Source organism: Gossypium hirsutum, chromosome A10 (assembly GCF_007990345.1).
Source record: "Gossypium hirsutum isolate 1008001.06 chromosome A10, Gossypium_hirsutum_v2.1, whole genome shotgun sequence".
NCBI lineage: Eukaryota > Viridiplantae > Streptophyta > Magnoliopsida > Malvales > Malvaceae > Gossypium > Gossypium hirsutum.
In genome coordinates, this window is record NC_053433.1 from 92899497 (window position 1) to 92971585 (window position 72089).

Here is a 72089-nt window from a genome sequence, read left to right on the forward strand (position 1 = left end):
TATAAAAGTTGTAAAATTTAAAATTCTGTGTTCTGTTTGTTATGTGTAGGATTAATCATGTTGGTGGGCCTCTAGAAGGCCCAAGCTTAGGATAAAACCCGGTAGTTTTAATTAAATTTAATTCTATAAGAGAAAGGGGTTCTGATAAATTGGGCTTTTAGGAATTATTTGTGAAAAATGGATCACAAGGAAGCAAGTGGTGAAGTGGCATGTGACGCCACAGGGAAGGCTATAAGTGGCGTGTGGAAGCTTGGGGAGGACCCAGGTTCAAGTCACATTGATAGCAAAAACAAGGGATTAATTTTTATGAACAGAAAAGGTAAGTAATGGAACTGAAGTAAAAGTCTGTCAGGAGGAGTTTGAATTGCTCAGGAGATTGAGTAAAGAGGGGATAAGGGAGAGGATTTAGGAGCTGATCAAGGAGGATGGTGTTGGCCGAATAGTGGACTCTTGGGGAGCAAGAGTTGGCCGGCCAAGGGTTTCTTTAGGGGGGAAAATTTCGGCTAGGTCAAAAGCTAGGTATAAATTCGGCATTTGGAAGTGTTTGTGCCGTTTTTTTTCTTTTCTGACCATTCTTCCTTCTCTTCCTTTCTTTTCTTTTCTTTTTTCTCTCCATCTATCTTCCTTCTTCTTTCCCCATAGCCGAATCCTTCCATTATTCTATTCATCTCCACGTTCTTATCATTGTTCTTCACCCTTATATACAAAAGCCGAAATCCCGAAAGCTTGATTCTTTTTGTGCCGATTTCTTATAACCAAAACCACATCTCTTCTCTTCATCATTTGTGGCCGATTCACCAGCCCTCTAAAACCTCAAGTTTGGACGACAAGACCATAGCAAAACCCTCTCATTTTACCTTTCTAAACACAAGTTGCAAAAAGCCGAAAACCCCACATTAAAAGGGACTTGGTCGAATATTGAAGTCACTGAAAGATCGACTTTTGTTATCATCTGAGGGCTTAGATCTACATCGGGATCGAGTGGGAAACTCATTGGAATCATTCACTAAGGAATCGGTGGTAAGTCTTCTCCAAAACTTAGTCTTCTTACATATTTTAGGAAAAGCCGAAATCCCTAAAAGTTAAGGAGATTGTCGATTTGGACTTGTAACCCTAAGGGATCGTAATAACTATTTTGTTTTGGTAATAACGTGAGTTAGAGGTGGTTGATCAAGGGCTTGGACAGGTGGAATGATCGGATCTTGGGAGTTAACCATAGTTCGGCAGTAAGGTAAGAGCAATAAGGGTTTTAGGCATGTTTGGCCGAATGTGGTAAGGGACTATATACTCAATTTTATTTCGATATTTGGAGTAATATTAAGTGATTCGATTGTAGGCAGTTCGTGTGTAGATCTCATCGAGGAAATCCCAAAAACAGGTGTGTAACTGACACCCTCTCATAGGCTAGATCGGCAAAAGCCGAAAAGCTGAAATGCCGAAAAGCCGGTATTTTGGGCACTTGCGAGTGTGCGAATGCTCGTAAGATGCATGGGTAATTATTACTGGTAATCAAAAGTGATAAAACTGCAGTATGCGCGATTTCGTACGTTTTAATATTTTGGGCTTAATGGGCCAAAACTGGGTTAATAGGCCAACGGGCCCAATTTGGTAAGAACACTCGGTAAGTGTTTCTGGCTAAATGTAATGGCTACGATATGCATGGTAACCTTAGAAATAGTTAGATGTACTATTATACCCTATGTATGCAAAATTACCATAATACCCCTATGTATGCAAAATTACCATAATACCTCTATGTATGCAAAATGACCTTTATACCCCTAGGGTTAATTTTGTCTGAAAAGCATGATGAATTAAATCTGTATGATGTATGCCATGAATGTATATCTGTTGCATGGGGACATGGGTTATATTATGCAGGAAGCGTCCTGGTGGCTATGCCACAAATTATCTGTTCTGGTGGCCCTGCCACATATATCTGTTCTGGTGGCACTGCCACAAAATATCTGTATCTGGTGACTCCGTCACATTTTCTGTATCTAGCAGCCATGCTGCATATTTCTGTGGCGTGTAGCGGTTGGGTGGGTTGAGTAGTCTCCCCACATGGCGAAAGGATGGTATGGGGGTGTATGTGGTTGGATATGGTTGGGTTTCTGCATAAGCATGATATATCTGTTCTGATCTGTTCTGGGCCTATGGGCTTATTCTGAAACCTGTTCTGGGCTAAGGCCAACTTATTTTGTCTCTGTGGTTTGAACTGATTTAGGCTATGGTTGGGTTGAATTACACACTGAGTTTTCCAAAACTCACCCCTTATTTTCATCCTCGCAGGTAATCCTCAACCATAGTGGGCTTGGAGCTGTGAGGGATTTGGACTGGCCACATGTTTCTACGAACCTGGTTTCTTTCTGGTGAACTGGACGTCCTTTTAATTTCATCTATGGTTTTGGGTTTTAAGTGTAATAAGGCCTTTTAATTATTTTTATGGTTTTAATTACTTTTATTATTTTATTTTACTATGATGAAGAAAACTATGATAACTAAGGAAAATGGGTTAGCTTTAGGACGCGTTTTCAAAAACATTAAGTGATTTCAAAATAACACTATTACAAGTAAGACTTCCGCTAAGCAAACGTTTTCAAACTTAATCATTTTCTTAAGGTAGACATAACCAAACGGTTTTCTCAAAATTACACGAGTCGTTAGGGTGTGGCAATGGTGGTGTGCATGTCTAGGATTGGATCCGAAGGGAGCTTGGTACTTAAGCAGTCTGATGGACTCACCTCCTCTTCTTCCTGGTTTCCTACCTGGTGCACAGCTTCTATTCACCTGAACCTGCTTTAAAAAGTATCTTTTACAACCCCAACTAAGTTTTCCAAACTAAGTAAAATGGAACGTTTTGAACGCATCGATGTGGCGCACCGGATCCGATCATAACGTCTAGGCCGGGTTTGGGGTGTTACATCAACCATTGAGAAATGGTTTATTTGCCATTGTGATCCCCCTTTATTTTTATTAATTTATAATTAAACTTTTACCCTTAATTCAATTTAATCCTTTTTTCCTAATTACTCTTAATTAAGCTAAATTCACCTAATTAGAACCTAATTAGGCACACCACTAGTTTCATAAATGTTTCTAATAATTATTTACGAACTTATTTCACTAAAATAGAGGCCCGATATTGCACTTTTTTGATGCTCGTGAATTTTGGGTGATTACAGCACTACCCAGCATATGGTTAATGAACGAGACTTTCAAAGTGTTTATGAAAAGCATTGTCGTCTCCTTTTCTAAAAGGGGTGGCTGAACTTGGGTTGCCACCCCTCTCCATCTTTGAGCATATTGCCTAAAGCTTTCACATTGCCTCTTCTTCATGTTTTGCAGCGTAATTCTATCAAGTGTCATGTCAGTCACATGACTATATTGTTTTATGAAAGCCTGTGCCAAGTCTTTCCATTATTTGATTTTGCCATGACTTAGCTAATTGTACCATTTGGCAGCCGACCCGATCAAACTATCCTAAAAGTAATGGATTACTAATTGGTCGTTATTAGTGTATCCCATTATTCTCCAACAGAACATTATGATATGGACTTCAGGACAACTAGTCCCATTGTATTTTTTGAATTTTGGAGTTTGAATTTTGGTGGGAGCACTAGATCTGGGACTAAACTCAATTCTTTGGCATTGACCCCGCAAAGGTAGTCAGTACTCTCCATAGCTCTAAATTTTTCCTCCAACCACTTGCACCGATCTTCTAGCTGTTTTGGCAATTCTACTCTTGCTCTATCCATTTATGCCATGTCGTCCAAATTTGGAACAACGGGGTTGGTAGGATTATCTTTAATATTGGAACTTGAGCTCATTAGGTAATTTACCGGTCCTGAGGTGCCGGCCTGGTATAGTTGTGGTCATATGGTAACGCATACCCTTCGTGGATATGTATTCGGTTGGGCTTGGACATTCACTGGGGTAAAGCCTGGGGGTATGTAATGTCTTTATTATCATCCCAGAGTTAATCATAGTACTCTTCCCTTTTTCAATCCCTTCAACCAGTAATTGGGTCAACTGGCTTCTTATGCTTTGTTAGAAATCTTCTATTTGGTCCTTCATGTCCTACTGTACCTTAGCTAATTGGTCATGCAACTGCGCTTGCAACTGATCTTGCATTTCTTTCTAAATTTTTTCCAGTCTCTCTAACCTTTGATCCATGGTTTTGGTTTTACCGCGTGTACCATAACGATATTTGGTTGGTAGATTCATGTTGGTTTCCAGGGTAATTGTCATAATTTCGGTTAATTAAGGTCTTTTTATGAAATTTAAGGCATGTGATGAAATGTAATGCTGATGAATGAAAAATAAATGCAAAAAGAGGCGTTGATTCTGATTCAATTCTATTAGAATAACTTTACTAGAAAACAATTTTTTTCACATAAAACGGATATATTTTACATATACAGCCTCACCCTAATACTCAAAGCCTTGACTTTCCTAAGAAGCCAAACTAATTCTCAGCCCCGATCTGATTTTGATTCGTATCTCAAGCTTAGCATGTCAGCTTGAACTGCTAAAGTTTGCAAATGGTAGGCTACTTCCCGTACTTGAGTCAAAGCTTCACCCATGATATATGTAACAGCCCATTTTCAATGAAATCGGAACAGTGGTTTCGGGACCACAAATCCGATTCTTAAAGGAAAATTTATTTTAATATTATTTTATGATCTACAGTACAATAATAATGACGTATGAAAATTTTGTAAAGAAATTTTACCAATTATATGTTTAATTTGATAAAGGACCAAATTGCACAAAGTGAAAAAGTTGAGTTCTAATAGGTAAAGGGATTAAATAGCTATGGAATCCAAAATTTGAGGTCCTTATATGGAAAATAGACCATTAAAAATTCTTAGCGGTTAAGGATGATGATTCATCCATGGAAAATTAATTAAAGAAAATGATGAAATTGGAAAGTGAAATTTTAAAAGATGATAAATGATTAAAAAATAAAAATATCATTATTTTTATCATCATCTTTCCCAAATAAAACATGGAAACCCTAGCTAAGAGAAAGTGAGCTCAAGCAAGCTATTTTGGCTTAATTGGGTAAGTATACAAGTCCTGTTTTTAGTCATTTTCATGTTTCCGATATCATAATAGCTTAATTTAGCTATCTCGGGGAATAATTTGTAAAATTATCAAAGTACTAGGGTTTTTCCATGGACGAGTATGCTAAAATTTTAAAATTTATGGTAGAAAATGAAAGGTTGTTGATAGATAAATAACTTTTGTAAAGTGAATTTTGATGAAATTATGATTTTAAGACTAAATTGTAAAGTTGTAAAATTCATGGAAAATTCTAAATTTTTATGAAATAAATGGGATATAAATGCTAAGGAAAATTCGGTTAGGCTTGGAATAAGGATTAAATTGCATGAATTTCATTTTCCGAGCCTAGGGACGAAATTATCATTAATTAAAAGTATAGGGGCAAAAGATAATTTTGCCTAAGATGTGAATTGGACCGAATTGAGTATAAATTTTATTAAATTGATGTTAAATTTACTCGTATAGATTCGAATAGACCAAATTCGGGGTTAGAACGAGGAAAAGAGAAAGTGTCGAATTAGTAGATTTTATGTACACGAACATTTGTCGAGGTAAGTTGTGTAACTAAATTGTGTACATTCATATGTATGAATTAAATGTTATATATGTGAATGTTGAATTGTGTAATTTTTATGTTTAAAAAATTAATGATAAATCCAAAAAAAGCTTGATAAATTTTAAATCCCATTTGAATAATGAAATTCGATGGATACATGATTTCCTGAACGGGTTGTAGTCTTACATATGTTGCGGACACACCATATCTCTTATGAGCATCTTGATATTTTTCCTCTCGAGCTTCCCGTTACATGGTTCTAATGAGCATCTCGATCGGTATTGATCCTACATGTGTTGCAGAATACCCCAGCTCTTTGTGAGCGTCCTGTTATATGATTGGTAGTGATCCTGTATATGTTGGGGATATACCCCAGCTCTTTATGAGCGTCCTGTTATATGGGTCTTCGGAGCTGTCGGATATTGTTTACTTGAACTTCCCGATATATGGCTATCCGGAGCTCCCATTACATGGCTCTTTATGAGCTTCCCGATAAGCTCTTCGTGAGTATCCTAATTAAAAGTTCTTTGTAAACTTCCTGATTATTACTCTTATGAGCTTACCATTATATAGCCCGGATATGCTTCCCGTTTCATGGCTTATATGAGTTTCCTATTATATGGCTCGAAAGAGGATTTCTCGATTATGTGCTTTAAAGAGCACTCTTGAATATGAATTGACGAATTCTGATGTTGTACACTTCAAATGTACTTCCTGTGTATCCATCGAAGTTTTAAGTGATTTAATGGGCAAAATCCTGACATGAGAAAATATGAACACGAAACAAATCATTACATGTATCTGCTTGAAATACATGAAAATGATGATACATGATATATGGAAATATGAGATAATGATATATGAACATGGAATTTGTTTGATGAACATGTTCATCCATGATTATATATTTGTACACCTTGAGTGTACTACCCGTGTGACATTGATATTTCAAATGATTTAATGGGTAAAGTTCTGACATGAAATAATCTGAACTCAAGACGAATTATTATGAAAATGTAGTTGAAATACAGGATATGATTTATATGAATACATGACATGGAAAGTATATGTACGTGGAAATCTAATTATTATTGAGCCCTATATGTACATGGAAATCTAATTATTATTGAGCCCATACATGTTTCTTGATATTTATATGAAATATATAACTAATAAGAGTGACGAGGATATGTGTTAGGGCTCGTGATCAAATTGATTGAATGTGCCTTGCATGTTTATCTTGAATTTGAATGAGTGGTAAGTTAATTACCATGTTATACAAACTTACTAAGCATTACATGTTTATTCTGTTTTTATTTCCTTTTGTTCTACAGTAATTCGGAAGCTCGTTGGATTGGAAGCTTGACAGAGATCACTCACACTACCCATCGGCCCATTTCGGTATATATGGTTAATCAATTATGGTTATAATGGCATGTATAGGTTAATTGGTCAATATTGGCATATATATATATACTTTGGTTGTAACTAGCTATTGGACTGGCTAATGTTAAGCATATTTTGATGTAAATATATAAGGCCTTATCATGTTTGATATGTGTTGAAATAGTTATATGGTAGGAAGTATCAAACCTATTAATGAATTTTTTGAAATTAGCATAATTGATAAAGAATACCTATAAGCATAAATGTGATTTTGGCAAGTTTAAACACTTGAACTGTAATATTCCGAATTAGGGCCTAAACGGAATAGTGGTTTTGTGACCACAAATCCGAGATAGAAATAACTATTTTATAATTATTTTGATGTTTATGATATGATTGCATGATTGTGTGAAAATTTCGTGATGAAATCCTATGCCTAAAGTGCTTCAATTGAAATTAGGGACTAAATCGAATAATTTGCAAAACTTGCATTCTAGGAGTTTTAGTATGAAATTGCTTTGGAATATTAATGAGGAGGCCTTAAACAGAAATTTAACCAATTTCTAAGTCTATGGACAAAAATTGGACATGGATGGAATTTTTATGAAAGTTTAGTAGGAAGGGCATTTTGGTCATTTAGTTATTAAAATGAATTAAAAACAAAATTAAAAGCCAATTTTTGTCCATCTTCTTCATTAGGCCGAAATTTCAAGGTTTCTTCATAGCTAGGGTTTGTTTCAAGCTTCCAAGCCCCATAGTAAGTGATTCCAAGCCCCGTTTTTAATGTTCTTTACGTTTTTGGAATCCCGGTAGCTCGATTAAGCTTATGCTAGCAATAATTCAACCTAAGGTTCATATTTGGAAAAATACCCATAGGTGAAATTTGTGTATTTTGGTGTTTTATGATAGAATATGAGGTTTTAAATTATGTTAGACAACTTGTACTACTGTATTTTAAGTGAAAACGAGTAAAAGGGCTTAATCGGTAAAAATACCCAATAGTCATAAGTGCATGTTAGAGTGTGAATTTGATGTTGCTATAGAAGGGAAAAATTATCAGCATGTCATAAAACATAATAATAAGGGATGAAGTTTAATTCCCGAGCCTAGGGGCAAAAGTGTAATTATGCAAAAGTTTAGGGGCAAAAATGTAATTTTTCCAAAGTTCATATTAAAGACTGTTTTGATGAATGTATGTATTAAATAAGATTAATTTGGCATTATAGATCAAGAGAAACGAGATTCAAGTCGTGATCGAGGGAAAAACAAAGTTTACGAAGAATAGGCTCGATTGCTAATATTTTGTATCGAGGTAAGTTCATGTGTAAATGTAGTAACATAATTGTCATTTTAAGCAATTTAATGTTGTTTATATGATATGATGCTTATTATTATCATGAAATGTTATGTTTTGTGGTTATTGTTGAATAATATGTAATTATGTGAATTACTTGATAAGTATGAACATCACCGAAGTATCAATTTCGATATTCTGTGGAAGATGGCAAAGATGTGTAATCGAGGAAAAAGCCCGTTTGAACCTTGGGAATAGATTAGAATACAAGTGACATGTCAGTAGGATATTTGTGTTCCGAACTCGTTGAGTTGAGTCCGAGTTCGTGAGATGTAACTAGGCATCCGAGCTCGTTGAGTTGAGTCTGAGTTCACTTATGGATGCGAACGCCCGAGCTCGTTGAGTTGAGTCCGAGTTCACTTATGGGCGGGTTACATGGTAGCTTGGCTACATAAGTTCCGCAGGCTATTGAGTTTGTCTAGCTACGGGTATGGCAAAATACTCACTTTGTGTAAATGATTTTATGACATGGTTATGGTTTGGTAAGAAAAGGGTTTGTGAATGATTAGCCATTGGAATGGCCAATATAAATCATATTTGATGCCATGTATGTTTAAAATGCTATTTAGTCTATGGAAATCTATAGTAAAGTGAAATTTGTTATAAAACAGAATATTGCTGTGTATGGGCGGGTTACATGGTAGCTTGGCTACATAAGTTCCGCAGGCTATTGAGTTTGTCTAGCTACGGGTATGGCAAAATACTCACTTTTTGTAAATGATTTTATGACATGGTTATGGTTTGGTAAGAAAAGGGTTTGTGAATGATTAGCCATTGGAATGGCCAATCTAAATCATATTTGATGCCATGTATGTTTAAAATGCTATTTAGTCTATGGAAATCTATAGTAAAGTGAAATTTGTTATAAAACAGAATATTGCTGTAGCAATGATGTGAATTTGAAAAATCACTAAAAATAGTACAAATTGACTTAAATGATGAATAAGTAAGGAATATAAGCTTAATGAGTCTATTTTCATATGGATTGAACAAAATAGGTATATGAATTATATATTATGAGATATTTGAATTTTTGTGAAACAGGGCCAGAGTGATTTATGAATCCCCTATTCTGAATTTAACAATTCACCAAAAATTTTAAAAAAATAATTAGAAGTCATTCTTTATATGTATAGATTCCTTATTGAGTCTAGTTTTAAGAGAAACAAACGTAATAGTCATTTAAATTCTGTATAGATAGAAATATGATTCGTAATACACAGAGGTCAAAGAAGTCGAACCCTGAAACAGGGGAGACTTTAACTAATAAACTGTACTAATTTCCTCGACCAAAAATTCTAGAAAAAAATTAGTAGATAGATATATGAGTCTAGTTTCAAGGAAAATTTATGGATCTTAATTTTGAGTTTTGGAACTCAAGATATGAATTTTTAAGCGACTATGACGCAGTTGGCCAGCTTGTCTGGAAATATTAAAATAAATTGTTTGAGCTGTTTAATTAATGAATTAAGTTTAGTAACACCTCGTACTTGACTCCGGCGACGGTCTCGGGTATGGGGGCTTTACATGAACATTTGAGATAGTATTTCATTTATAAAACTTGATATTGGCATTGAATTGAGGAGTATGAATTGGTTTGTGAATGTGCTTGAATGATGTTGTATTTGAAAGGTAAATTGGGTGAGAAAATAGCCTGAAAATGGCTTATTTTTCATCCACACGAGCGTGTGTCTCAGCCATCTGTGACACACAGCCATGCGCACAGACGTGTGGTTTGGCCATGTGTCCCCTGCACCTAATTTTTGAAAATTAAATTGTCCACACGGCCTAGCACATGAGCGTGTGGCTGGCTGTGTGACCCAAGTCAGAAAATTACATGGGAATGGACACAGGTTGGGACACGGCCATGTGCCTCACATTGAATGCCCACACGGCCTGGGACACAAACGTGTCACTTGGCTGTCTGAATCACACGGTTTGGCCACACGGGCGTGTGTCCCCTACATCTAAGTAAAATTTTAAAATTTTGCGAAAACTTTTTTGAGTTTTTGATTTAATCTGACTTGTTTCTAACTCCTGAATTGGGCTTTGGGGTCCATTTAAGGGACGATATGATTGAATATGTTTATTTTTGGATATGAATAGTAAATGACATAAATTAACTATATTTGTTCTGTAAACTCTGGTAATACTCCATAACCCTATTTCGACGATAGATACGGGTTAGGGGTGTTATAATGTGATCTCTATTCATGATCTAATCTTGAGAGCATTGGAGTTGCTCTTTCCCATGTTCATTATTTGTTTCAAGAAGCTCAACTTGAAATTCACAATTTTGTAGTGTGGCCTCGAGCTCTTCTATCTTTCCCTTCAACTCTTCAATCTTAGTCAGGCTTGCTTTCAGCTCAATCACAAAGTTCTGACTACGATCAGTGACCTTTCTAATTCTATTACCCGAGCTCTTAATCCAACATTTTCATTTCAGCTTTCTAACAAATCCCTTTTTAGAGCATTTTCTCGGACTCGAGCATCTTGGAATTTCTTTTCCCACTAATCAACTCTAATCTTTTCTTCTTGGATTTCTTGCCACCATTGTTCTGATGTTTTACCCAACCCAGCAGTCCTTATCGACAAACATAATTTCTTATAATTCATTTTTAAACTGTCCAAGTCTTCCTCAGCCTTGTTCATTCCTTTTCTCAGCTTCTAACTTCAGGTCGTCGACGTCTAATTCTAGCTGAACCTTTTCCTCTTCCAACTTTTTTATCCTTTAACGTAGCTCCGAACTCTTCTTTTCGAAGCCTTTCTTTCCAATCTCTAATTCAGATGGGATCACTTACAAGTGTTCTTTTATCGACCGAGTACTTTCTTGGCTTGTTGAAGGGACATTGTCATTGATTCTTTTACCCCACCACCAATCATATTTTGAGGTCATCATGGGATTCGCAAAAAATCTCTTCATTTTGTGAGTTTGGTTCCACACGTTCCAAATTTCACAAACTTCCTTTTTGTAGTTGTCACATTTGTACGCAAACTCACATTGAGCCAACACTTGCGTTACTATTATAAACTACCCTGACCTATACTGTCTCAATATAAGTAAAGTGGTATATCCAACAGCTCCCCATATCCCGAGTAGAAGACCCAGTCAAAGTCCCTACATTGGTACAAAATTTCATCAGGGATCATCCAAGGGGCCCTCCATTCAACCTCTTCGTCTTGGAGACTGTAGAAAATTGTCATCCACTTTTCTTCAGAAATGTTGTCTCGTTTTGGGCTAGCCACGAATTCTTTCAACGGAGAGTGGTCCTCGGAGAACACTCAATAAGATACTTTTTCTACCTTCCAAAAGCAGTTATAGAACCAGGCTAGCAAGAGTTGTGCACATCCGGTAAATCTTCCTTTACCCACTCTCTGACATGCACTTAAAGTCTGAAAGTTTCAACCAAAATTTTCAGGACAGGCGTGACCTTTTTGTCATGCCGATCAAATAGATCAGAAACTTCATCATCAATGTGCCCTAATGCTTTGGGGAAGATGACTAACCCATAAATACTCAAGGTGAAAATGTCGACTCTTTTCCTCACATTTGGATGTACCAAGATCAAATCCCGCAGACTTTTCCAAAGGATGTATTTACTATTCCCTTTTTGTTTAATCTGGGCCGCGACCCATTGCTTGCTTATTCCAGTTATGTTCATTAGTCTCTTTAAGAAAGTCTGGACATTGGCGGCTCTAGAATAAGCTTTGTCGATTTGAATGCTCGGGAAACGAAGTAGAGTTATGTACTCTTCTACAGTGGACACCAAGTTTACCTTCCCAAAAGTGAAGTAGTTGTAGGCGGGATTCAATAGTGGACAAAAGCTCGAAATAGGTGCATATCCACTTTAACATCGAGTAAATAAGGCAAATCACCATATTCACGGTAGAATAACTACTTGATTTCGTCATCCAATTGATCTAATATTTCTTTCAACTCTTGAAGATTATTCTGAGTCGCACTAATGCGGGTGAAATCCCATAATTTTGACATATACCCCTCCGTCAGGCTGTCACCCTTCTCTTGTTATGTTTTCTCGGACCATATTTAGTAACTAAACGCGAATCAATACCCTTTTCTATAATGAAAATGCAATGCAATCACAGTTAAAACAAAAAAAAGTCAATACATTTCATACAAAGCTAGAATACAAAGCAAGAAATAGTAAATAGAACATCTATTCGGGTGATCACTAAGGGTTTGATATGGTTCTACCTAGGGTAGGTCCTTTAAGGCTCGTTTTATGAGGTTCGATTCTAAAGTAAGAGTACCTGAACCAATAGATTCCCCAATCCTCACCCATTATAGGCTCATACGGATCGAGCTCAGTTTAGGGGAATACATTTCCCTATGGCTGTATGGAGGTGAAGACCTCACGAAGACATAGGTATTGATGTATCCCGAAATCGATCCACTATCCTATACAAATGTGAAGACCTCAGGAAGGAATAGCTTCCCACTCCCACTTAAGAAGGGAAAAATGAAATGAACATGCTATGCAATGTGCAAAAATATACCAAGAGAAACTCGAACCAATAAAGCGGACATACTAAATCATTATGTAACCTGAGATAACAAAGACATTATTTACCTCTAAAATAAAACATGAAGGATGAAATGCAAGGAAGGGATCGTCAATTTAAACTAAATTATCAATTTCTGACAAAAAGACCAAAGAGTAAACAACTCGCAGCTTGACTCTATTATTTGTCCCCAGTGGAGTCGCGAAGTTGTCAAAACCTATTTGGAAATCGACTTTTTGTTTTAAAAACGAAAATAGAGTCACCACCAATCCTTTTTTATTTAGGTATGATTGGATCACCTCAAAACTCGGTCATTTTAATAAAACGTTAGACTTACTAAAATGGTAATATTCGGTATTACAAATCCAAAAAATGGGTTCGGGAGTATGAGGAAGGGTTAGCACCCTCATAACGCCCAAAATTGGTACCTAGTTGATTACTTGATGTTTTGATGTCAGAAGTGGAAAATTCGAAGAGAAATTAAAATACGATCCCTCTTTGCATGAGGTTCTTTTTAATTAAAATCACTTAACTAAATTAAATTTTACGAAAAGGCCTTATTTTGAGTTAGTCGAGAAGAAAAGATCGTACCCAGTAAGTTAGGGACACGATGCTTTGAATCCTCGAAAACAAGAATAATCACCATTTGATCCTTACTTAAATCTCGTTTTTTATTTTTTTAAATAGGATATTCGATTACTTCAGTTTTAGGAAGAAGTCATACTCCGTAAGTTAGGAGCACGACTCCTCGAATCCCAAAAATAATGAGTATTGCCTCGGTTTTAAATATTTCCTATTCATTAGGTAGAACAAATGTAACCTTTTAAAACGATATCCTTTTTAATTTGTCTAGGCCTAGCAATAAAATTGATAAATATATTTTAAGACGATACATAGCATGGATATTAGCAAAATGAAGTAACATAGTAGCTGGTAAAAAATGAAATGCTAATATTAAAATGATAGATAAATAAATAAAATAAAAAAAATGTTATGCTAGTGAGTAATAATAATGCAACTATAATGATAGTAAAAACATTAATTTATAGTAATAATAGCGATAATCATGTCATGATTACTATCATAATATTAATATTAATGTGAATAAAATAATAATAATAATAATAATAAGGGTAAAAAAATGCACAATAAAAAGAAATATAAATAACATAAATTTTAAGTATTTTAAAAAAAGGTGAAGAAATAATAATAATAAAATAAATAAATAACAGTTCATAAAGGGGTGAAATTAAATAAATGAAGGATTGAATTTAAATTTAAATGAAAGTAAAAGCATAAATTATATATAAAAATAAATAAACAAATAAATAAATGACTAAAATAAAAAATGTAAAAATAAATAGGGACCAAATGGGTAATTATTCCAAACCCTAGGACACGCATCATTCCCCAGAAGGTCAGCAAACTGAGGACTAAATTGAAAGCGAGTTAAAATTAAATGGTATAATCTAAAAAAGAAAAAAAATAGAATTAGGACCACATTAAAAAGGGTTCAAAGGTGGAAGGACTAAGGCAGCAAATAGGCCATTCCCACGAAAACACGCGGATCCTAGGGGATTTGGATTGTGTCGGCTGGTTAGGCCTGAATGACACCATTTTGGGGCTTATGAACCCTAGCCAAAACGACGTCGTTTGGTAATGCCTATTTATGCCAATTTTTTTTTGAAAATTTCATTTCAACTTAGATTTTTAAAAATAATTAAGCCTTTTTTTTTCTCTCAATCCTTCCCTCAGTTCGATCATTGAGCCGTCGTAAGTCCGTCGTGGCCACCGATCATCAGCGACGGTGGCCGTTGCCTCCGGTGGCCAGAGTTGCAAAAAGAAAATGCCCTTTTTAGCACTTTTTAACCCCCTGGGACCCCGATTTAAAGTAAAACGACGAAACCCTAAGAGATTTTTAAGAAACCTTTCGATTTCTTGATTTCTTGAAAGGTCGTTTTTATTTCTCCTCCGACGAGACTACTTTTCATCGGAAATAGTGGCCTCGGCCTCGCACAACGAAGAACAAAGCGACACATGTGAGAAATAATATTTTTTATTTATATTTTCACAAAAATAAAATAGATAAAAAAAACTACCTTTTTTAAACTTGTTGCTGTTTTTTTTTTTGTATTTGTATATCCTCCTTTTGGATCTTATAAGAGTTTGGCTTTTATAGCCACTTTAATTACAATATTTTCTTTTTCTTTTTCTTTTTTTGTTTTTCTCTACTTTCTGCTTCTGTGCTATTTCTGCTCTTTTGTTCTTTCTTTGCAGGTATCCATGGCAAGGTCAACAGCATTGGGGAGCCGCGCCTTGCCATTTCGGTGAAAGGGCAAACGAGGCGTCAGACCTTGAGCGACGAGCTCGCTGACGAGGCGGAGGCTGCAGGGTAGATAGCCTTAGGGAACTAAGGTTTCTGTCATTTTTTGTTTGGGGCCTTTTAGGGTTTGATATTGGTTTGGGCTTGAGTAGACTTGAGTTAGGTTTGGGCTTGTAATTTGGGGGGGACAGTATGTCTTTTGTAAATGGACTTTTTTTTGTTTGGGTCGGATAGATTTGAGCCTTTACAATTCATATTTGTTAAAGCTAGTGAAATATACCAGAAGGTTAGGCAAGGAAAATCTATACTAGTTCAGTCAGGCTTGCTAGCACGACTCAAATGATTAGTGGCATAGTGGATAAAATAGTTTAATTTTATCGGGATAAATTTAGGAAGGCAAAATGGTAAATTTAGCCAATCATTCAAGAAAATGAAACAGTGACATGCCATCATGAAGCACACATGAGACAATCACACAAGTTTTAAACATGACATCATGTTTGACAATCCACATGTACTTCATTCTATTAGTATTTTTATGAACTTTTTATTTTTTGAATATTCTTATAATTTTTTAATTATTTATTGGCATGACATATAATATAAAATATTGACATGCCATCATGGAGTACCCATGAGACAATCACACAAGTTGCCACGCCAACATCATTGAATAATTAATTTTTTAATCAATTTTTTTGTTAAAAGAATAATTTGACTCATTTTTAAAGGTTAATGACTAAATTTAGCTTACAAAAAGAATAGTAATCAAATTGACAAAAAGAAGTAAAATTGAGAGCTAAATTTATCATTATACCATTTGAGAAAGGATTGTATGAAACAGTGACGCCAGGTCATCTGTATCCCTTTCCAATAGTTTTATGCCACATTAGTATTCTTATCCTGAATTTCAGGATTTTATTATTTTAATTTGGATTTGATTTTTTTAAGGATAAAATCCTAAAATTCAGGATAAGAGTACTGATGTGGCATAAAACTATTGGAAAGGGATACAGATGATGTGGCGTCCCTGTTTCATATAATCCTTTCCCTATACCATTTATGGTTGTTCCTAGTCTAAGGTGGTTAGAAAATTTTATGCTAATTTGAATTTGGCCTGTAATGAGGTTATTGTGCGAGAAAGAAAAGTGGCTTTTGATGCAAGAACTATTGACATAGTTTTTGACACCCTAGACATTGTATAGATTATTAAGTTGATTATGATTTGAATGAGATAATTAAATCATTGACATAGGGTTGGGATACATGGAAGTTAAGTTAGAGTGAAGGATACACTTATTTTAAGTCGTGATTTCCACTTGTAAACTTCAAGTTTTTCTTCATGTTCATATGTTCTAAACGGCTACCAACTAACAATACAAATAGTTCTATGCGTAATGCTCGGTACTTGTACATTACTTTTGGTAGGGAAACCCATCAATGTGGGGAAGATCATCAATTCCATGATTAAACTGTCGGCAAGTTCTAATGATAGCTTAATCTCGTTGTAGTGTGAGAAACCATGAGTAGTATGGTCCAAGTAAAAGAGAAATTGGTGGATGCCAACATGCAGCTAAGATTTAACATGGAATCACAAGACCAAAGGCAATTAGAACACCTACAGATATAATTAACCAAAGGACATCGTGAAAAGCATCAGATTTAGCTGACAGAGAACGGCAAAAGCCATATTTATGATCTTCATGATAATGAAGAGGAGAGGATGGAAGATTTAGCAAATTTGTCCTAATCTGAGGAGGAAGAAAGTTTCAACTATGAAAATGCACTAGATGAGTGGCCAAGGGAGTTGATGAAAGCATGAGTGAAAGAATATTGAGAACCCAACAATCTCAACTAACATAAAAGTTTACAAATTTTAATTTTGAGGGGCTTGAACTCAATTTTATTTTTATTTTTGGATTTTGTAATAATTATTTTGTTACTTTAGGATTTTTGTGTCTTTGTAGGCTCACCATAAAGATTGTTTGATTTGATTGTGGAGAGGCGACTGCCCTTAGTTGTAGATTCAAGCCTAAATAGAGAAAGTTTCTCTTTTCTTTATGCTTTTAAACATGGAGGGCAATGCTTAATTTAAGTGGGGCTTTACAATATTTTCTATTTTTAGTAAATTACGTTAATTTTTTTTAAAATCGAATCTTTGCGAGTATTTAGCAAAATTATTCAATAATTGCAAAGTAAGTAGCATACGAATTCTTGTGATGAAATATTATTTGAAAAAAATGCTATGTATTGTTTTACATGGTTAGATTATAAGTGAAGTTTGAAGCTTTCATTGTTGTCTCATAGGAGGTACATAGATTCATAATAAATTGTAAACCAATGACGAACTCTCTTCAATATTTTTAAGCATGATGTCTAGAATTCATTATTCTATTTTCTTTCAACATAAGTAGTTCCAAATGCACATTAAATTATCTGTCTTTCCAATTATGTGAGACTTTCGAACTAACCTAATATTATTTCTGCAAACAAAGACGTGAATATGGAGATCGAGAAAACCACCAAATTCGGATATATATATATAGCATGCCTTTAACTTCTAGTTCCGGACTACATAATCCTTATTATCATTGATAATATTCGGAAGGAACAACAAAGAGCCCTTGTTCAAGATTTCGAGCCACCAAACAAATGGACCATTCAACAGTAGATATGTCCCATCCACCATCATAATGAGTGCCTTATGTTGAAGGAGCATTCGGCTGATTCTCTGGCATGCCATTTTGGAATTCTGGTAGCTCACTATATGCCTCCTTTACTCTAGATAAAAGTTGGAATTTTGCCTACAAAATAATAGAAAAAAGAGAAGTCATGTTAGCAAGAAAAACTATTGGAGCTAAAGCATAAAAGAGATATCGACTTCAAAAGTTCAAACCATGGAAAACTTTTATCAGTAATGGAATTATAGCATAAAATGCCAAAGATTTTAAATGTGAAGCAATATTTCTCCAACTCACAAAAAATTTTGAAACCTAAGAGCAAATAGAAAAGCCAGAGATGCATAAATTTTGTGTGTGCGGAGAAGAATGGAAACTTCAAATGAGTTAAAAGTGAACAAATATCAATTAGATGGAGAAAATAGTAGTTAATTGAAAAAACAAATTACCAGGTCAACATTGAATAGATTAATCCCAATATGAAGCTGTGGTGCTAGAAACAAATCTGCCTGCAAATAAAGTCAACCAGCCATATTTATGTATATATTCAAAACATTTCTAAATAAATGGTTCTAGATATTTCTTATTCTATGGTACATTAGAAGTGAACTTCTAAAGGGTTAATGATATTAGCTAATGTCAAACAAAATTTAAATCTATTGCTAATTCATTTCATCCGAAATGCAAAGGCATATATAGTTCAGGGGTTGAATGGAAATTAGATGTGAAAAATAGAATGTCGATAATGACAATGTATCGGAAAGAAAAGAAAAATAAAAATAAAGAACACACAATTTTTTACGTGGAAACCCTTTCGGGAAAAAATCACGGCCAAAGGAGAAGATAATTCACTATGTTGAATTCGAATAATTCAAGAAGAGTATAGACCACGTCTATTTATAGGTTACAAAAACCTTATTCTAATCAACTGTTAATAGAAGCAATACAGTAAGGTCGAAACACCTTATTCAAAAAAATATTAAACTGAGAAAGTATACTTCTATTTGGGTTTCACTTGTACAACCTGTACCGTACCACAGAGGTCGCACCCCGATTGTAACCCCAGTATCTTGCTTAATGGGGATCTATGATGGGCTGCAGCCTTCGCCCTCACAAATCCCCCTATTTTGCCACTATTTTTTTTTAAATGAATTTGGATCACATATTTAACACTAGATGATGCCTTACTTACATTTCCCTAATCACATATTGCTGCATGAAAGTATAACAGTTTTTGCCAGATCTTCAATTGCAAACTTTGTAAGCAAAGAGACTTTTTTAGTGTTCATATCCTCAACCCCCCTCCCCTTTCCTAACACTTGGTTGTCTCAACCTAACAAAACAATCAAACCACATTCATTCAAAGTGATGCCAAAAATCCTTTAATCTACAATATGCAACAAAGATACAAGCCTTTTAAAACTCTGAACACATGCACATTTGTGCATTAATTTTTAAGATTTTAGCCTAATTTTATAGGCACAATTAAGTTTAAAATTAAGTGATTCAATTTAAAGAGATTAAATATTATGCTTTGGTAGGAGTTAAACCTTATCCGTTCATTCAGTTGTTTGATAGACATACCAATCAAATGTTGATCATTATAAATTGATCCTCCATTGACTTGTTAGAGTTGCATAAAAGAAAATATAAAAAATCTAGACTCCATTATTTAAGGTTTGTGTAATTAAGGGACAAAGTTAAGAGGAAGAAATCAAATTATCATGGTATTTTTCATTAAATCCAATGACCGACACCAATTTCACACCAAGTAAATCTTATATTTTGTTAAAATAATATTATTCTAAAGATCCTATAATTATTATTTGTGAGATATTAAGTTTTTGGTTTGCAAAATATCAAAATCATAAAGTTTTACATGTGGTATCAGATCCAGGTTGAAGACTAAATGATTTTTCATTGATTGATATGGTTTTATTGTACTTTTTTATTGTTTTAAATGAACTCCTAATCTTCATGTAAAACCATTATAGGTTAGAATCTCTAATTTTGATCTATATTAATTTTTTTAGTTTTAAGTATTTATGTTAATGTTGTTTTTTTAAGATTTTACGAATTTAAGTTAAATATGTATTTTAATATTTTGCATTTTTGTACTATAAATTCATGGACCATGAGCATGGGTAAATATAGCTTTAAAAGGTTTAATGCATGAATTGATATTATATAGTATTATGTATCCTTAATTTAAGGTCGAGTGTTTTATGAATAAAATCCTCTCTTAATTCTTTGAAGTTACAACATTGAAAGTATAAAGTTTTTGTTTTTTATTGGGAGAGAGAAAGAGAATGAGAATGTGCCTTTTGCTTTGATAATTTGATGGATGAGATTTTCAATGCGAGGTTATGGATAAATTTCCATTATGCTACCATGCTTCTGAAGGAGTAAAGGATACTCGGATTTTATTGCTTTAGTATGCAACTGTTATTTATTTATAGCACTAATTATATTTAGTTTAATAGTTTGTAAATTAGATTTTAAACTTTACTATAAAATTCAGATAGATTTTAAGTATTTTTACACAAATAAGTATTAAAGCTCTTTTCTTCTAAAACTGAAATTGTTTAATTTGATTCTCTATAATGTATATAATTTACTAGTCATTAAAGTGGCTAAATTAGAAAGTTTCGTAGATGTCAATTAAATTATGCATGTCTAATTATCAATATCCATAAAATTAATGAAATGCTTATAATGGAAAAATGAATAATTAACTTTTACTATTAGAACTTCAGAATTTACCCAAAAATGAATATTTTACTCTAGAAATAGTGAAAACTATAGTAACAAATTAATATTTTTGGTAGATATATACTTTTTGTGTCCAAAAACAATGTATATATTAATTTGATGTTATTTATTTGTCTATTAAAGTTACTAGCATTCATTTATGATAGTATACTATAGCATTTACTCAAAGGGAGAATTAAGATATGCTTTAAGTTGTTTGCTTACGTGGATTCATAAAGTAAATTTAATGTTTTGAACAATTATGCATTGTTTTGTATTTACCTATTATTTTGAAGTCATATCGCTTCATTCACATGCCTTATTTATTGCCTTATTTAATGGGTCAAACTTCTTTAAATGAATTAAGTGAACAAGTTAAGTTCCATTTAGATGTTTTGAATCTTGACTTATTACTATTAAAAGATAAATTTGCTGCTATTACTAACATAAACAATGAGGAAGAGAAGTTGTACCATAAATAATGTGAACGATCTAACAAATTGAGCTTCTTCTTTTCTTTTCTTTTCTTTTTTTGAATGACTATTGCAAACAACATTCAGGCCAAAATTAGACAAAGTAAAAGTGCTATAGAATATTTTATATTTGTGGAAAATGTTTTCGTTCTGCGAACAAGTAACTCATTGGTATTTCAATAGAACAACTTACGACCATGAAGTTTGATAGGTTGACATATCATTAAGATAACTAATATTACAACAAAGCTAAAGACCTTAGGATGATGGTTGATGACTTTTTTTTAGTGCAATTTAATTGAACTTACTACTTTTGAATTATGACCTAACAAAGGACTTAAGGCGAAAGCCAACAAACTTAAGCAAAAGAAAAACACACATACTAATGTCTTTGATGGCGAGAAACAGGAATGAATGGCAGATGCATATCACTTTTGTAAGAAAATAGGACACTATAAAAATGATTGCCCCCTCCCCCCCCCCAAAAAAAAAAAAGAAAAGCAAAGCTTAGTTTTAAAAGAAAGGTAATTTTTATGCTTTCATATGTTTCAAAACAAACTTAATTGAATTTCCTAATAATACTTGGTGATTTGATTTTAGTGCTACTACTCATGTATCCAACATGATACAAGGATTCATTATGATTCAAACCTCTAACCCAAATGAGAATTTTCTATATATGAAGAACCGTATGAAGACTTTGATTGAAGATATAGGGACTTATCATTCGGTCTTGGATACTAGCTATCACTTAAACTTATTTTAGACTTTTATGTAACTTCAGTTTCTAGGAACCTTATTTGTTTTTCAGATTTTGATGTTTCTAGGTTTAATGTTAAGTTCGAACATGGTTGTTCCAGTTTATTTAAGAATAGTACGTTATTGGTTCTAAAAACCTTATTGATGGTTTATATAAATCAAAACTTGATCTTTTTTTTACAAATCCTTATTTGCTAATTATAACAATGTTGGAATTAAATATAATATGCTAAATGAAAATTCTTCTTACTTGTGGCATAAACGTTCAAGTCAAGTATCCAAAGAAAGATTAGAAAGATTAGAAAGATTAGTCCAAATGAGATTCTACCGAATCAATATTTTATTGATCTTAGTGTATATGTGGATTGTATTAAGGGAAAGCAAACTAAACATACTAAAAAAGTCGACACAAGAAGTACCCAACTTCTTGAAATAGTGCACAAATTATATGTCGACCTTTTTGAAGTTTTACCTTTTAATTCAAAAAATATTTTATCACTTTTTATTTTTATCACTTTTATTTTTTGCTTTTCATGATATTATTACATCTATTTACTTAATGAAAAATCTCAAGTAGTAGATGCCCTAAAGGTATACATTAATGAGGTTTGAAGGCAATTAGATAGAAAATTGAAAATAGTAAGATAAAGTAGATGTGATGAATATTATGGGAAATACACTAAATTAGGACAAAATTCAAGTGCATTTGCAAGATTCTATAAGAATGAGAAGTTAGAAAAAGTGCTTCAAAATAAGTTGTGGATATACAAGAAATTAAAGTAGATTTTTATACGTATAAGTTTTCATTTATCTGCCACTATCATAAATGTTGTTCCAGTAATTTATGAGCTTCCTAATAATAATGAACAACATTTAAATGATGAAACACCCATAAAAGAAAATAACTCAAAAAGGTTTGATGAAATAAAGTACAAATGGTTCAAAGAAAATAGACTATTCATGATGATTATGTGGTTTATTTGCAAGATTCATATTTTGGTATTGGAATCAATAAAGTTCTAGTTTCGTTTTCACAAATGATAAATAGTGATGAGTCTGGCAATAAAAAGACTTTCTCAACAATAGTTAAGAATCTTTAAGAATTATTATGACATTGGTGGCTTATTATGATTTAGACTTACGCTAAAGAGATGTGAATTTGTAAATGGAGATCTTTAGGAAAAAATTTCATGTGGACCAACTTGAAGATTTCTTAATTGAAGAAAATTATCATATGGTGTGTATGTTGGTCTCGTATCCTAAGTGTAGTATATTCGTTTTTATACTTGTATTTTTTCAAACAAATTAGTTTAATAAAATTATCCATGAATTACATTAATACCCTTTTTATATTGTCCTCAATGTTTTTCGCACGTTTTTGCATTCAAAGCAAAATGGAAGTAAATATTAGCTCACTAGTTATCTAATGTTTAACTACTACTAAACGATATTATGTGTTCAGATCATAATATGGAAAGAAAACTTATATTAATAGATGAAACTAAACATGTCCTTAGTCTAATAAAAAATGAGTAAACTGATTGAAAGACTAATATGTCGTCTATCAAGTCTAATTGGAGAGTTGTTTTGTCTTTAGCATCGGAGAGAATGACTCCAAAAAGATAGAGACATAAAGGTGATTTACTGGACTAACAATACATCGGACAGGACCCAAGTAGTGACATTCATAGTGTGACATAACTTAATCTTGAATGGATGGTGGATATGTATGTATGACTCGTATACTTTGATGTACGTAAAAGCCAAAGTTCAAAAAGATAAAGAATCAAAAGTTGGTACGTTGGGTATACAACTACTATAGTCTATAGCACTATCCACAATAGTGGAATTCATAACCCAAGAAATCGGTAAATGATATCCTCTCATTGACATTACATGATAGATGAAAAGTAAACATAGTGACGGGTCGTTTGTCCTTATAATGAATGGTTTAATTACTATTCGATAGTAATTGATTTTTCATAAAGAAAGATATAATAGCTACTATGAGATAAAATAGGATCATATTTGGAAAATAGACTTATCTCAAAGATATTAAAGATATCCTATGAGGGTAACATACTTATGACAAAGGCATTGGACAAGTACTGATCAAATAGCTTCCGTAATGGTATGTAATGAAGAAGAGCTCAGTCATAATACTATAGTGGAATGACTTTGTAACTAAATTAGTTTATATTAATAGGTGAAAAGTTGGAACTTAATTATAAATCATTTGATCCTTAATTGCATATGTCCAATCGTTCCCTCTAGTAGCTCATTGAAAATAAAATCAAATGAACTAAAACAGATAGAAATGATAAAATTAGAGAAATTAGTTACATTTAGAAATGAATGTGGTTTCTCACTTGATATGAAATGACCTAAGAATTAATTTAAGTTTTTCGAATTATTATTTAAGTAAATAACTGAAGTTCAAAAATGAAATTAAATTAATTAGTCATTGTGAATCCGTTAAATATGAAAATTAAATATATTTTCTCACAGGTTCTTTTACGGTAAAGTTGTCATGACTTTAACGGAATTAGAATTTAGTTGAGAAATTTATCTAATTAAAAAATTAATTAATTTAAATTAATTTAATGAATAATATTTATTTTGCGATAGAAAAATATGTATTGGGTTGGAATAAATTATAAAGTGTTAGATTAAAAGTTCAAGAAGCACATGCAATTAGACCCACTAGGGTTAGCCGCCCCTCTCTCCTAGTAGAACTAGGGGACTTGTTTTTCTACTAGATAAGTATTATTTTATTCTACTAATTCAACCAGTATTCTTAGGTGTCTCTCTATAAATAGATGACATTGATAGATCGATTCACATGTAAGTTTTCAATGTTACTATTCTGCTAAAAAATAGTCAGAATTTATTTCTAAGTATCAATTCTATTTTCCAGGGATAACAATTCTACCTATTTCTATAGAAAGAGAGAAATTTACTTTCCTATTGAAAGTAAGAAAGTTATTTTTGGTTATATGTTTGATTCATGATTATTCAAGACCACACTTGAAGCGATTCATGGTACAAGAATAGCAGAGAAAGTCGTTAGGTTAAGTCGGAAATGACAAAGATCCATCTCGCGCAAATACCACTACAGCAAAACAGGTTTTTAGCGGCGCTTTTAGCGGTGTTTGTACAAAAAAATCCGCTAGAGTTCAGCATTAGCGGCGTTTTTTCAAAAGTGCCGCTATAGATCAAGCATTAGCGGCACTTTTGCAAAAAAACCGCTAATAATTTCTGCAAGACGCAGTCGTTTCGTTTCGACCCTTAGTTTCATTAGCGGCGTTTCTAAAAAACGCCACTAAAGGTTGAGTATTAGCGGCGCTTTTACAAAAAAAACGCCATTAATAATTTCAGCAAGACGTAGTCGTTTCGTTTCGGCCCTTAGTTTTATTAGCGGCATTTCTAAAAAAACGCCACTAAAGGTTGAGTATTAGTGGCGATTTTACAAAAAACGCCGCTAATAATTTCAGCAAGACGCAGTCGTTTCGTTTCGGCCCTTAGTTTTATTAGCGGTGTTTCTAAAAAACGCCACTAAAGGTTGAGTATTAGCGGCGTTTTTTAACAAACGCCGCTATAGGTTGACCATTAGCGGCGTTTCTAAAAATGCCGCAAAAAATATCAACAAGACGCCGTCGTTTTATTTTAAACCTTAGTGACATTAGCGGCGTTTTTATAAAAACCCGCTATAGGTCTAGTATTAGTGGCGTTTCTTATAAAAACGCCACAAAAAGTATTTTATCTATATATTTATTATTTAAATGGTTTATTTATATTTATATTGATTAAAATACAATTTATTTTCAATTGAATATTTAAATTCATTAGAAATAAATAATGACATTTAGAAAAAATTTGAAAATAAAAAAATAAAAAATTAAATGTTAAAAATGAAAAAAATTAAAATACTATTATTTAAAATAATTTTAAAGCTTTTTGAGTATATGACTGATTGTTTGTCAAAATATATATTAAAGAAATTCTTATATGATCGTAAAAGACATAATATTAATTTTAAAATATGGAATTAATTATCATTATAGTTTAGGGTTTATGGTTTATGAGCTAATATTTTAATTAAGGTTTAGAGATTATATATGTGTTTAGGGATTATGGGTTTAGGGGTTGTGGTTTAAAGTTTAAGGATTAGTGGGTAAAGGTTAAGGGTTATGGATTATGGGTTTAATGGTTAAAGGGATAGGAGTTAGGGGTTAAAGGGTTTAGTTAATGGTTAAGGGGACATGGGAGAGGGGTTTATGGTTTTTGAGTTAATGTTTTAAGGTTTAGGGATTTTGGTTTATGGTTTAAGGGTTGGGGTTTAAGGTTTAGGGGTTAATGGTTAATCATGGTTTAAGGTTTCATGGTTTAGGGGTTTATAGTTTGGGGTTTAAAAGGTATGCATGGGATAGGGGTAATGGGGTTAGGGGTTATGAGTTATGAGTTTAGGGCTTACATGGATAGGTGTTTAGGGTTTAGGGGTTATAGGGTTAAAGGGATAGGGGTTAGGGGTTTAAGGTAATTATAGCGTGAAAAATTTGAAATACTATTGTTTAAAATAATTTTAAAGTTTTTTTTGGGTATATGATTGGTTTTTTTTAATTTATATATTAAATAATTTCAAAATTTAAAGATTTCAAATTTAGAATAATTTTCAAGATTTCAAATTTTAAATAATTTTCAATATTTCAAATTTTATCTAACTATTTTAAATAATAGTTAAATTTTAAAAAATTATTTATTTAAAAGGAAAAAATTAAAATACTATTATTTAAAATAATTTTAAATTTTTTTAGGTATATAGTTGATTGTTTTTTAATTTATATTATTTTTAAATTATATATTAAATAAATCTAATTTTTTAAGGCTTTAGTGGCGGTTTTTATAAAGCGCCGCAATAGGGTACTTATTACCGGCGTTTTAGTAGAAAACGCCGCAAATATGTGTTATGTTTTCATAAAATGGTGGCGTGTTGCTCTTGTTATTAGTGGCGTTTACCGAAAATGCCGCAAAATCTGATAAGTGGTTAGCAAAACGGCGACGTTTTATCATTTTTATTTAGTGGCGCTTTCATAAAACGCCGAAAATTTGTATTACAAATCCTTGAAACGCCGTTTTATCACTGTTGTTAGTGGCGGTTGTTCCAAAACGCCGCAATAAGCTATGTGTTACCGGTGTTTGTTTCAAAAACGCCACAAATATGTGTAATTCGTGAGTAAAACGTCACCGTTTACTTTGTTTTTAGTGGCGCTTTGTTGAAACGCCGCAAACCGTATTCAGTTTGCTAACTAAACGGCGTCGTTTTTTTTCCACCTTTTTTTCCCCAAAATTACACCCGAAAAACCTTAAGTGTTTTCCCCTTAAAATTTTCCCCCTAACCCTAAATTTTCAACAAATCGATCCCCAACCCATCTCTCCATCGCCAAACCCGACCATCTGTTGTATTTCCGTCGACTCGACCATCTGCTGCGTCACCGTCGCACTCCTTTTTCCCAACGAATTGGTAAGCTGACACCCTTACTCAACTCTTTCACCCATTTTCTTCTCGATTCTTCAAAAAAGTCTTGTTTTTCCTTCTTTTCCTCAAAGTATAATGCAAATCCCATGAAATAAAAGGTTTAGTATGAAGGCTAACTATTAGCAGTGGAGCATATATTGTAACACCTCTAACCCGTATCAGTCGCCAGATTGGGGTTACAAGGTATTACTTGAACTAAATATCATTTTTTTTTTGTTTTAACATTAATACATGCACACACTTGGACTAACTTTTAAATCAAACTATTATTAATATCACATAGCCAATTGTAACTTTGACACAATCTAGTATAATATTAAAACATATAAACTTTATAAGTCAATATCTATATATATGTATTCAAAAACATGAATTACCCATATCAAGCCGTGAACATGTTAAAATAAACATACACATGTTCGGTTATAACTAAACTACTTTCAATGCCATATCACATATAACTCATTAACCTATACAACAATCAAAATTCAAATAATCCATTCAATATGCAAAGCAAAAATCGAATCAATCCACTTCATACATTCAAGACATTAAACAAATTTGATACTCATAAAAATATATATATATACCACTCCACCATAACACATTGCCAATTAACCACAAAGAGCTTAATCATAATCCAACAAAATCGAATTTAAGCATGTAAGTTAAGCCATTTTCTCATGGCCTTTATGTACAATGCTATCAAAACAACAAAGTCTCCCAAAATATTATCCTATACATGCCATAATGTTAACTTAGGATTAACTAAGAAGGGGTACCAAAACGTTGCTGGCAAGTGTGATGACTTCGAAAATGGTCCCGAGTATGGAGCGGATCAAAAAGAAATCTAAATAAGAGACAAGTGAACACACCAAATGAGTTTTCAACTCAGTAAGTCATTAGCCATATAATACAAACAATTAGCTGAATATGTCGATCTAGAATCTAGAAAGGTTAATAGATTATCGAAATTATCAATTCAACTACTAGTCAAGTCTTACTGTTAACTCAAGGTATCATATAACCGAATACCTTAATTCCTCCTTGTAATATTTAACAACGATGAAATAGATGTATTCATATACCTATAATTAAATTTTCATGTCCCCAATTTCCTATTCCGACAATAGTTTTGCCCTCCATTCAGTTCCTGCATTTATTTTATCAACAACCAATTTTGCGCACGTAGTGCTCAAGCAAGGAAATTCATATCCATAGTACCATGTTAACCCGCACACATAGTGCCTTAGTAATTCACATACATATTGACATTCCAATCCGCACACATAGTGCCATACAAATCCGCACACATAGTGCCATAAAAATTCGCACACATAGTGCCATTCAAATTCGCACACATAGTGCCAAAATCATTTCGTTTAAACAAGTGATTTATTCAATTATCTAAGTATAATCGGTCACATGCCTTTCAATCAAAAGAATACATAAACAAGAGTAATTCTTTCACGATATGCATACACCAATTATGTATAAAATAACCAAGTTTAATTGCTTATAGACTTACATCGTTTTAGATGAAACGGTTGCAATCGGCTACTCGATATTCTTTGCTTTGCCCTTGCTTGATTCCCCTCCTTTGGGTTCTTGAGCTATAATAAATAAATTAACTAATTTAATTACATTGCTAGTTAGTTATATCCCATAATATTAATGATTTCATATCACGAGAATCACACGGCTAAAATTTGATTTTTTTCTCCTTAGGCTTTTAAGCCATTCGGCTATTGTTCACCTAATACCACATTACTATCCATAACCCAATCAATATTTCAATAAAACACCTATATTTATATATATGTACATACGGTAACCACTCCTTGCTAATTACTCACATATATATATAAATTTAATAATTTCCATTTCATCTTATAACCATCGTTGTTCAAGACATTGAATCTTCAACTAAAGTTTATCTAATGTCTCAAGGCCGAATGCATATAAATTTTTAGCATACATATAAAGTTTATACTTTAAATAATTTATTCACATACTAACAAGCCGAATATCATCTTCACTAAACATTTAAACCATAATTCCTTAACAATCATTTCACTTTCAGCATTATCACTACCAAAATAACAATTACAAAGTTTCAACACATAACCACCTTGACCGAATACTTCTAAAAACTATCAAAAGCACCACATTTGTTCATACCATCATTTAAGTTCACCAATATCTATTTAGCTAGCTCATTTTCACCTTTATAATATTTCTATCCAAAACATAAAAACACTATCTTCTTAACATTTATCCATTATAACTGAATGCACATTTTGTCACCAATTCAAAAAAAATTCACATATGGGTTATAATAAGAGCTTGATTCCTAACTCAATTTTCATAAAATTTAATAAAAATAACATAAAATCCTACCTTAATTAACCCTTAAGATGGCCAAATGCCCTTGACATTTTCCTTCTTCTTTCCCTTATGTTTTTGGCAATGAGGATGGAAGAGAAACATTCTATTTCCTTGTTTTTATCACCCCCCACTTAATATATTATAACTTATTTTATATTATAACATATTACAATTATATAATCTATTATTATAAAAAGCATATAATTATTGTATGCCAACCCCATTACCGAACCCATAATTTAAAAAGGTAAAATAGACAGGCAAATCCACCCTTTTAGTAATTTAACAAATTAATCCCTTGGACATTTACCTACCACATTTTTAAAGTTCTCAAACAAGTCCTTTTTAGCTAATTTTACGTCCAAAAGACAAAATTAAAATACCAAATTTTCAAACATATTAATTCAGTCATTAAGCATATAAAATATATGCAATTAAATAAAAAAATAAATTTTTATGACTCGGTTTTGTGGTCCTGAAACCACATTCCAACTAGGGTCAAATTAGGGTTGTCACAACTCTCCCCCACTTAAAAATTTTCGTCATCGAAAGTCTTACCAGCAAATAAATTCGGATAACGTTCTTTTATAGAGCCTTCGAGCTCCCAAGTAGCCTCTTCTAGTCCATGTTTGACCCATAATACTTTTACTAAGGAAATATTCTTATTCCGTAATTCTTTCACTTCTTGAGCTAAGATACGGATCGGTTCTTCTTCATAGCTCAAATCAGATTGAATCTTAATTTCAGATGGATTAATTATGTGCGATGGATCGGATCTATAACGTGATGCATCGAGACATGAAAAACATTGTGAATCTTTTCAAGTTCAGGGGGTAAAATTAATTTATATGTGACTAGCCCAATTCGTTCAGATATTTCATACGGCCCGATGAACCTCGGACTCAATTTGCCTTTACGGCCAAATCTGAGCACCTTTTTCCAATGTGAAACTTTAAGAAACACTTTGTCTCCGACCTGATATTCAATGTCTTTTCATTTTAAATCCGCATATGATTTCTGACGATCTAAAGCTATTTTCAGACTTTCACTGATTACTTTTACTTTCTGATCAGCATCTTTAATCAAATCAACTCCGAAGATTTTACTTTCATTAAGCTTGGTCCAAAACAACGGTGTACGACATTTACGACTGTACAAAGCCTCGTAGGGTGCCATCTTAATGCTTGATTGAAAACTATTATTGTAAGCGAATTCAATCAAAGGCAAATATCGTTCCCATGAACCACTAAACTTAAGGATGCAACATCTCAACATATCCTCGAGTATCTAAATTATCCGTTCAGATTGACCATCAGTCTAGGGATGAAGAGCGGTGCTAAAGTGCAACTTGGTACCCAAAGCTTCTTGCAATTTCTTCCAAAATCGCGATGTGAATCTCGGATCTCTATCCGACACAATAGATATAGGTACCCCGTGTAACCTTACAATCTGAGAAACATACAATTCAGCTAGCTTGTCCAATGAATAATCCGTACGTACGGGAATAAAATGAGCCGACTTTGTCAGTCTATCAACAACAACCCAGATCGCACCTTTCCTGCTTGACGATAACGACAACCCAAATACAAAATCTATCGTAACTCGATCCCATTTCCATTCGGGTATCATGATCGGCTGAAGTAACCCTGAAGGCATTTGATCTTCCGCTTTCACTTGTTGACATATCAAACACTTCAAAACAAAGTCAGAAATGTCTCGTTTCATACCAGGCCACCAAAACTGACATTTCAGATCATTGTACATTTTCGTACTACCCGGGTGGATTGACATTCGGCTACTATGAGCCTCACTCAAAATCATCGAAATAAGTTCTGAATTTTTTGGAATACACAATCGAATTTTGAACCTCAAACAATCGTTGTCGTCTATCTGAAACTCTGATTCCACATTAGAAGCACATTCAGCTCTTTTAGCAACTAATTCATCATCGACTTTCTGAGATTCACGTATTTGATGAGTCCATAATGGTTTGGCTTTCAATTCTGCTACTAACATATTATCAGATGAAACGGACAGATGTACATTCATTGCTCGTAAGGTAAACAGTGACTTGCGACTTAAAGCATCGGCAACCACATTAGCCTTTCCCGGGTGATAGTCAATGACAAGCTCATAATCTTTCAACAACTCAAGCCAACATCTTTGTCACAGATTCAAATCTCTTTGAGTAATCAAATATTTGAGGCTTTTGTGATCCGAGTATACATGACACCTCTCTCCAAACAAGTAGTGTCGCTATATTTTCAAAGCGAATATGATGGTAGCTAATTCGAGATCATGGGTCGGATAGTTTTTCTCATGCGGCTTTAATTGCCTTGACGCGTAAGCTACAACTCAACCTTCTTGCATCAATACACAACCCAGCCCAAGTAAGGATGCATCACTGCATATGATAAACTCTTTACCGGATTCGGGCTGCACTAGCACTGGAGCTTCAGTCAAATAAGTTTTCAATTGATCGAAACTTTTCTGACATTTTCCTGACCATTCAAACTTAACATCTTTTTGAAGTAGTTTCGTCATTGGTGAGGCTATCATCGAGAAATCCTTTACAAACCGTCTGTAATAACTAGCAAGTCCCAAAAAGCTCCGAACTTCAGTAACATTTCTTGGAGGCTTCCAATCGAGTATGGCTAAAATTTTGCTCGGATCAACTCGAATACCCGATGCGGATACCACATGTCCCAAAAAGCTAACTTCTCTCAACCAGAACTCACATTTACTGAACTTAGCATATAACTGCTTATCCCGTAAAATCTGCAACACTAATCTCAGGTGCTCGGCATGTTCGATTTCATCCCGCGAATAGACCAAAATGTTGTCAATAAACACAACTACAAACCGGTCCAAATATTGTCTGAAGATCCGATTCATCAAGTCCATAAATACTGCAGGGGCATTAGTGAGCCCAAACGGCATAACTAAGAACTCATAGTGACCGTATCTCGTTCTGAAAGCAGTTTTAGGTATATCTGAGTCTCGGACTAGCAACTGATAATAACCCGATCTCAAATCTATCTTTGAAAACACTGAGGCTCCCTTCAGCTGATCAAATAAATCATCAATACGCGATAACGGATATTTGTTCTTTATTGTCACTTTATTCAATTGACGATAGTCGATGCACATTCTCATGGTTCCGTCTTTCTTTTTCACAAACAATACTGGTGCACCCCAAGGTGAGAAACTTGGTCGAGCGAAACCTCTATCCGTCAACTCTTGCAACTAAGTTTTCAATTCTTTCAATTCCGTTGGTGCCATACGGTATGGGGCTATCGAAATTGGTGTAGTCTCAGGTACAAGTTCGATGCCTAACTCTACCTCTCGAACGGGTGGTAATCCCGGTAATTCCTCAGGAAAAACAACTGAATACTCACAAACCACGGCACTGATTCAAGTTTCTTTTCTGACTCTTTTCTATCAAGTACGTACGCAAGATATGCTTCACACCCCTTTTTCACATATTTCTGAGCCAATATCGAGGATATTATTGCTGGCAATCCGTTTAGGTCAGTAGACTCAACTCGGATTATCTCATTATTTGCACATCTCAAATCAATGGTCTTTCTTTTGCAATTTACAACTGCATCATGTACAGTCAACCAACCCATACCGAGAATAACATCAAATTCATCAAACGGTAAAAGTATCAAATCGGCTGGAAACCAGGAACCTCAGATTAGTAGGGGGCATTTCTTACACACCTTGTCGACAAGCACATATCGACCCAAGGGATTCGACACTCGAATTACGAACTCAGTAGACTCAACAAGTAGAGTCTTACTAGACGCTAATGTTTCACATACGTAAGAATGAGTTGAACCAGGATCAATTAAAGCAAGCACACTAGTACTATAGAGAGTGAATGTACCAGTGATAACATCAGGGGAAGATGCCTCCTCACGTGCACGGATGGCATAAGCTCTGGCGGGAGCACGAGTCTCTGATCAAACAGCCATATCGAAAGTCCCTCTCTGACTACCATCCCTGCCTCTTGTATTTCTCGGTGGTCTACCTCTCGTCGTTGTACCACTCGATCTCACACTTTGCACCTTATTTTTCCCATCAAGTTCCGTGCAATCTCGAACAAAATGATCTCGCGAACCGCATCTATAGCAGGCTCTGTTAATAGACTTACCCCAACATTCACCTACATGTCGTCTTCCACATTGTGAACATTCGGGTTTTTCTTGCCGATTGTTGCCAACACTAGCAACCGAAGTAGCTCGAGAGTCCATTGATAGTCGCTCCTTAATAGAAATTCCTGTAGTCGTGTTTGATCTGTTAGTATCATCTCTGAACTTCTTTACAGCCGTAAAAATTTTTTACCTGCCGATCTTTTACGAAAGTCCCTAGCTTCATATTCAGCTTTCTTTTTCTCCTTTCCGAGCTCTTCAGCCTTGCAAGCTCGTTCAACCAGTGTTACAAATTCCTTTATTTCTAGAATACCCACCAGCAGCTTTAAATCTTCATTCAATCCCTCTTCAAATCTTTTACACATGGCAATTTCATCAGCTACACACTCCCGAGCATAACGACTGAGTCTTACAAACTCACGTTCATATTCGGATACCGTCAACCGGCCTTGTTTAAGCTCTAAAAATTCTTTGCGCTTTTGATCGATGAACCGTTGACTAATATACTTCTTACGAAACTCCGTCTGAAAGAAGTCCCAAGTAATTCGTTCTTTTGGGACAATCGAAATCAGGGTTCTCCACCAATAGTAGGCTGAATCTCGTATAAGGATATTGCACACTTTAGACACTCATCAGGTGTGCAAGACAGTTCATCGAAAACGCGAATGGTATTATCAAGCCAAAACTCAGCCCTTTCAATGTCATCAGTAGCTGTGGCTCGAAATTCCTCGGCCCCGCGCTTCCTTATCAAATCAATAGGAAGTTTACTCAGCCTTAAGGGATCAGTAGCTGCTGGTATTATAGGCACCGGAGGAGGATTATTTAAATTCGGAAATGGTTGAGCAGCCGGGTTTGTTCGGGCATATTGTGCAACCCACTCATTCATCATGGTAAAGAAGGCTTGCTTAGCCCCATCATCTTGATTACTCACAGATGGTTGAGGTTCAACAGGCGCTGTCCCTTGCGTGGGAGCAGGCGCTACACTCTCAACGTCATCCGCTAATGCTCTCTCCGGAGTGGATTCCATTTACTAACCAAAACCACAATTTCAACCGTCAGAAGTCATCACACTATCATATACTAGCATTATGCCATGTATAGCTAGACTCACACGCGCTACGGTAGTCCTAGAATCGACTAAACAGTAGCTCTGATACCAATAAATGTAACACCTCTAACCCGTATCAGTCGCCAGATTGGGGTTACAAGGTATTACTTGAACTAAATATCATTTTTTTTTTGTTTTAACATTCATACATGCACACACTTGGACTAACTTTTAAATCAAACTATTATTAATATCACATAGCCAATTGTAACTTTGACACAATCTAGTATAATATTAAAACATATAAACTTTATAAGTCAATACCTATATATATGTATTCAAAAACATGAATTACCCATATCAAGCCGTGAACATTTTAAAATAAACATATACATGTTCGATTATAACTAAACTACTTTCAATGCCATATCACATATAACTCATTAACCTATACAACAATCAAAATTCAAATAATCCATTCAATATGCAAAGCAAAAATCAAATCAATCCACTTCATACATTCAAGACATTAAACAAATTTAATACTCATAAAAATATATATATACCACTCCACCATAACACATTGCCAATTAACCACAAAGAGCTTAATCATAATCCAACAAAATCGAATTTAAGCATGTAAGTTAAGCCATTTTCTCATGGCCTTTATGTACAATGCTATCAAAACAACAAAGTCTCCCAAAATATTATCCTATACATGCCATAATGTTAACTTAGGATTAACTAAGAAGGGGTACCAAAACGTTGCTGGCAAGTGTGATGACTTCGAAGATGGTCCCGAGTATGGAGCGGATCGAAAAGAAATCTAAATAAGAGACAAGTGAACACACCAAATGAGTTTTCAACTCAGTAAGTCATAAGCCATATAATACAAACAATTAGCTGAATATGTCGATCTAGAATCTAGAAAGGTTAATAGATTATCGAAATTATCAATTCAACTACTAGTCAAGTCTTACTGTTAACTCAAGGTATCATATAACCGAATACCTTAATTCCTCCCTGTAATATTTAACAACGATGAAATAGATGTATTCATATACCTATAATTAAATTTTCATGTCCCCAATTTCCTATTCCGACAATAGTTTTGCCCTCCATTCAGTTCCTGCATTTATTTTATCAACAACCAATTTTGCGCACGTAGTGCTCAAGCAAGGAAATTCATATCCATAGTACCATGTTAACCCGCACACATAGTGCCTTAGTAATTCACATACATATTGACATTCCAATCCGCACACATAGTGCCATACAAATCCGCACACATAGTGCCATACAAATTCGCACACATAGTGCCATTCAAATTCGCACATAGTGCCAAAATCATTTCGTTTAAATAAGTGATTTATTCAATTAACTAAGTATAATCGGTCACATGCCTTTCAATCAAAAGAATACATAAACGAGAGTAATTCTTTCACGATATGCATACACCAATTATGTATAAAATAACCAAGTTTAATTGCTTATAGACTTACATCGTTTTAGATGAAACGGTTGCAATCGGCTACTCGATATTCTTTGCTTTGCCCTTGCTTGATTCCCCTCCTTTGGGTTCTTGAGCTATAATAAATAAATTAACTAATTTAATTACATTGCTAGTTAGTTATATCCCATAATATTAATGATTTCATATCACGAGAATCACACGGCTAAAATTTGATTTTTTTTCACCTTAGGCTTTTAAGCCATTCGGCTATTGTTCACCTAATACCACATTACTATCCATAACCCAATCAATATTTCAATAAAACACCTATATTTATATATATGTACATACGGTAACCACTCCTTGCTAATTACTCACATATATATATAAATTTAATAATTTCCATTTCATCTTATAACCATCGTTGTTCAAGACATTGAATCTTCAACTAAAGTTTATCTAATGTCTCAAGGCCGAATGCATATAAATTTTTAGCATACATATAAAGTTTATACTTTAAATAATTTATTCACATACTAACAAGCCGAATATCATCTTCACTAAACATTTAAACCATAATTCCTTAACAATCTTTTCACTTTCGGCATTGTCACTACCAAAATAACAATTGCACATCACTTTGTCATTTAACACAAAGTTTCAACACATAACCACCTTGACTGAATACTTCTAAAAACTATCAAAAGCTCCACATTTGTTCATACCATCATTTAAGTTCACCAATATCTATTTAGCTAGCTCATTTTCACCTTTCTAATATTTCTATCCAAAACATAAAAACACTATCTTCTTAGCATTTATCCATTATAACCGAATGCATTTTGTTACCAATTCAAAAAAAATTCACATATGGGTTATAATAAGAGCTTGACTACTAACTCAATTTTCATAAAATTTAATAAAAATAACATAAAATCCTACCTTAATTAACCCTTAAGATGGCCAAATGCCCTTGACATTTTCCTTCTTCTTTCCCTTATGTTTTCGGCAATGAGGATGGAAGAGAAACATTCTATTTCCTTGTTTTTATCACCCCCCACTTAATATATTATAACTTATTTTATATTATAACATATTTCAATTATATAATCTATTATTATAAAAAGCATATAATTATTGTATGCCAACCCCATTACCGTACCCATAATTTAAAAAGGTAAAATAGACATGCAAATTCACCCTTTTAGTAATTCAACAAATTAATCCCTTGGACATTTACCTACCACATTTTTAAAGTTCTCAAACAAGTCCTTTTTACTAATTTTACGTCCAAAAGACAAAATTAAAATACTAAATTTTCAAACATATTAATTCAGTCATTAAGCATATAAAATATATGTAATTAAATAAAAAAATAAATTTTTATGACTCGATTTTGTGGTCCCGAAACTACATTACGACTAGGGTCAAATTAGGGTTGTCACATATATAGTATTAAACTTCGACTACATACGTCAATCATTCATATTCTTTCCTTGAAATCAGACCAGACAAAGGAATAAAAACTAGGATAAGTAATTACCTTCTTAATTTGATTTGATAGATGTGGGGATATTATCATTATTTACCTTCTCTTAATTGTTTTACTCATTTATTAAATCCGATACCTTCTGGCTGAAATCATGTTTATTGCTGCAAATCTTATCAATGTAACCCATCAAACTACAAAATGAAACCTGTTTGTGGGAGGTTCATTAGATCCATTCACATCTGCCCAGTGACTTGAGGAGTTGAAAAAATTGACCAAAAAGGAGTTGAGGAGTTGATAATGAGCACAGCAGTGAAACCAAAAAGTAGGACCAACACTACTAATTTCCAAACTAGTTAGCCCATCTTGGTTGGAATATAGCCCTTCCCCCTGGGAATTAATGATGACCCTGCAACTCGATATTTTGTAGGTCATAATAAAAATTCAACTTAATTTTCCAATTGTGTAGTACGGTAATTAGACTTCCTTGGGGATGTTCTAAAACCATCCTAGAATGATAATTACGTCTATACATTTTTAAAAATGTTTGAAATGGCTTAAGGCGGCTGGCTGAAACATTGTTTCTTTAATAACTTACGAGTTAATAATTGTTGTCGAATATATGCTTTAACATGATAATCTTGTCTTATTATGTTTGCATTCATACTTTTAATTTTTTTTATTAATATACAACATACTAGTGCCTTCACATTACAACGTACTGTTATGTTTGTTTGTATGTATAAGCGTATATGCATGCTGATAACTAAAAAGCATATGATTGAAAAACACCTAACCCCCCAATCTTACTTGTAAAAGGCTACTACACACAAAAAAATTTGAAGTAATAAGATTCTAATTGATCTCAAATGAATTCTCTAGAAAAGGGTAGTCCTTTTAGCTTTGTCTCTTGTTGTCAATGGAATCTTTGAATTTGTTTAAGAAACTGAAAAATGTTAGTATTCAATTTTAAAGAGATGGTTAATTTGTCAAATCGATATATGATTGGGTTAGTTAAAAGTAAGCATCGGAAAAAATAAACCCTAAAAATTGTGGAGTGTCATCAACTCATCATATGCATTGACTCTTGGAAAAAATCACTCTCGTTTTTCTTGCCTTTCTCAACGGTTGGCAAACTATGGTAGAAATTTCTGCATGCTTTACCTGCTTTTTTATTATAATAATTTGGTTACTATCATAATATTATGAAGGTATTGACTTTAATTTTTGCATATCATCATATTAAACTAGTTCCCTTTAGCTGTTGCTGAAGGCTTTGAGTCACTTACTTGGAGAAAAATTAGCTTGAAAAATCTCATTGCTATTAGCTAAAAGGCTTAACAGCATTAAATTGAGTAGAGATATGCAACTGAGTCCTCTTTAGCTGTCAGTAAATGCTTTGGGTCACTGCCATTGGGGTTCTACATGATGATACTTGGCATCATGGTCAAAAGGAAATTTGCTGTATGTGTTATACAACCAGAAAGGGTTTAATTGTCTAAAATCACAACAGTGGCTTTGGATGTGGTAAAAAAATTTGTTATGGATTATATTTTAATTTATTGCTCTAGTTTGTGCTGGCTCTTGTCAAAATACTTGAGTTTTGATGTAAAGGGGTCAAAGAGCAACTCTCGTTGAAATAAATCATTTATCGTCATAGTATAAATAAATCCTTCTAACATTTTATTTGCAGTCTGCTTCTTGCATATGGGTTGTGTGGCTTAAACATAAGGAAGAGTACATGGTGTTCCATTTTTGCTATTCTGATTGTTACTGCTGTCATTGATTTCAGGCAGGACTTGTTCTGATGATCTAAAACTCTTACACCCTATTACTGTAAGGTTGCATCTAGCTGCTGTTGATCAGTTGGTGTTTCTACAAAATAATCTGAGGGGCTGCATTGAAGTGAAGGCTGCTAATCTTTACCAGCAACGGGCAAGGTCTAAACTGAGTAATTAGTGCAAATTCAATTTATGAGTTTGAAATTGGCAGCAACTGAGTAATATTACAGTAACCAAACAAGCAAAAACGAAGAAATTATCCAAAGGATTCATTAATTTATTTATTTATTTCATAATACATAAATATAAATTTGGTTTTTATCCTTAAATTAAATAATTAATAGCTTTTTGCTTTGGAAAATTCGTTAATGGATCATGTTTTTAATTCTTATTTAATTCTTGTTTATCCTTAGATTTTTTTTATTTCATGGTTGTTCATTGTTTGCAGGTGTAATTTAATTTGCTAGAATTGACTCTTCCATCCAATTTACAATTTCTAAGAGGTATGTATATTTAATTTGCTAAATCTTTATTTCTAGGAGATTATATTTAGTATGTATTCCATGAGCTAAGTACAAGGTAATTACAATTTCAAATAGGTATGTATATTTAATTTGTTAAATCTGTTTTTAACTTATTTTCTAATAGATCATTAATGGATCATGTTTTTAACTTATTTGAAGTCTGTCCTTTGATTATTTTTTTAATTTGCTTATGCTGTTTATCCTTAGAGACTTGTTATGCTGTCTTTAATTTTTTTAATTAGCTTATTCTACTTATCCTTGGGATCTCTTTGCTACTGGTTCCAATGCGTATGTTCTTACTTACAATAATACTATAAAAGGGATCATTTCTGCTCAATTTAAAACCTTTTAATAATATTATACCTCTCGACATGTATGCTTGCCACGTGAATTTTTTCTACCATATTTTTGTAACTTCTATCACGATTTTTAATAAATTTATTTATTGATATAATATGTCCCATCTAATATACAAATATTTCTATCACGATTTTTAATAAATTTATTTATTGATATAATATGTCTCATCTAATATACAAATATTTTTATCACGATTTTTAATATATTTATTTATTAATATAATATGTCCATCTAATATACAAATATTTAATAAAATATTATATATAGTTTTTAACTTAAATTTAAGTTATTATTGAAATATTCTCGTCCGTTTTATAACAAATATTATTGTCCGTTTTATCACAAATATTATCGTTCGTTTTATCATTTAAGTTAAACTTTTTTTTCAAAATAAATCATAGCTTTTAAGCTAAATACGGATGTCCACACAGTGCTTTAACATGTACTTAAGAAAAGATGACTTGTAAAACATAAATTAAATTAAGTGTGGACTATTTTAACTGCACATGTGATTTGTCAAATAAAAATGAACGACATGTATATTATTTAATTAAAATAATTTTTATAAAAATTATTTAATTATATATTATTTAATCCCGCAACTTACCTGTAGATACTTAATACTTGATACTTGATATGTATTATCCATGTGATTTTCCACATCGTCAAATAAAAAACTTACATAATACATAAATATATTTGATATCATAATTTACATAACTTAATAAACGTACATAACTTATATAACTTAGATAAATATATAACTTATATAACTTACATGGCTTATATAACATACATAACTTATATAACTTATATAACTTAGATAATTATATAACTTACATAACTTATATAACTTACATATATATATAACTTACATAAATATATATCATATCATAACTTACATAACTTACATATATATAACTTATATAACTTACATAACTTATATAACTTAGATAAATATATAATTTACATAAATATATATCATATCATAACTTAAATAACTTACATAATACTTAAATATATATCATTCATATCTTACATAACTAGCTTACGAAACTTACTTAACTTACATAATACATAAATCTATACTTGAAAATGTCGTAACTTGCCTGAATTAGTTTATACCCAGTTGAGACTAGATATTTAGTATAATGATATGATTTAAATCAATTGAGAACATTTAAGTAACTGTAATATGTTGTCAACTTTAGATTTCAAGATCTACGAAATGGATAGGAGTTGGATGAAATTGTCAAGGGTAAGCAATGCCTATCAAAATGGAGTACAAACTTTTTTAAATTTTTCATTTCAAAATGCAAGCCAAGAGAATATGATTCTTTGCCCTGTAAGAAGTGTGGCAACATCAATTGGCATTTTCGTGAAGTTGTCTACGAACATCTAATTGTTGATGGCTTTATTCGGAGGTATAAAAAATGGATTTTCCATGGAGAGTGTACATCTATTGGAACTTCTTCAACGATTAATTCGACTTATCCTGATACTGATTACCATCAGTATGTTAGACAAAATGACATAGAAGATATGTTGCGGGATGCATTTAATATGCGTAGTCATGGTGAGCAATCGTTTCCAACTGACTTTATTGCATCCGATGATTGTAATATTGGTGGAAATGTTTTTTTGCGAAATGGGAACAAGTGCACCTAATGAGGAGCCAAATGAAAAAGCGGCGAAGTTCTACAATTTACTTAATGAAATGAATGAAAAACTTTACGAGGGATCAAAATATTCGAAATTGTCCTTCTGCATTCGTCTATTTCACTTAAAATGTTTGGGAGGGTGGACCGGAAACTCTTTTACAATGCTGCTAGAGTTTCTGAGAGAGATGTTTCCGTTTGCAAAAATTCTCCAGTCTTGTCAAGATATGAAGAGACTAATAAAAAATCTGGGCCTTGGGTACGATAAAATTCATAATTGCCCAAATGACTGCATGTTGTACTGGGGTGATCAAAAAAACCAACAGTCTTGCCATGTTTGCGGTAAGTCTCGTTGGATGAATAGTAATACAGAAGATGTGAATACAGATGAAGGTGGAGCACGGTTAAGAAAGAAGCCAGCCAAGGTCTTGCGATATTTTCCCCTAATACCAACACTTCAAAGGCTTTTCATGTCATCAAAGATAGCCGAATCTATGAGGTGGCATAATGATCAATGGATCGATGATGGATTATTAAGACATCCTGCGGATTCTTTAGCTTGGAAATCATTTGACAGTAAATTTTCAAGCTTTGCAAGCGATCCTCGGAATGTGAGGCTTGGGCTAGCAGCTGACGGCTTTAATCCATTTAAAATCATGAGTACTTCGTACAGTACTTGGCCTGTAGTGCTTGTTCCTTACAATTTGCCTCCATGGATTTGCATGAAGCAGTCTTCATTTATTTTATCAATGATTATCCCTAGAGAGAAAGGTCCCAGAAAAGATATTGACATCTATTTGCAGCCACTTATTGAAGAGTTAAAACAATTATGGTCGGGTGTTGAGACATATGATGTATTGAGAAAGGAGAACTTTAATTTACATGCAGCTTTGTTGTGGACAATTAATGATTTCCCGGCTTATGCTAATTTATCAGGTTGGAGTACTAAAGGACGTTATGCTTGTCCTTATTGTGCTGCACAAACTTGTTCGAAGTGGTTGTACAAAGGGAAGAAGTTCTCTTACATGGGCCATCGTCAGTGGTTAGATGGAAATCATAAATTTAGATTTCAGAGGACTCTATTTGACGGTACTGAAGAGTACAGAGAAGCTCCTGAGCAAACCATTGGATCTAACATCTTGTTTATGTTAAAAGATATGAATTTTAGTTATGGGAAGATGAATCAACCACCTAACACGCAAACAAAGAGAAGATCGAGGGATGAATCTGATGATGAATCTGATGGAGAGGATGACCCTAATGAGGCGGACTTATGGAAAAAATGAGTATTTTTTTTAGTTGTCTTATTGGGAGCACAACATTTTACGCCACAATCTTGATGTCATGCATATTAAGAAGAATGTCTGCAAGAACATAATTGGGACAATTTTGAATGTCGATGGAAAATCAAAAGACAATCTTCAAAGCCGACTTGATTTAGTTGACATGAGAATTCGACGTGATCTTCATCTTCAAGTACTTCCGAATGGGAAATATCGGTTGCCGCCTTCTATTTTTTCAATGTCAAAGAAAGAGAAAGAAGTGTTCTGCATAGTCTTGAAGGATATAAAGGTCCCAGATGCATATGCGTCAAATATATCTCGATGTGTGAGTCTCAAAGATCAAAGATTATATTCATTAAAATCACATGATTACCACATCTTGATGCAAGATTTACTCCCAATTGCTTTACGATGTTGTATGTCAAAGAATGTAACGTCCTGTATAATTGAACTATCCAATATAATGAAAGCCATTTGTGGCAAAGTTTTGGATGTTGAAGAACTTGAGAAAGTACAGGATCGAGCGGCTTTGACTTTATGCAATTTGGAGAAGATCTTTCCACCTTCCTTCTTCACTATTATGGTACACTTGGTAATCCATCTCCACCACGAAGCAATACTCAGTGGACCGGTTTTTTATCGATGGATGTATCCTATAGAAAGGTGCTAATTTATTTCTCAAGTATTCATTCATTCACCTCTATACATTTAGTTACAGATTTTGATAAATATTGTATATCGTGTTTAGGTTCCTAAGCAAATTGAAGTCATATTGTCGCAATAAGCATTATCCAGAAGGATCAAATACTGAAGGCTACTTGGCAGAGGAGTGCATGACCTTCTGTTCTAGATATTTAGAAGATGCTGAAACACGATTAAATAGACCAAGTAGAAATGTTGGGCTCAATGATCATAACTTGGCCGAAACTTATTTATTCCAAAGTTATGGAGAACCAATTGGCAAAGTTGAAATTGAAGAATTAGATGACATATCGTGGATACAAGCATATCGATATGTACTTTTTCACCATGATTTAGTTGAACCGTTACGCAAGTAAGTTCTAAAATTTCCTCATATATTCGTTGTTTTGATTTGTTTATCTTCTAACCAATTAAACTTGTTTTTAACATAGTGAGTACAAACAAATTTTGAGATCTCGTGCACGCTCTCGAAGATTACAACATCGAGAGATTAATAAGTTATTCACAGAATCTTTTCATGAATGGTTAAGCCAAATGGTATGTAACTAAAGTGAATAAGTTACATATAATCGCGAAATTTAGTTAATAAAATAAGAATGTTTTTACATAATACATTTATAATTATTCAATTTACTTTCGATTCAATAGGTTTGGAGTGGGAAGGACGTCAATGATGAAGTTAAATGGCTTTCCCAAGGTCTGAACAGAGTAATAAAAAGATATAGTGCCTTCCTCATCAATGGATACAGATTTCATACAAAGTATCGTGAGAGAATGAGGAGAACTCAAAATTGTGGAGTTGTTGATTCTTCAATTACAAGTTATGCTAGTGCTAAGGACAGTAATCCGATTGAGGGTAATATGGAGTATTACGGACTTCTTACCGACATTATTGAGTTGGATTACTATGGCAGATGGAAAGTTGTCTTATTTCGGTGTGATTGGGCTGATGTTAATACTGCTCGAGGAATTAAAAAAGATCAATTTGGTTTTACAATGGTGAATTTCTCTCGCTTGATTCACACTGGACAACAATTGATGGACGAGCCATATGTATTTTCGTCTCAAGTGAAACAAGTTTTTTATTCGAAAGATCCAAATGATGAGGATTGGTATGTTGTACTCCGGAACACCCTTAGAGACTTGTTTGACATGGGAAATGGAAGTAGAGATGACATCGTCGAAAGATCAGAAACATTACCTTTTCCAGAACAAAACTTAGATGAAAATATCCCTAGTACTAGTACACAACATCAATGAGTTCGACATGATGTGGATGAAGATATTTACGAATAATTATGTAGTAAGATTTTACGATTTTTTAATTATATAATATTATAATTTTAATCTTGCTCATGTTATATAATTTAACTATTTTATATGTACTATTATTGTTGTAATTTGTTACTAAAACTTTAACTATTTTATGTGTATTGCAGGAAAAATGTGTAAAAGAAGATTACAATATTTAAGTATTGTCCAGAATACTCCAAATTCGGAAGAAGGAAATAGTGAACAGCAGACAGTTGTTGGATCTTCGAATGTGCCGGAGACACTTGACGAGCCTGAAGAATTTCAAAGTAATGTTAAGTTCATTTTACATGTGTTGACTTTTATTATTGATTTATTTGTCAATTTTAATATAATTATAGTATATCATTTTTCAGCTAAAAGTGGTGGGACACGCAGAGTTCGAGGACGTACGCTGCTTAGAGATTTATACGACTTAGATCCTGTCGAGCGTGTCAAAGTAAGTAGAAATACTCATGGTCAGCCTGTTGGATCTGAAGCACGACTTTTAGCAGGCTATTTGGGCATTTTAGCACGAAATGCCAATATGTTGCCCATCAACTACGAATCATGGCATCACATGCCTGATAGCAACAAAATCAGGCTCTCGCTAATATTAAGGTAACAAAATGTGAATGTAATTTATAATACTTTGGTTTAAGTTTCATTTATATTTACATTCTAAACTTGTGTTTTTTTAGGAGAGATTTGCTTTAGAGGTCTCTGATGATTATATCAAGAAGGCATTGGGTAAAAAATGGAGAGACAATAAAAGCACTTTAAAAAAATAATATTTTAAGAAAAACATAAGCCTCGAGGAAAAATTGAGAAATGTCCCGCCGAGAATGCTAAGGTACCAATGGGAAGATACGGTTAGATTCTGGAATTCAAAGAAAGGAGAGGTATTACGTATTTCCAAACTCTTATATATAGTGTTTACTATATACGTAATAATAATTTCATTGTGTAGGACCATGAGCGAATTGGAACAAGCAGCAGACAAAAACAAAAATTCACGCACACGGCAGGGTCGAGAAGTTTTGCTTCTGTAGCTGAGGTCGAGGTATTATGAATTTATTAATTCTTTCAAATATTAATAACTTTCTACTATTAAATAATATTTTTACTACTATATTGTAGGAAGTCAAATCTGGACAAAAAGTTGGACGCCTTCAGCTTTTTGAGATTACGCATAGGAAGAAAAATGGATCTCCTATGACATCCGAAGCTGGAGAAATTATGGTATATTTACTTAATAATATTTGATTTATTCTAAATATTTATAATGTTTAATTATAATTGTTTAATTCAATTCATCATTAGTAGTTTTAAATAATGTTAAGTTATGTTGCATTCCTTTTTTATTATATATTTCGTTTCTAACTCTTTAATTGATTTTTTAGGAGAAACTAAAGGAGAAGAAGGCGGAATATGAAGCAATTACTTAGACTGATAGTTCTGTTAGTCTTGAGAACATTGATAACAGAATTATCACTGAAGTTTTGGGTCCTGAAAGGTACGGTCGGGTTCGATTTCAAAGATCTGGTGTTATCCCGACCCAATATTTTGGATCCGGCTCCCAGCAATACATGCCTTCCGGAAGTCAAGCTCAAGCTGAAGTTCAGAGGTTAAGAGACCAGATAGCTCAGATGCAAGCGAACATGGTTGAGCAAATTGCCGAGGTTCAACGAAAATATGAAGAACTCCAGCAACACTTAGAATGGAGGCAACAGAGAGGAAGGCAGCGGCAGCAGCGAGGGAGGCAGAGGCACGAACGAGGGAGGCAGAGGCAGCAGCGATGGCAGCAGAGCAGAGAAAAAAGTACGATGACCTTCAACTACAGCTTCAGCAGATGATGCAGATGTTTCAGCAATCGCAAAAGCCGCCATCTTAGACATTAGTTTTCTCATTGTAAGAATGTTTTTAACTTTGTCACGTTTAACATTATTGTAAGAATATTTTAAATTATACTTTATTTATTAATTATATCATATATCTTTCGTTAAATTTGAAGTATCATTTAGAATTAATGTTTTTTGTTGTATTTTTTACGCTAAATTTGTTGTTTTTGGCTGCATTTTATACTATATTTGTTGTATTTGGTTGGATTTTAATGCAGGAAGGGCTAGATATTGGTGAAAAAATATATTGCAAATCTGCCAAAATTAGCGGCGTTTGTGGGAAAAGCGCAGCTAAAAGTAATGGCTTTTAGCGGCATTTGCCAAAAAACCGCCGCTAAAAGCCATGACTTTTAGCGGCACTTTCCCAACAAACGCCGCTAAAAGCCATGACTTTTAGTTGTGCTTTCCCAACAAACGCCGCTAAAAGTCTATTTTCTTATAGTGTACAAGTACTTTTCGAGAAAATTTTATTGCTATAAATATTACAAACCAACTCAGTTTTCAAATTTTTATTTTCTGTTGTGATAGAGAATCATTTTCAAACTGAATTTTTTCTAACAATGTAAACTTAATACATCAATTTATGGACTTAAACAAGTTCAGGATAGTGGTACATCGAGTTTAATGATGCCATTAAGTCTTTTGTTTTTCATGAAAGCATTATTGGTAGGTGTATATATCAAAAGATCAATGGAAGCAAGTTTATATACTTAATTCTATGCATTGACAATATTTTGCTTGCTGCAAATTATTTAGGTTTGTTGCATGATACAAAAGTTTTTCTCTTAAACATACAAATGTGTGAAGGAAATAAAATATACCATGATATATCACATTGATTGTTAGGATTATTTCATACAAACATATCTAGGAGTTATAAAGAGATTTAATATGCATAATTGTTGAGGAATTGTTCCTAAATAAAAAGAGGGATAAATTTAGTCTTAGGCAATGTTCAAATAATGATATAGAATAAAAAAATGAATCAATTCCTTATACATATGTCATGAGCAGTTTGAACAAATAATTACATGCTCGTTTATAATATATCTAAGTAGTTGAAAGTAAATTTGGATTTAAATTTTTTTTTAGTAAGGATGCCTTAGATAGTAGCAATTACACTTTTGGTTATTTATTTATTTTTTTATTAAAAGAGTCAAATAATAGGAAAGTGCTAAATAATATGTTATTGCATCATTTATGATGGAAGCAGAATTTGTTCGATGTTTTGACGCTACAATTCATGAATTGTGATTGTAGAACTTATTTTAGGACTTGGGTAGTCGACTTGACACCATTACCAAGTTGCTAAAAATTTATTGTGATAATTTCACAGTAGTATTTTCTCCAATGACAAAAAATATTACAAAAGTGCAAAACATACGAAGTTAAAATATCTTATCATTAAGAAGGAAATCCAAAAGTAAAGAGTGTCTATAAAACACATTTAAACCGATCTCATGATTGTAGATATGTTAATTGAAGTCTTACGAAAACAATGTAAAGAACATCTACATAGAATATCTCTGGGTTGTATTAATGAATTATATTTTATGATAATGAGACACTTTGAACTTAGTTATTGTGTTTCTTATATAACATTGACCTATTTTATGTTTAATGTAATTGTGTGCAGATAAATTTTAAAATTATTTGAAATAGGAAAATCTTTATAAGATATTATTATGGTCATGATTTGATATGTATATTATTTAAAGACCTATTATATATTGGATTATAATTTCATAGCATATGGAAGGGGTATGTGATTTAAACTATATACAAACTTCATTACTCACAGTTGCAATTCACTATAATATGGTAATAATGATCAATGTTATATATTATTTCTGTGTGCTCAACATTTATTCTATTAATTTTTTTTTTTTACATTGAGGCAAGTGGGAGAATGTAATATTTTAGTCCAACTTTATGGACTCCGTCTAAAATCAAGTAGCCCATTTTAAAATGATTAAGCATTATACTTTAACAGAAGTTAAATCTTGTTCGATCATTCGCTTAGTTGATGAATGTATCTGATTAAAGGTTAAATCATTATAAATTGATCTATCTCTATCTACCTATTAGGGTTACATAAACAAATGAAAAAAAATACAGAAAAATTATAGACTACATCACTTAGGATTTGTGTGATCAAGAGAAAAAGTCAAGAAGAAATCAGTTTATTGTGGTGTTCTTCTCTGTCAAATTCAATAGTCGACTACAATTCCTTATCAGGTAAATCTTTATATTTTGTAAAATTTTGTTATTCCAAAAATCCTAAAATTATTATTTATGCAATATTAAGTTTTTTGTATGCATAATATCAAATTTATAAAGTTTTACAGATTTACCATGTAAACTGAGCATGAAGTTGTATATATAAACAGGAGAGGATGAAAAAACCAAGGAACCTTCATCTCTAGTCGCATATCTTCCAGCATGATCTTTTAACAGCTTCTCAAGTGCTGAAACAAAGAAACATTAATCAAATCAAATGCTAAATCCACTAGAGTAAACAATAATCCTCATGGCATTTAACCGTAGGAGGATGCCTTACTAATCACTTACCTTCAAAGCCTTTCTCAATATGAAATTTTGTCCAAGGAATTTTCTCATCCGGACTTACTTTTTCCTCAATGTACTCCTAGACAGGGGAAAGTGGCAACTCAAATGCAATTCCTAAATATTTTAATAATACCAAAAAAGAAGATATGTCTGCTTTCATAAATGAAATGAACACATAAGACAAACGAACCAATACAACTTGATTCTGAAGAGGCTGAATGCTAAAGCAAACAATATTTTCAGCCTATAAAATGATGCGAGTACTCATTAGTGTAGCGCAAATTAGTAAAATATAGTTATTTAATCATACAAAGCTAAGTAGGACGAGGAAAAAAAAAGGTAAAGAAAAAGTGAATCAAAGAAGGAAAGCAGAGACCTGGAAATTGAGTGCCTTCTTTGCAAGATCAGATGGAAATAAAGGGTGTTGAGGGTATTTCTCCTCCAAATACTGTTGGATCAAAATTTTGATTTATCCAAAGCAAACCATTCAAGCCAAGTAATGAAAAGAATAGGGTAGTGGAACAGGAAAATGACCATAAAAATTGTAAGAGTCTAAAATGATAATGTCACCATCCACCAGCACCGGCACATAACCAATAGGATTCAGCTTTTGGAATTCTACCCATTTTCCAAGTTTCCACAATGTTTTAATTACAATAATTAATGAATTAGTGCAACCAGCAAAAATGAAAAAACAGTTCTTACCAGGACTGAATTGCTCCCCCTTATGTAAGTTAACGGGTATGTACTAGTATTCCAGACCTGCAAAACGAAAAGAACGCGGAAACTAATAGTTGCAAGTAATAGACTAAAATGGAGAAAAGAATCCATAGGAAAGCTACCTTTAAGGTTAAGGGAAATAATGATACGACAGCAGCAGGAGCTCCTGTTCATAAAATCTGCTTGTTAATAAAATCAGATTATTTTCCTTATTTCTAGGCATATAGTTGATGCACATCAAAGTTTTAGTGGTTGAAAATTATGGATTTATTTTGTTTAGCTTTTTTCTCTAGTTGTTAGTGCCTATTTTTAGTTTTTCTGTTATGTAAAAGCCTATATAAATAGGCTCTTGGATTATGAATCAATGTACTCATCATCTTAGTTTTCCATTTCCTTATTATCTTTGTCTTGCTATGATCTCTTTTAGTAAGTTAACAGTGGTAGTGAGAGGAAAAAGTTCCTATGGCTTCTGAAAATTTTGTGCAGCTAGCTCTTCCATGTTTTGATGGTCACTATGATCATTGGAACATGTTGATGAAGAACTTCTTGCGGTCTAAGGAATATTGGCAGGTCATTGAGCACGATGTAACAGCATCAACAAATGGAGAAAGGCTTAGAGAAGCACAGCAAAAGGTCTTGGAACGGCTGAAACTGAAACATTTGAAAGCAAAGAATTACTTATTTCAAGCTATTTATTATTCGATCCTAGAAACCATTCTTTGCAAAGAAACTTCCAAGGATATTTCAAGCGTGCACAGCTTCAGGTCCTATGGAGGGACTTTGAGGTTCTTCAGATGAAGGATGGTGAGTCTATTATAGACTATTGTGCACGAACCATGGGAATCGCAAATAATATGTGATTTCATGGTGAGAAGATGAATGACACAACCATTGTCGAGAAGATACTGCGGTCTTTATCACCAAAGTATGAGTATGTTGTTTGCTCAACTAAAGAATCTAAGGATACTGATGCACTCACTCTTGATGAAATTCAGAGCTCATTTTTGGTCCATGAGCAGAATATTAACAGAACTTCTACCTCAATAGAGCAGGCTTTGAAAGTTTCAACTCATTACTCTTGATGAACTCACTCTTGATAAACTTCAGAGCTCCTTGTTGGTCCATGAGCAGAAGATGAACAGAACTTCTACCTCAATAGAGCAGGCTTTGAAAGCTTCAACTCATTCTTTCAGAGGAAGGGGTAGAGGTCGAGGAAAGGGAAGGGAAGGGGAAGAAGTAGAAGAGACAGTTGGAATAAAGATGGTAGTAGGCATGCCAAACCAAATGATAAAGGCAAACAATGGGATCAACAATTTGACAAATCAAACGTAGAATGTTTTAGATCTTATAGGTTTGATCATTATCGTTCTGAATGTCGTACTAATCTGTCTAATGACAAGGAAAAGGGAGAAAAGTCAAATTTTCTAGAAAAAGAAGAAGTTGAAACCTTGTTGATGGCAGTTCATAACAAGCAAGAGGAGTCGCAAAACATATATTTATGGTATGTGGATACGGGGTGTAGCAACCATATGTGCGGTAATAAGTCTTCTTTCTCTTATCTAAATGAAGATTTTCACACTACTGTGTCTTTTAGAGATAAATCTATTGTTCATGTAGTGGAAAAGGGTGACATTAGTATAAGAACCAAGAATGGTTTTGTAGAGACAATTTCCAATGATTTCTTTGTACCTGCTTTAAAAAGTAACTTGTTAAATGTTGGTCAATTGTAAGAAAAAGGATATGTGATTATGATATCAAAAGGTGTTTGTGAAATTTATGATCCTTCCAGAGGTGCTATTGTAGTGGTTCCTATGAATACCAACAGGTTGTTTCCATTAGTGATTGATTGTGTTCAACCTTGATTGATTGTGTTTGGCATTTACGCTATGGTTATCTTAATTTAGGGGGTGTGAAGACTCTTAGACAGAAAGAGATGGTCTGCGGTCTTCCTCAAATTGTCATTCCATCCCAGGTGTGTGAAGATTGTGTTGTTAGCAAACAACATCGTGAACAATTTTCCAAAGGAAAGTCTTGGAGAGCAAAACGTGTGTTGGAATTGGTTCATTTAGATATTTGTGGACCAATAAAACCATCATCTAATGGAGGTAAAAATTATTTCCTTACTTTCATTGATGATTATTCTCAAAAAGCGTGGGTTTACTTCTTGCAGGAGAAATCAAAAGCATTTAATATATTTACTAGCTTCAAAGCACTTGTCAAGAATGAAATCGAGAAAACCATTCAAGCTCTTTACACTGATCGTGGTAGAGAATATTGCTCCAAGAAATTTGAAGCATTTTGTAAAATTCATGGCATTCGAAAAGAGCTTACCACTGCATATACCCCCCAACAAAATGGCGTATCAGAGAGGAAAAATAGAACTGTAATAGCCCAAATCTGCCCGGGCCCAAGGTTAAATAAATAAAACCAAAAATAGAAAATAAATGAATGTTTATTTAAACAATCCATTTACAATAAATAGGCCTTAGGACCTCATAAGCCCAAATGCAAAAGTCTCATACCCGGTTACAACCCAATAGCTTAAACTACCCTAATTATACCCTTAACCAAAACACAATGGCCCCAGCAGACTCATTACACCCAGGGGCCCAAGTGGCCCAAGTGACTTTAGAGAAACAGGAAACCCTAGGGTCTCCTGAAGACTGCAGCGCCGTAGCGTCTTCTGGAAGCCTCAGGGAGCATCTGTTCAACTCCCCAAATCAAGGCCATCAATGCACATTGACGCACCATTAATGCGTTGTCCAGAAGCTTGTCCCTCTCACGACCGAGCACCGTGACTCTGGCCTCGCCGTGATTTACGGCCGAATCAACTCCGGTGCCAAATTCTCCGTTGATACCTGCGAAAGAAAGAAAGAACCACAGCAGCAAACAAAGCAAATATGGAAAGATATAAAAGATTTCTTTCCTAGTTTATGTAATAACAGCAGTGGCTATAAAAGCCCAAATCAAAACAATGTAAAGGGACCGAATTTTGACAGAATAGAAAATATACTTACACATATTCATTCAGAGGGTTACAAGCAGTTTTAAGGTGATATATATACTTCATGTTCTACTATTTTTTTTTATGAAATATTTAGCATCATCAGCAAATCGACTACTAAAATATTAAAACGGAAGAGTTAACTGTATTTTCACCCAGAAAGGATGAGGGTTTTTTAGCCCTCCGATCACCGTGCGCGGAGGCCTTCGCTGTGGCGCGTGGGCGCGTAACGACTGAGAACAGGGGCCCAACGAGGCTCTAAGACCGACCCCAAATCCTCCCACAGAGGATTTCTCTGAGTTTTTTTTTTTAAACCAGGCTTCTAAATGATTTTTTTGGTCGAAATTTGGCTTATATAGCCCAAGAGAAACTACACCGTTTTAGCTTAGTCTGATAAGCTTAAAACGACGACGTTTTAAGGCCCCAGGATCCGCGCGTTGACCCGAATAACCGGGGAGGATCCGCGTGTTTTTTGAGAATTGGGTTAATTACCCAATTGGTCCTTCCACCTTTTTGTGTTTAAAATTTTATTTTATTTTATTTATGATTTAGCCCTGATATTTTGCTTCAGTTTTAATTTAGTCCTTACAGTAACTGTTTAAAGTCCTAGATTAAAACAATGCCGTTTAGGGACAAGGGAAGCCGTTTCAATTAGGTCTGATATCAGTTATTCTCTTTTTAAATTAGCCTCTGACTTTTTATTTACGTTCAATTTAGCCCCTTTTATCCCTTTTAATCTATTTATAACTTATTTATTTTAAAACTTTATACATATACTATTATATTTTAATATGAATATATGTATTATATTTTATATTATTTACTTATATTTTATTATATTACTTAATATCTTCCTATTATCATATTAATATATATTTTAACATATATCATTTATTATAGTATATTTTTATCACATAATGTTTATATATCTTTACACTATTGTATTAACCATATATTATTTCATATTATTATTATTTATTATATATTTTTAAATAATTATTATTTTACATTATTATTTATATATTTTTACTTGTGTTATATCTTTATTAATTATTTATATATTATACATTATTTTTACATATATACTTTCATATTATATATTATAATTATTTTATATTATGTCATTTTTTATACTATTATATTTTTTTTATTTATACATTATTATCATTAAAGGTTTTAACTTATATTATATACTTATTTTTATTTATATGTTAATAATTACTTTACTTATATTCTATTATTACACATTTTGAAGATATTATAATATTGTAATTTGTATAATACGTATATTTCATCATTAATTACTTATTTCACATTATTCTAAACTTATATTTATATATATTATATAATTATTATAAATATAAATTCTTTTACATATTTGATATTTTATACATTATTTTTCTAAACCAATATATTTTATATTTTTATATAAGTATTATTCTTATAAATATATTTTTTATTATATATTATATTTTAAATCTATCATTAAATATCACATTTTATATGCTCATTCTATTTATCAATTGTTTATATTATACATATATTTTTTTTTAAAAACTTATGTTTTTATTATTATACAATATTTGCTTTTACTTTAGAATTAATGTATTACTGCTATGTTATATATTTTGTATGTTATGTAATATCTTAGACTTTTATAATTTATTTTCAAATGCATTTTTTATATATGTGTTAAAATTGTATATCATACATCATTTGTGTTTAAATATATGTTGAATTATGTGTTTAGGAATTTTTACCTATTCTTTTTAAGTATGTATTATGTTTTATGTTGAATTATATGTTATCTCGTATGTTATGTTAATATGCTCCTTGTGACAGCCCAAAATTGACCCTAGTCGGGAAGTGGTTTCGGGACCACAAAACCGAGTCATAATAATAATTAGCCATCATATTTGATGCTTATTATATGTATATATTCATGTGTGAAAATTTCATGTTTGAATTTTGTTAATTGTAAGTGAATTTTGTTAAATAGGACTTATGCGAGAAAATTTAGAAATGTGCTAGGCAAATGTGAAGTGGCCTATTAATGCATGTTATGAAAATGATGGGTTTGCATGTCAAATTACCCAAAATTTGAGCTAGTGGCCGGCCATGCTATGGGTGGAAACATGTTGGGAACATGTTGGCTTAGTGTGTTATGTTAGAAAGAATAAATAAAGGGTTAGTAATTAAATAATGAAAAGGGAGGGGTGATGAAAACAAAGTTGTCTCATCCATCCCCCCTCCATTGCCGTAACTAGACAAAGAAAAGAAAAAAAAAAGAAAGGGTGTTCATCCTTTAACACCTTGGCCGAAAATTTGAAGGAGGAAGGAAGAAGAAAGGTTGAAGAGATTCGGCCATGCATGTAACTAGGCTAAGGTATGTTTGATGATGTTCCATGAGATGCATGCATGTTTTAGTTGTTAGTTTGAGTTCTACCTAGCCCATGGTCTAAATCTTGCTATGTGATGGAGATGATATTCGGCCATGGGTGTTGTCTTTCTTGGTTGGTGTTTTGATGTTGTGGTGATGAGGCATGAAGATGATTGAGCTTGAGTGTTTAATAAAAAATGTTTGGATGTGAGAGTGTGTGAGGAGTAGAAATGAGGGGTCTTAGCAACTTCATAAAGGTTCAGCCATGGTGCTTCAATATTGCACTTGTGTTTAACCCTAGGATTAATTAGTTATATGGTTAGTATGGGTATGGGTGACCGAATATGAGAGCATGAATAGATGGAGAGTTTGGTGAATCGATATGTGGTAAATGTTAAGTGTTAAATGAGATAGAAATGATAGATTAATGTTGCACATTCGGCTATAGTTAGGCATGTTGATGATCTTATCTTGACTTAGATAATTAGGCATAAAAGGGTGGTAATGAGGTTGAGGTTGTTGAATGGTTAGTTGGGTAACAAATGAAGCATTCGGCCATCACTTGGGAGCTTATGTGATGTTGAGTTTAAAATTAGCAAAGGTGATTACCGAATGTCCAAGTATGCATATGCATGTGTGATTAGATTATTGATAGTATGGTAATTGCATGAGGTTATTAGCCGAATAGCTAAGAACATAAAGTAGCAAGATGAAAATTTTACCATGTCGTTTCGTATGTCATAAAATCATTAAAATGTGGATACCAATATATGTAGCAAAGCGGTTAAATGAGTTAATTTATTTGTTTAAGCTCAAGACTCTAAAGGAGAGGCGTCCAACAAGGGAAAATCGAAGGTCATCGAGTAGCCGACTTGGAATTATTTTACCCAACATAAGGTAAGTCACCAAGCATATATTTTGTATTGATCTAAATAGACATAATGTCTATGTAATTATGCCGAATGGAATGATAAATTTATATACATGTATGCATGTGGTGATGAAAGTGTTGAATGAAAAGAAAAGAGGTGAGATGTATTGAGTTGTTGATCTCGGCACTAAGTGTGCGGGTATAAACATTTATGATCATGAGATTGGCACTAAGTGTGCGGGTTTAAATTGTACAGCACTAAGTGTGCGAGTTTGATTATATAGCACTAAGTGTGCGAGTTGATTATATAGCACTGAGTGTGCGGACTTAATATATATTTTTTTGAATCACTATGGAAACTAAGTGTGCAACATTATTGAGTTGATCACGGACAGCGGATCGGGTAAGTACCTTGAGTTCATGGCCAATAGGCGCTATGTTTATATTTGGAGTTGAGCTTGGTAAGTTTGAACCTATGTGACAATTATAATTGAAGTCACGTACATAAGATTTATCGTGGAATAGGTGAAAGGTCGTTTAGTTGTATGATTGTAACGAAAATAAAATGATGTATGAAAATGCCTCAAATATCCTATTGATTAGTATATGGAATGTGAATGCATGACTTGGTATGAGATTGAACCGATAGGTCTAAGGAACTATGGTATGGTTCGGTATGGATGGAGTAACTAGCCTCATTCCATTTTGTTTCCTCTTGTGATAATGTTGTTAATGGATGGTAGTGCATTGCTTATGACTTACTGAGTTATATACTCACTCAGTGTTTCCTTGTCACCTATTTTAGGTTTCTTGGACTCGTCTCTTTTTGCGTGATCGGGCCGTCATCGAAGTCATCACACCGGCTAGCAAGTTTTGGTACTTTCTTCTTAGTCGGCTTAGGAGAACATTTCGGCATGTATAGGCTATTACGTTGTGTTTGAACTTTGGTATGTAAATTTTTAGCCATGCGAAAATGGCATAAATGTCGGTTGGGTTTGGTTTTATAACGTTAGGTCGTAAGCCTTGGTAATTCGACTTTTTTTTATGCCATATGTCATGGTTGATTATTTTTGGTGTTAAAATTCATGATATGGCAATAGTGTAGTAGGGAGATGTTTGACAATGATTAGCCTTTGGCATGGCTAGTCATGATCATAATTTGTGATATGTATGATGAATTACTAGTTAGATCAAGGAGAAATCACGAAATGGGCATAGTTGCTTTCGTAACAGATGCTGGCAGCAGCAGTGACTTGAGATTGAAAAATCACTAAAAATAGTAGGAGTTGAATTAATTAATGAATAAATTATGTAATCGAAGCTCGATGAGTCTATTTTCATATAGAAGTAACGAAATGATCATATGGACAGTATGTTAAGAGATATTCAGGTTCTCGTGAGATAGGGCCAGAACGGTTTCTGGATTCCCTGTTCCGACTTTGGAAATTCATTATAAATTAACCAGAGATAATTAGGAGTCATGCCATATATGTACAGATTCTTCTATGAGTCTAGTTTCTATATAAACAAACGACATCAGTATTGAAGCTCTGTGCAGGGAGATATCCAAGTCGTAATGCACAAAGGTCAGTGTAGTCGATCCCTGTAACATGGGAGACTTTGACTAATAAACTGTACTAATTTGCCCAACCAAAAATTCTACAAAAATTCTACCATATAGGTGTATGAGTCTAGTTCCAGGGAAAATTTACGGAACTGGATTTTGAGTTTCAGAACTCAAGATATGATTTTTAAAGCGACTAGTACGCAGATTGGCAGCTTGTCTGGGAAATGTCAAATAAGTGGTTTGAAGTCTGTTAACACCTCGTGTTCGACTCCAGCGACGGTCTCGGGTTCGGGGTGTTACACTCCTTCATGCATCGGTTTTAAAAAAGTAACTTCAAAGTTTTCAAAAAATAAAAAGGCAATGCTTGGTATTTGGAAGCATCGAGAAAAGTAGTGCCCTAACTTATTGGGTTGCAACTTTTCTCGTTGAGTTCAAATAGTCAGGTACCATTCTAAGTTTTTAAAGATTTTCAAAATACGAGCAACTGTCTTGGAAATTTCAAAGCGTTGTATCCTAACTTACTGGATATGGCGTTTTGTTGTTTTCGAGATAGGGATTTCCAAAATGCTAACTTAGTGTCAATATTTTGATACAAGTGAACCCCAACTTTCAAAATCAAAATATTTTAAAGAGGATTGTATCTTAAAATTCTTAAATTTTCGACCTTAAAGACATTTGATAATTAATTAGGTACCAATTTTTGGGTGTTTCGAGGGTGCTAATCCTTCCTCGTACGTAACCAACTCCCGAACCCGTTACCAAAACTAATGATTTTAAAACAAAATGTTTTAAAGGTGATCCAATCACACCTAAAAAGATTGGTGGCGACTCCCGTTTTCGTTTTTTAAAGTCGATTCCCATTTTCTAAAACTCGATTTAAAAAAGGGTTTCGACAACTTGGCAACCCCGCTGGGGACAAATAAAAGAGTCAAGCCGTGTAATTGATTATCTCTTGTCTTAATGTTGGAAATTAAAAATTTTAAAATTTAATCCTCTTTGCATTACATGTGTTTGTATTATTACATGTGTTGCTATATTCTGATACGCATTGCATTTGCATGACCGTTGTGGTCACACCCTTAAGTGGGAGTGAGAAACTACGCCTTCGTGAGGTTTTCGCCTCCGTGCAGGATAATGGATCACTTTTGAGATACATCCGTACCTGTGGTTTCGTGAGATTTTCATCTCCGTGTAGCCATAGGGAAATGTATTCCCCTGAACTGAACTTGATTCAAATGAGCCTATAATGGGTGAGAATCGAGGAATCTATTGGTTCGGGTACCTCAAACTTTAGAAGTAACCTCATATAGAAAAACCGTAAGAGCCCAACTTAGTTAGAGTTAAAATTTAGATATTACCCTTATAAATTATCGTTGAGATTTATTGATATCATGTGATACTAACTATTTCTTTTCTTTTGTTTTGTGCATGTCATTTTGCATTTTAAAGGTATCGATTCACGGTCAGTTTCTAAGTTAGAAAGTTTTATTATGGAGAACGGACTTCTTGATAGAGTGGAGAGCAACGCTAACGTCCATGGATGGTCTGAGCAAACTCAACTAGAAAAGGGGGATAGTATAGCTGTGGGGTATATGTTGGAGCTGTCAGACTACACTCGCATCAGTGTCACACAGAATAATCTGCAGGAGCTTAAGGAAATTTGGGATCAGTGGGGCAATGAGACTAAACAATCATTCTACGGTAATTACGGAGATTTACCTCACTTACTTGATATTCAGATTGATGAGCACTTGTTTCGAGCTCTCGCTCAGTTTTGGAACCCTCCATACAGTTGTTTTACCTTTGGGGAGGTGGATTTAATGCCTACTGTGGAAAAGTACACTGCCTTACTTCGGTGTCCTAGATTTCACTATGATAGGATTTATTCTCGAGCTGCTTGTGTCCCAGCCTTTGGTAAGAAGCTGATGACCATTACGGGGATGAGTGAGCAGTGGATCATGGCTAGAATTAAGGAAAAGCGTGAGAGTAAATACATTCCGTGGGGGCTCTGAAAGAACTGATTCAGACGCATCCAGACGAGGCAAAGAGGGTAGACATTTTTGCCTTAAGCTTATAGGGATATGTAGACGAGGCGACCACGGATCTCTTCCATCGACTTAGCAAACAGGTCACTTCTATTCCTGCAATCTTGGCAGAGACATTCAGGTCCTTAAATGCATGTAGGAGGGCCAGTGCAGGCAGGTTTGTTGGTTGTGCTCAGTTACTTTTAGCTTGGTTCTAGAATCACTTCCGATTGATAGACAAAGTGGTTTGTCGGGTCTTCTTTGAGGATTACTCACCGTTGAAAGATATAGTAGCCTCATCTAGGAAGGTGGATATGCCGGAAGAGAATTGGATAGCGCTACTTCAGAACCTTCAGTCAAAAGATGTTGAGTGGAGGGCTCCGTGGGTGATTCCTGGTGAGATTCTTTACCGATGCGGCAGTTTTGATTGGGTTCCTCTGTTGGGAATTTGGGATGCCATTGGTTATGCCCCTTTGCTTGTGTTGAGGCAGCTTGGATTAAGGCAGTTCATACCAGCAACTCATGGGCTGGCTCAAAGTGAGTTCATGTATAGAGGAGCTGACTACAAGAGGAAAGTTAATGAGATCTCTAGTGCATGGAATAAGACTTGACGTTTAAAAAGAGTAGCTATTGACCCTACTACGACTCCGGAGTATGTTGAATGGAGAGGCAAAAGGATTAATGATAACATCACTAAGCCAAACGTGAAAGGAGCTCGACCAATAGAGGCATATTTGCAAGTGATGCCCTCGGAGTTAGAAATTATGAAGCAAGAGTTCGAGAGAAAGAACTTGGAGCTCAAGAAGAGGATAGCAAAGCTTGAAGAAGAAAAGATGTACTTGAGCTTAGACGTCGATGTTCAAAAGATGGAGGTCGAGAAAGAGAGGACAGAAAAGAGGAAGATTGAGGAAGATCGAGATGATCTAAAGGAGCATTACAAAAAGGCACAAGTATCCTTGAAGAGAGCCAAAGTAGGAGGGTCTTCAGACCAGTTGCAGAAAGAGGCCCAAGAAGAAAAAGCTAGAGCCGAGTATTAGGAGAGGAAGTTCCAAGAGATACGGTCACAGAATTTGGCATTAGAGGAAGAAAATAAAGGGTTGAAGACCAAGGTAACTAAGTTGGGAAGATCCCCTCGTTGGCATCAAAACCATGATCCTACGATCGAGTTAAAAGAGCTAAGAAGTAAAGTTGAAGATTTAGAAGTGGCATTGCATGATGGTAAACTTCAGATTGAGCAGCTCGAGGCGCGAGAAGATTATCTAAAGGGAGAGCTTCAGCAGTCTAGAGGACAGGTCGGAGAAAGGGATCACGTCATTGGTGAAGCCTTAGCCCAGATTCGAGAGGTTGCTGAATATGTTCAAGACTTAGCAGTACGAGCTGATCCTTTGAGTATGATGTATGAGTCAGCGTCTGATAAAGGTCGAAAGTTAGCCCTTTTATTAGATAAAGTTAGAACTTTGGGCATTAGGGCAAAGGCGTATATATAATCCATTTATATGTAAAGATATTCTTTTTCTAAATAAAGTTTTCTAAATGAGATTGAATTGAGATCGATGGCTTTTTGCATTCATGCATTTGCATCTCATAGCATTTCATCGCATCGTTTGCATTCAAAGTTATAGAAAGACCCTAATTAGTTAAAGTTTACTTCTAAAGGTAGAAAAGAAAATCTGGAAATCACACATCGTTACGGCACTCGTACTAAAACTAAGAGTATGGATCAAAGGTTCGAGCAATTGCAAAAGGATATGCAAGACCAATTGCAAGAGCAGTTGGCCAAAATGCAGAATGACATGAGGGAGCAAATGCTAGAGGCTCAGAAGAATATGATGGCTGAAATGGCTCAGCTGCTGAGGGCCACTGATAAAGGAAAAGCTCCCATGGAAATCACGGAAGAGGAGAATGAGGGTCCTCCTCCAGGCTTTACACCGCCTCATGTGCCACTGCAAACCGAGGCACCTCCTAGAAGGCCATTTGTCACTGTGAGATCTCAACATGGGCCAGTTGATGCTAGAATCCCTATGAATTTCCCATCTGGGTCGGGAAATAATTTAGGAGATAGCCCGATTAACCCTATCACTCCTGATCTAGATCTGATGGAGAAGGAAAGAATGGCAACCGAATCCTCAAAACAATTGGAGGATCGTTGCAAGTGGTTGGAGGAGAAGTTTAGGGTTTTAGAAGGCGCTGGCAATCATCATGGGATTGATGCCAAAGACTTAAGTTTGGTTCCAGACTTGGTACTTCCTCATAAATTCAAGATGCCGGAGTTTGAAAAGTACAACGGGACTACTTGCCCAGAGGCACACATAACAATGTTTTATAGGAGAATGACTGGGTATGTGAACAATGATCAACTATTGATCCATTGTTTTTAAGATAGCTTAATAGGATCAGCGGCTAGATGGTACAATCAGTTGAGCCGTGCAAGAATCAGTTCATGGAGAGACCTTGCACAAGCCTTCATGCAACAGTACAACCATGTGACTGATATGACGCCAGACAGGATCACGCTTCAAAACATGGAGAAAAAGCCTAATGAAAGTTTTAGGCAATACGCACAACGATGGAGGGAGGTGGCAATGCAAGTACAACCACCAGCGTTAGAAAAGGAGACCACCATGTTATTTATCAACACTTTGAAGGCGTCGTTCATCACTCACATGATTGGAAGCACCACGAAAAGTTTCACGGATATAGTTATGGAAGGAGAGATGATTGAGGACGCCATAAGGGGCGGTAAAATTGAAGGGGAAACGGCTAAAAGATCGGCCCCAAGGAGAAAGGACAACGAGGTGAATAACATGAATAGTATCAACTCGAGGGCAATCACAGTTGGTCAACCTAAAGCAGCTGCGGTCGAACAGTAAAGTACCCGAAAACATAAATCGGGCACAAGACAGAATTCGAAAAGGATGCAATTCACGCCTATCCCTGTGACATATCGTAAGCTTTATCAAAGCTTATACGATGCACATGCCATTGCTCCATTTCACTTGAAACCGCTACAGCCACCGTACCCCAAATGGTATGATGCAAATGCTAAATGCGAGTATCATGCAGGAATACCGAGGCATTCGATTGAAAACTGCACTAGATTCAAGAAGGCCGTGGAGAGGCTTACCACGATGGGGGTTGTAAAATTCGACAGTACCCCTAATGCTGAAAATCCGTTACCAGATCATGGCAATCAAGGAGTGAATGCCATCGATGAAACAAGGGAAGGAAGAATCAAGGAAGATATTGCTGATGTGAAGACACCCATGAAAGTAATATGGGAGGAGATGGTGAAGAGAGGTATGTTGACCTCTGGAAAAGGTAGAAGAGGAATAGAGAATTATTGTGAATTCCATGGAGATGTAGGTCATATGATCCAAAATTGTGAAGAGTTCAAGGCCATGGTGCAAGGCCTTATGTTTAACAAAGAGCTACAAATTTTTGAAGGTAGTTCTTACAAAAGACAAATATGTGTGCTGGAAAATAAATGACAAGGAACAAGCAGGCCAAGAATTATTATTTCCTTACCGGGGAATAATGAAGTGGGGGCGCAAATCGGGCCCAGGGTTGTCATCCATAAACCCATTCCTTTCCCTTACAAGGATGGCAAGAGGGTGCCCTGGAGTTATGATTGCAGTGTAACAGTACCTGAAAGGGAGAGTACAGCCAGTGCGTCTAGGGGCGTACAAAATGAAGGTTCCCATACGCGGAGTGAGAAACGTTATGATACAGGGGGCGTCGGAATGGAACCCACAAAGACAAAAGGTGTCGAGGTTGAGAAGGAGAAAGAGACTGAAATACTCATAAATGAGCCAGTGAAGGAGGAGGAGGCTAAGGAGTTCCTAAAGTTCCTTAAGCATAGTGAGTATAGTATGGTCGAGCAGTTGCGTAAAAAGCTAGCGCGTATATCAGTATTAGCCCTACTTCTGAGTTCTGAGGTACATCAAGATGCATTATCGAAGGTGCTTAACGAAACATATGACACCCACGACATATCCATTAACAAGTTAGACCGGTTTGTAAATAACATCAGTGCTGACAATTTCATCTACTTCAATGATGATGAAATTTCACCTGGGGCATAGGGTCAACCAAAGCCTTGCACATCACTACTTGATGCAAAAGATACACGCTGCTAAGTGTACTCGTTGATAATGGGTCTACTTTGAACGTCCTTCCATTATCCATATTGAACAGATTACCCATTGACAGTTCGCATATGAAAACATGTCACAACGTGGTAAGAGCTTTTGATGGAACTGAAAGGAAATTGATGGGACGAATCGACATCCCTTTGGAAATCGGGCCAAATACATATGAAGTTGATTTCTTGGAAATGGATATCAAGCCCTCCTATAATTGTTTATTAGGGAGACCATGGATACACTCGGCAGGAGCGGTGCCCTCCTCATTGCACTAAAAATTGAAGTTAGTGACAGATGGACGGTTAATAACCACCAATGTGGAGGAAGACATTATAGCAGCAGTCACTAGCAAGATTCCTTACATCGAGGCAAATGAAGAGGCTATTGAGTGTTCTTTCCGCTCTTTAGAAATCATCAATACAACCTTCATTTTAGAAGGAAGTGAGGTGCTAGTACCCAAAATGTCTAGAGCCACAAAGATGCCCCTGCAAATGATGATGGGGAAGGGAGCATTGCCAGGAAAAGGATTAGGAAGACGGTTTCAAGGAGGGATTCAAATCCCAAAACTGATTGAGAAGAAGGATTGCTTTGGTTTAGGCTTCAAGCTAGACCATAAGCACAAGAGGCAAGAAATTGAGAGGCGCCAAGCGAGAAGAAAGGCGCGTTTGAACGGAGGAGAAGTGGAGTGGGAACCGATGATATTCCCACCTATATCCAAATCCTTTAAGTCAGGAGGATTACTGGTAGAAGAAAGTCATCAAATTAATACTGTACACGATGAGGGATTGGAGCAAGGAAGCCTCGAGGGCGTTCGCCCTTACGAACCGGGGAGCTCTCTGAACAATTGGACTGTTGAAGACCTTCCTGTAGTCTTTAGGAATTTTTCAGAGTAATTCTCGAAAAATGTCTGCTACTCTAAGGCCTAGGAGTAGTAAGATATCATTTTTGAAAATAGGCTTATGTTCATCTATTATTATTTTAATAAAACATAACTATGTTATCAATTTGGACGAATATGGTTTTATTTTTATCAACCAATATTCCTTAAATTTTGGCAATTCTTATTCTTTTATTCATAGCACATAAACAATCATTCTTAGATTCATTCATTCTTTGTATATTCTTTCATACCCCCACAGGTCCCTAGATATCAATGATATGAGCACTAATACTGCAACTCCAGATTTCTCTTGCGAGCGAGACAAGTGTTTAGAGGAATCTCAGGATTTTAAAGATGTTCAAGATTGTGATGTGTCTCTTGATTTGTTAAGAATAGTAAAACAGGAGGAAAAACGAATCATGCCACATGAAAAAGAGGCAATAGAGAATATAGCCTTAGAGGAAGGAAAAGAGGTGAAAATTGGCACGATTATTGACGAAGACACAAGGCAAGGGCTGATCGAATTACTACGTGAGTTTAAGGATATCTTCGTATGGTCTTATCAGATATGCCAGGTCTAAATACTGATGTTGTGGTGCATCGTCTCCCAATAAAACAGGATTGTAAGCCAGCCCAACAGAAGTTGCAGAGAATGCGGCCAGACATTGTTATGAAAATAAAGGATGAAGTCAAGAAGCAGTTCGATGCAGGATTCTTGCAAGAAGTGAAGTACTCCGAATGGGTAACTAACATTGTACCAGTTCCCAAGAAAGATGGGAAGGTATGAATGTGTGTTGATTACAGAGATTTAAATAAAGCTAGCCCCAAGGATAATTTCCCTCTGCCACACATAGACACTCTGGTGGACAACACAGCAGGATATTCGTTGTTCTCCTTCATGGATGGTTTCTCAGGGTACAATCAGATAATGATGCATCCAGAAGACATGGATGAAACCATCTTCATAACATTGTGGGGTACCTTTTGTTACAAGGTAATGCCTTTTGGGTTGAAAAACGCAGGGGCCACATACCAACCGGCCATGGTAAACTTATTCCACGACATGATGCATAAGGATATTGAGGTGTATATTGATGATATGATTGCCAAGTCACGCACAGAAAAAGAACACATTGAGGTCTTGAGAAGATTGTTCTTAAGATTGAGAAAATTTCAGTTGAAGCTCAATCCAGCGAAGTGTACCTTTGAAGCTAAATCGGGAAAGTTATTGGGTTTCGTAGTCAGTGAAAAAGGAATAGAAGTTGATTCAGACAAAGTCAGAACAATATGAGAATTGCCTCCACCACAAACTCAAAAAGAAGTTCGAGGATTCCTAAGAAGGTTGAATTACATCGCTCGGTTCATTTCACAATTGACTGAGAAATGCGATCCTATCTTTCATCTCCTTAGAAAGCACAATCAAGGTACTTGGGATGAGGAGTGTCAGAATGCTTTTGAAAACGTCAAGCAGTATTTGTTGAATGCTCTGGTATTATCTCCACTTAGCCCAAATAAACCGTTAATACTGTACTTGTCAGTATTCAGTAATTCTATGGGATGTGTGCTTGGTCAGCATGACGAGTCAGGGTCTCAGTAAGAAATTTACTGACTATGAAATGAGATATCCACTAATTGAAAAGTTGTGCTGTGCGCTGATTTAGACAACTCAGAGATTAAGACAGTACATGCTATACCATACCACTTGGCTCATCTCAAAGCTTGATCCATTGAAATACATGATGGAGTCAATGGCTCTAAATGGGAGAATGGCGAGATGGCAAATTTTGCTTTCAGAGTTTGATATAGTCTACATAAGTCAGAAGGCTATAAAAGGAAGTGCGGTAGCAGACTTTTTGGCCAGTAGGGCTCTAGAGGATTATGAGCCATTGAATTTTAATTTTCCAAATGAGGAGTTAATGTGTATAGCAACAACTGAAGATTCTCTTTGGAAGCTAAATTTTGATGGGGCTTCTAATGCAGTTGGAAATGGAATTGGGGCAGTCTTGGAATCCCCGAATGGCGATCATTACCCGTTCACGTGCAAGTTGGACTTTGATTGCACGAACAATATGGCTGAGTATGAAGCGTGCATCATGGAACTTCAAGCAGCCATAGAGCGAGGTATAAAAACCCTAAAAGTATATGGAGATTCTGCGTTGGTAATTTATCAGCTTAAAGGAGAATGGGAGACAAGGGACCCTAAATTGATCAATTATCGAAAGATAGTTTTAGGGTTACTTAAGGAGTTTGATGACATCACCTTCAATTATCTCCCACGAGATGAAAATCAAATGGCAGATGCTTTAGCAACCTTGGCCTCAATGATTAAGGCGAATAAAGAGGAAGAGATAAGACCAATTCAAATGAGTGTCTACAATGCTCCAGCTCATTGTTGTAACATTGAAGAAAAAGATGATAACCCTTGGTATCAGTATATATTACGATATGTGAGAGATTGTAAATACCCTGAACAGGCTAATGAAAATAACAAACGAACTTTGAGAAGGTTAGGTTGCGACTATATCTTAGACGGGGATATCCTATGTAGCACCCCAAACCCGGCCCAGACCTTATGACCGGATCCGACATGCCACATCGAAGCATTCAAAACATTTTATATTGTTGAACCAGAAAAACTTACTTAGTGTTTTAAAAGATAATTTCATTATAGGTTAAAGTGAATGGAAGCTGTGCACAAGGTAGGAAACTGGAAAAGAGGTGGTGAGTCCATCGGACTGCTTAAGTACCAAGCTCCCTCCGGATCCAATCCTAGACATGCATACCGCCATTGCCACACCTTAACGTCATGGATATTTCTAGGAAACCGATTTGATTATGTCATTTTTAGGAAAAGTGATTAATTTTGGAAAATACTTTCATTGCGGAAGCTTTGCTTGTTGTCGTGTTATTTTGAAATCAATTGTTGTTTTTGAAAACACGCCCTAAAGCTATCCAATTTCAACAGTTAAAATAAGTAATACCTATCTTAGTAATACATATTAAAACCATCAAAAATAATTAAGCGGTCTTATTACATTTAAAAACCCAAAACTTCAAACGTAAATAAAAGGATGTCCAGTTCACCAGAAGAAAATCAAACTTTCAGAACGGGTGGCCACTCCGAATTCCCTCACAGCTCCAAGACCACTATGGTTGGGGATTTCCTGCGTGGATGAAAATAAAAGGGGTGATTTTGGGGAAACTCAGTGTGTAAGGAAAACCCATTCAAAGCCCAAGTCAGCTCAAGCTTATTGGGCCTAAGCCTATTCAGGTAACAGTGGTACTGGCCCAGAGCCCTTTTCAGATTACAATAAACTGGGCCTTAACCCCTTATTCAGATAACAGTATGGCCCATAGGCCCATTTTAAAATACATGCAACATCAATAAATATATGCAAGCCCATTTGGGGAACAGTGGTACTGGGCCAGAGCCCTTTTCAGATTACAATAAACTGGGCCTTAGCCCCTTATTCAGATAACAGTATGGCCCATAGGCCCACTTCATAATACATGCAACATCAGTAAACATATGCAAGCCCATTTGGGGAGACTACTCAACCCACCAACCACTACACTCCACCCGTACCAGCCATACACTCCATGTGGGGAATATCTCAACCCACCCAGCCCAACACTCCACAGTTGCAGCCTTGCTGCTCAGTTAATAGTAAATTGAGGCAAAGCCTCCAGTACGTGGACAAGCCACTTTCAGTACTTCCTCCGTCAATATCCCAGTCCCATCCATCAGAAAATAACAACATGGCATACAGTAAATAACAACAATCAAACATGCATTTAGGTCAATTTAACCCTAGGGGTATTTCGGTAATTTATCTACTAGGGGTAAAACTGTAAATTTTTCACTTTTAAAGGTATTTCAGTAATTTATCTATTTTAGGGTTTTTCATGCATATTCCTACTTTTCACGTACTAACAGAATCACGTACCGAGGGTTCTTACCGAATTGGGCCCGTTGGCCCATCATTCCAATTTTGGCCCATTAAGCCCAAAAATATCGAGGGCACAGAAATCATGCACTTTGCAGTCCAAATTTTGCAGTTTACCAAAAACATTAATCGATTTACCTCACGAGCATTCGCACACTCGCAAATCTACAAAATACCGGTTTTCGGTATTTCAGCTTTTCGACTTTTGCCGATCCAGACTAAGAAATAGGGTGTTAGTTACACACCTATTTGCGACGATATGCTGACGAGATCCACACACGAACTGCCTACAATTGGATTACTAACACGTTAATCTAACTATTCAAATACGAACTACGTATTAACCCCTTACAATATTCGGCCAACCACACCTACAGATCATAGTAAGCTTATAAGAAATCAATAAACAACTCATTAACAAATTTTTGTCAATGTTTACCACATAATCATAATTTCACTGCAAGCTATCTTCCTGAGCAACAGTCACTAAATCATTTATAACTAGAGCTACGAAACTCCAAATCAAGTGCCGTTAATTTTCCCTAAAAATAGACTCATATATCTTACATCCATAAAATTTTGAGAATTTTTCGTTTGGCCAATCAATACCAGATTTTTCTCAAAGTTTCGCATGTTTCACTGTTTGACTAATCTGACCACTCTTCATTACGAATCAAATTTCTCATTGTACAGAATTCAAAATATGTTCTTGTTTATTTCATTTGAAACTAGACTCAACAAGCTTTAATTACATAATTTATTCAGCTTCTAATTCATCTTCCACAATTTATGGCGATTTTCCAAAGTCACATTACTACTGCTGTCTCAAGCAGATTTATTACCAAATTCACTCTTTCACACATAACTTGCATGCATGTTACTTAAACATATATATCACCAATCAATCATCACATATCTATGATTTTACTTAAGTATAATCTCCATTTCATCATTTTAAAGCACAACATGTTAGCCGATTTTTCCCTTTAGCATCTAAGGCACATGCATGTTCATTTGTTTGGCTCAACTTCACCTATCTTCCATTTTTCATCAAAAGAACATGAAACAACAACCATTTTCTTCATTTTAATTCATGACCAAATGCTCACAATACAACCAAAAACCAAAATATGCTTCAAGAGTTAAGGTAGAATCAAGAAGAACTCATGAACATCAAGATAGAAGCAAACTACCATGAACTTACCTTCAATTTTCTTCCCCAAGTGATCGAACATTCAAGAGCTTTCTCCTCTCCTTTCTCTTCTCTAACTTTAGGCTATGATGAACAAAGATGGACAAAACTTTGTTCTTTTCACCCCTTTTTCTTTTAATAAAACTTCATATTTCATCCATTTAATTCTTTAATACAAAAGACATGAAATTCTTATCATGAAACATTTACCTAACGCATTATCATGAAACATTTACCTAACCCATTATCATGGAACATTTACCTAACCTATTATCAATTTGTATCAATTTGTACCATAAATTATGGATATCAAGTGTACATTTTGTCTACAACAACATGATGGCTGGCCACTTCATGTAAAATGGGAGGTTTGTCATGCAAATCCTCCTATTTTGCACTCCTATTTATTTGGTCACTTCAATTTAGCCTATAGCATTTTCAAACATTTTCACATAGGTCCTATTTCATAATTTCACTCACAAATGACAAAATTAAAGCATGAAATTTTGCCAACATTCACAGAATTCCCGAAAATTGGAGCGTTACATCCTATACAAGAGAAGGAAAGACCAAGTACTTTTGAGATGTGTCGATGCTGCGGAAGCTAAGCTAATTTTAGAAGAAGTTCATGAAGGTGTATGTGGGACACATGCAAATGGGTTCACAATGGCAATGCAAATCATGCGGTTTGGCTATTATTGGGCTACTATGGAAGGGGACTGTATTAACTATACCAAGAAATGCCATAAGTGTCAGATTTATGGGGACAAAATTCATGTACCACCTTCACCTTTGCATGTTATGACTTCTCCATGGCCCTTCTACATGTGGGGCATGGATGTCATTTGACCAATATCACCGAAAGCTTCGAATGGACATTGGTTTATCTTTGTGGTAATTGACTACTTTACAAAATGGGTAGAAGTCGCTTCTTATGCAAATGTTACTAAGTCAGCCGTGAGTCGATTCTTGAAGAAGGAGATCATTTTTCGGTATGGAATGCCTGAGAAGATCATATCCGACAATGCATTGAACTTGAACAACAAAACGATAGCAGAGGTTTGTGACCAGTTCAAGATCAAGCATCACAATTCTTCTCCCTATCGTCCAAAAATGAATGGGGCAGTGGAGGCCGCCAACAAGAACATTAAGAAAATAGTGGGGAAGATGACTGAGACTTATAGAGATTGGCATGAGAAATTACCGTTTGCATTCCTAGCCTATCGAACATCTTTCAGAACCTCTACTGGGGTAACCCCATTCTCGTTAGTTTATGGGATGGAAGCAGTGTTACCTATTGAAGTAGAAATACCTTCTCTTCGAATTTTGACAGAGATAAGGTTAGATGAA

The 72089-nt window shown here is 34.5% G+C and overlaps 1 pseudogene; it reads right to left on the reverse strand.

Moving 5' to 3' along the window:
* Positions 1 to 17915: 17915 nt before the first annotated feature.
* LOC107895510 (glutathione S-transferase zeta class-like) lies at positions 17916 to 53699 on the reverse strand (annotated as a pseudogene).
* Between the last annotated feature and the right edge of the window lie 18390 nt (positions 53700 to 72089).